Source organism: Colius striatus, chromosome 7, assembly GCF_028858725.1.
Source record: "Colius striatus isolate bColStr4 chromosome 7, bColStr4.1.hap1, whole genome shotgun sequence".
In the NCBI taxonomy this organism is placed as follows: domain Eukaryota; kingdom Metazoa; phylum Chordata; class Aves; order Coliiformes; family Coliidae; genus Colius; species Colius striatus.
In genome coordinates this window covers 30,380,436-30,444,029 of record NC_084765.1, presented here as the reverse complement: position 1 = coordinate 30,444,029, position 63,594 = coordinate 30,380,436, and the positions used below count along the sequence as shown (strand labels likewise).

The 63,594-nt window shown below is 51.8% G+C and overlaps 3 protein-coding genes across 8 annotated transcripts; 1 reads left to right on the top strand and 2 right to left on the bottom strand.

Moving 5' to 3' along the window:
• The first annotated feature begins 22,445 nt into the window (after positions 1-22,445).
• On the top strand, positions 22,446-38,201 carry LOC104555274 (immunoglobulin delta heavy chain-like). Its single transcript, XM_061999021.1, has 8 exons — positions 22,446-22,582; positions 24,272-24,591; positions 28,458-28,471; positions 33,275-33,334; positions 35,726-36,006; positions 36,720-36,782; positions 37,240-37,365; positions 37,516-38,201. Exons 1-7 carry the CDS (start codon positions 22,510-22,512, stop codon positions 37,356-37,358), a joined length of 930 nt encoding a protein of 309 aa, XP_061855005.1. The 5' UTR covers positions 22,446-22,509; the 3' UTR covers positions 37,359-37,365; positions 37,516-38,201.
• On the bottom strand, positions 37,356-53,997 carry LOC133625703 (mucin-2-like). 5 transcript variants are annotated; one of them, XM_061998988.1, is made up of 12 exons: positions 49,513-53,997; positions 48,969-49,027; positions 48,534-48,688; positions 48,021-48,124; positions 47,824-47,882; positions 47,416-47,543; positions 47,214-47,338; positions 46,775-46,833; positions 46,280-46,434; positions 45,781-45,890; positions 45,537-45,659; positions 45,116-45,327 (listed from the first exon to the last, which is right to left on the bottom strand). In XM_061998988.1, the coding sequence occupies exons 1-12, from the start codon at positions 51,760-51,762 to the stop codon at positions 45,283-45,285; spliced, it is 3,372 nt and encodes a 1,123-aa protein (XP_061854972.1). In that variant the 5' UTR covers positions 51,763-53,997; the 3' UTR covers positions 45,116-45,282. The 5 variants fall into 5 exon arrangements, 4 of the variants coding, with proteins under 4 accessions (XP_061854972.1, XP_061854975.1, XP_061854976.1 ...); XR_009819008.1 differs by lacking the exons at positions 45,116-45,327; positions 45,537-45,659; positions 45,781-45,890; positions 46,280-46,434; positions 46,775-46,833 and adding exons at positions 37,356-37,405; positions 40,956-41,069; XM_061998991.1 differs by lacking the exons at positions 45,116-45,327; positions 46,280-46,434; positions 46,775-46,833 and having other exon boundaries at positions 45,575-45,659.
• Positions 53,998-54,079: 82 nt separating this feature from the next.
• On the bottom strand, positions 54,080-63,078 carry C7H15orf39 (chromosome 7 C15orf39 homolog). 2 transcript variants are annotated; one of them, XM_061998993.1, is made up of 4 exons: positions 62,972-63,078; positions 54,860-58,112; positions 54,422-54,455; positions 54,080-54,170 (listed from the first exon to the last, which is right to left on the bottom strand). In XM_061998993.1, exons 2-4 carry the CDS (start codon positions 58,050-58,052, stop codon positions 54,167-54,169), a joined length of 3,231 nt encoding a protein of 1,076 aa, XP_061854977.1. In that variant the 5' UTR covers positions 58,053-58,112; positions 62,972-63,078; the 3' UTR covers positions 54,080-54,166. The 2 variants fall into 2 exon arrangements, with proteins under 2 accessions (XP_061854977.1, XP_061854978.1); XM_061998994.1 differs by having other exon boundaries at positions 54,090-54,170; positions 54,418-54,455.
• Between the last annotated feature and the right edge of the window lie 516 nt (positions 63,079-63,594).

The following is a 63,594-nucleotide window of genomic DNA, read 5'->3' as shown; positions in this document are numbered from 1 at the left end:
CGTGAGGAAAGGGCAGACCCAGCAGCGGTCTCCGGCCATAGCAGGGGGAAGCAGGGTTCCGCCGCACCGGGTGCTGAGCGTCCCTGTGCCCTGTCCCACAGGGAGCCGGCGGCGGAGTGCAGGTTCCCCAGACCGCCGCAGCAGAGCAGGGGCCAGCACACCTTCACCCACCGGCCGCACCACTGCCCGCGACAGCTGCCCCTCCAGCAGCTGCTCCAGCCCCACCAGGTGAGGACCGGGCAGGGAGGGATCGGCGAGGGCAGCCGAGCCCAGAGGGTGCTGCCGAGCGCCCGGGGGGACGCTGCACTGGGCCCCGTCTCTCAGCCCGGCGCGCTCTCCTTCCCGCAGGACCAGACGCAGCCGCTGGGCCGCGACGGCCGCGTGCACAGGAGCAGGGAGAGCCCGGCCAGGGCACACATGGGGAGGGACGAGGCCGCGCTGACCTCGAGGCAGCGGGACGGGCGCGACACTGGCCGCCTGCGCTCCCGGCCCCAGAGCACCTCGCTCGGCCCGGCAGGTAGGCTGTCTGGGTTCAGGGTGGGGGCCAGGACCCTTCTTCTGGGTGTCTGTGGCCAGCAGTGCCCCTCTAACCACTACCCCTCGTCCCCAGGCACCGGCGTCTTGTCCCACGGCCAGCAGTCTGGGGCACCGAGGCTGCTCCCGACCCTGTAGGACAGACCCAGGGTCTCGGCCACCGACTTGTACCCGGAGTCCCTGAGCAGCCACCCGCATCCACCTCAGCCCTGGAGCCAGTAAGCCAGGAGCTGCGGCGGGAAAAGGAGACGCACGGCAGGGATCACTGGGCGTGGGGAAGGAGACCGTCCCCCAGGGTCCCCGTGCAGCACCAGTGGGGTGACCCTGAAACCAAGCCCCGGGGAGGGCTGAAGCCCGGGGACACGCTGGAGACCGTCCCGGCGCTGGGGCGCTCCGACACCCCCACGGCCCCGTGTCCGGCACCGTGCTCCCGCCCTGGCCCGGCGCCTAGCAGTCTGGGCATGTGCCACACAATGCTTATGTCCGTGGGCAGCATTAGATCAGCAAGTAACTGGAAAGGAGCTCTGCAAAGGGACAACTGGAAGTGGTTATTATTACAGGCTCAATCCTGACTGCTCTACATAGAATGGGTCAAAGCTCATACTGATGATGGGCCTTTACAGACCTACTGGAATAGCAATCCTGATGCCACTATTACAGGGCTGTGTAATTGGTTTTCCACCCTCCCTACTCCAGATTTGATACAAAGTGAGAACGGGTCTCATTTTACCAGTGCAATGGTACAGAATCAGGCTAAAAAGGAGGGCAGTGGCACCACTGTGGGCATGCTCACATCTCTCAGTGTGTCTTTCCTGAGCATTCTCTTCCCCTTCCTGTTCACGCTGGTCTCTTATATGAGCATCACAGTGGCCATCCTGAGGATCCTGTCCAGCATGGACAGGCAGAAGGCCTTCTCCAGCTGCTACTCTTGCCTCACTGTGTTCACTATTTTCTACATCACCCTTCTCATTGTCTATCGGCTGTCCAGAATGGCTGTGCTGAGGCAACTCAACAAAACATTCCCCTTCTTCTACACCGCCTCGATGCTCCTGGTCAATCCCCTTATCTATAGCCTGGAGAAACAGCGCAGTCAGGGAGGCCCTGAGGAAAATGCTCAGGAAAGCCATTGCCAGCATGTTCTTCATTCATGCTCTTCCCTCCTCCACCCCACATGTGAGCTGTTGCTCGGAACAAAATGACCCTACCCTGCCCAGGAGACTACCCAACCTGTCCAGCCCGTCCATGCTGCTCATCGAGGCCCAGGCTGATGCAGCCAGGCTGCAGTGGGATGACAAGGAAACTGTGGAGGAGTGGTTAAGGGAGACTGGACATGGACTCCAGGGTATAATGTCAGGCCCGACGGGGCAAGGCAATCTGAGTTCTAGTTATATGAATTTAATGCACAATCAAGACCAGAGTCAGAGCCATGGTTAAAACAGTTGCTGTCACGCAGACAGCAGGCCGCTTTCTCTTCCTTCAAGGTCGGGCTGTTTTCAGCTAACGAGCTAACAGCCCAAGGTGGAAAACAACTACGGGGGAAAAAACAAGATGGGAAAATGTGAGGGAGCTTGCTTATCGCAGAAACCGCAGGTAGGATGAACATAAGAATGTAATCTATTAGCTGCTGTTGCTGAGCTAGCTTTGAAGCTGCTGTGTATATAAGTTAGAGCCTGCTCTCAATAAAGCAAAGATTTCTGCTATCACGCACATTGAGTAGGACTGATTTCTTCCCACCCAGCTGAGAATCGGACCCTGGGTTGATCGCCGCAGAAGGCGGCTTTGTGCCTGGGTTTCAGGCCTTCGTGCCTGGGTTTTTCAGGCTTCGTGCCTGGGTTTCAGGCCTCTGTGCCTGGGTTTCAGGCTTCGTGCCTGGGTTTCAGGCTTCATGCCTGGGTTTCAGGCCTTTGTGCCTGGGTTTCAGGCCTTTGTGCCTGGGTTTTCAGGCTTCGTGCCTGGGTTTCAGGCTTCGTTCCTGGGTTTTTCAGGCCTTCGTGCCTGGGTTTCAGGCTTCATGCCTGGGTTTTTCAGGCTTTATGCCTGGGTTTCAGGCCTTCGTGCCTGGGTTTCAGGCTTTGTGCCTGGGTTTCAGGCTTTGAGCCTGGGTTTTTCAGGCCAAGAGCCGAAAACTTCGCGGCATATGGCGGCCGAACAGGGCCATCACTGGGTGTTACCGGGTAAGGAGCCTGCCTGCAGGGAGCTCAGACTTGAAAATCCGGAGGCAGAGGCAGTCGTCGGAGGAAGCCTGCCGGACCCCAAGCAGAGGTTGCTGTACCCGGGGGAGTGACTACAGGTTGCGCTGAGACGAGGATCCGACAACATGGAAAAGAAGGTAGCACTCTCACTTTTACATCGCTTTTTAGAAAAGCAGGGGGTGGACTTTAAACTGACCGATTTGTCTGGTCTACTTGTACATAGTAATTGTAAAGGCTTTTTTAAAGACTCTGAGAAATATTTTGATGAGAAGGAGTGGAGAGCATATGGGACTTGTCTTTGGGACTTGGTTATAGACGAAGATAAGACTGCTCGGAAACTGATGAAACAGTGGAGAGAAGTAATTAACTGTTTGAAAAAGTATAAGTTGGAAAAGGATTTGGCCGCTGCTGTAACTCAGCGGCTTGATATGCCCGAGACTGTAGCCGAGCCAACAGCTGGACTGTTTGGTATCGGGACTAATTATATCTCACCTCCCTTTTCTGGTGTGTGGCGAGAAATTGGAAACCTTCTCTGGGAAGCCACTATTAGTGGTGATAAGGACAGTAGCAGTAAAATCAGTAAAAATTTAGGTCTCGTTTGGAGAGACGTGATAAATACTTTAAAAGAAATGCAAGCAGAACAGCGTGTGGCCATGGCTGCAGAACAGCGTGTGGCCATGGCTGCAGAACAGCGTGTGGCCATGGCTGCAGCCCAGGCGTTGACTGTTGCGCCGAGGCTGAAGGAGACAGACAAGGGAACGGACAGGTTCCTGCAGGAAGTATTAAAGAAACTGGAGCGACAAGAGACCATCGAGACACAGCCTGTCGCCACTGAAAGCCAGCCCGGTGCTGCCCATCGCTGAGCGGGCGAAGTCAGAGAGGTGAAGGGGCTTCGGAGCAGAGCCCCCGCGGGAGAGCTGCTTCCCATTCGAGCCCAGCCCGCCGAGTTACCCCTGGGACGACTTGCAGGGGAATGCCGAGCGGGCGGAGTCGGCCGGGGTGCAGCGCAGGACGATCAGGGGAGTGGGGGGGCGCGACCCCGTGTTACACTCGACACCATCGGGCATGTGAGGGGAGACAAAGAAAACACGGGAGAGAGTAACAGCGGCTGCGCCGCTGGCGCCGGTGACGGCACGGAGTGAGCCAGACCCCCCCCTCACCCCTTCCATCCGCAGCCGCCGCCGCGCAGCCGCTTCCCGCGCCCGGTCAGTGTCTCCGGAGCCCCCCCACACACACACCGCGCCGACACCGCCGGCCCCGGCTCTCACGGACCGCTGGGCCCGTCCTTTCCATCCTCAATCCGTTGCCTCAAAGAGTGTAAAAACTATTGGTCGTGATGTTATGCATTTTGCTGTAAATGTGATGATGAATACTGGTTTTCTTACAGTGGAAACTTTCTAAGGTGTTTTAGGTGTCAGGAACAGAACATTTTGGCATTGAGAAGCTAAAAGGTGGTTTGTGTTTTAGACTCATCGGTGAAGGGTTTTTTTTTTAATCAGGAGTAAAAAAAAAATGGATTTTGTCATACTGTTGATGCTTCAAATGATTGTGGTAAATGGTTTTAGGCAATTTCAACAAACCAAGCAAAACATGTGGATTACACTGGCCAAAGCAATCAATCAGTCTACAATATGTTTATCAATGGCCACTCCAGATAATTCTTTTTCTACCTGTTTGGTGGGAGTTCCATCAGATGTGGCACAATGGCCTGTACCAAATGCATTAAAAACAAATCCCTTAGTTAAGGGTAATGGCAAAGTTGACAGCTGGGATTTGATCATTTCATGGTTGCCAATAATGACAATAGAGCCACAGGAGTTAGAATTATTGAGATCTATAAAGATGGATTTTTGTGTTATGTTTAATTTTACCAGCAATACCAAAACATTTGGGACAGAATGTGGATCCCATCCTGGGCATGTATAAGAACACGACATCTTGGTGCAATTATACTTCACCAAAAAGATCCAGGTCTAGTCTTGTGCCTATGCAGTTACCAAAGGGAATTTTTCTGATCTGTGGGGACCAGGCATGGCCTGGAATAGCCTCAAGATTACAAAGGGGACCATGCAGTTTGGGACAACTGACGATCTTGATGCCTAATCACACAATGATTTGGAAACATCATTGGCAAAAACAATTTGTGCATGCATTTACTGGTGAATGTGATGACCATGTTACCTTTGGTCTCCCTCAACAATAATAGCAACTAGTATATTTTCTCCAGGTGTAAGAGTATCTGCTTTATTAACTCAGCTATGCAAATTAGGATACTGGCCTAGCAAACAAAGTAACCAAACCTCAATGACATTAGAAGACTTGATTAGTAATGTAAGTAGTATTAGACATGCACTTGTGTATCATTGTATGCATGATATCCTCATTGCTCAGGAGGAGGCAATTACTGTAGATCAAGAGAGAGATCTAGAAACCATATTACAAACACAGGGACTGACTATTGCTCCTGAAAAGGTACAAAGACGTCCAGCATGGCAGTATTTGGGCTGGAGTATTACAGAGGCTCATATTAGGCCGCAAAAGCTCCATATTCATACCAAGATAAAAACTGTAAATGATGCACAAAAATTAATGGGGGATTTGCAATGGTTGCGCCCTATTGTTGGAATCACTAATGACATGCCAGAACCACTGCGCCCCTCATTGAAGGGAACAGACCCATCGGCAAAAGTACAGCTGACAGCAGAACAACTGCAAACCATTGCTGAAATTTCTGACCTCATTACCACTCGGCAAGTCGACCATCGTGATCCAGATTGCCCCATTGATTTGACCATTTTGCAGGGCAAAGAACAGTTTCTTGGTGCATTAACACAGTGTAAAAAAGAAAAAGAGAAGCTAATCGTCCTGGAATGGCTATTCACCACGTTACAGCCTAAATGGACAATTGAACAAAAAACTGTGGGTTTAGCAATGCTTATTAGAAAGGGACGCACTCGAATCTTACAGGTGAGCGGCCAAGAGCCAGGAACAATATACGTGCCTATAGTGAAAAGAGATCTGGAATGGGTCATAGCAACATCAGAGCCTCTACAGCTTAGTTTATTGTCATCTGCCCAAAAAATAAACATGCAGTCCCTAAAATCTAAGGTGTTGGCATGGATGACACAACAGTGGATTGTTCGTCCTAAGCTAAGTGAGCAACCTTTGTCAAATGCCATTACAGCATACACAGACGCAGGAAAGAAATCTCAACGGGCTGTAATAGTCTGGGAGGAGGCAGGACAATGGAAACACCAGCTATTACATGCCATGGAAATGGACTCTTTACAGACTTTAGAACTTTTTGCAGTTGCTCGGGCCCTTGAAATGTGGTGGTGTAAACCGTTGACTATTATAACTGACTCTTTTTATGTTGCAGGAATTGCTCAGCGAATAGAAGATGCTCGCATTAAAGATGTGCGCAATCGACGCCTTTTTGACCTACTCAGAGCCATGCAGGCTGCTATCCGGCAGCGCACATCTCCATATTGTGTGATACACATCAGAAGTCATAAGTACGACATTGGTTTAGGAGCAGGAAATGCTAGAGCGGACAAGCTGGTAGCTTTGGAGGTGCTGGTAAATAAATTTAATCAGGCAAGAGAAGCCCATGCCACCTTCCATCAAAATGCCAGAGGCCTAAAGAGAAGTTTTGACCTGTCAATAGAGGATGCTCGGGCAATAGTGAGGGCTTGCCCGCAGTGTAGCCACTACGGCCCAGGGTTAGGTCTGGGAGTCAACCTCAGGGGTCTGGGACCATTAGAATTGTGGCAGATGGACGTCACTCACATTTCTGAATTTGGAAGGCTTAAATATGTTCATGTAACTGTGGATACATTCAGTCCAATATGGGTTCCTGCGAAATGGACTAGAGTGGCTGCTACTCCTAACAATCCTGATGGTGACAGTTCACACATCGCCACTGGATCAAGTGAATCCACATCAGAACATGTGGGTCACCTGGGCGAATCAGACAGGCCAAGTTGACTTTTGTCTGACTCTTCAGTCGTAAAGTGACATCGGACTGTGCCGCGGACTTGTTACATCGGCTCAAAGTCCCTCTTCCCTGGGACCCACAAGAGTTGGAGTTGCTGGGAAGTCAAGCAATCGGAAACATAACGAATGGGAGTTGGACTCGTACTTGTTTTAGCTTTGGGACTAAATATCAAGGACTAAGAGGGATGGAACAATATAAAAATATGGTTAAGCAGTGGACTGATGTTTCCCCCGAAGGTGTATGTAGTCGATTTGTAGATCCAAAAGGAGGATATTGTGGATTGGCCATAGGACAATTTGGTGGGACTTGGCTGGCCAATTTATCTGGGTTGATATATGGGGGGAGTAACACTGGTTGGGAACGCGGGACCCCTCAGGGGCCTATTCTGTGGAGCAATGGGTCTGCTAAAGCTCTACCCAATAATATCTTTTTAATATGTGGGGATTGAGCATGGCAGGGAATCCCAGCTAACCCAATTGGGGGGCCATGTTATTTAGGGAAACTAACTTTGTTTGCTCCTCGACAGCAGGACTGGTTAAAAATTACCAAGTTGCAGAAAACAAGAGACACCCACAACTTAAAAGGAGATTGTGATGGTAAAGTACAACTGTGGTCCATTACGGCGAATGTATTTGCTTCAGCATTTGTACCTGGGTTGGCTGCAGCCCAGGCCTTACGGCAGTTAGAAAAACTAGTGTGTTGGTCGGAGCAGCAAGCTAATGTTACTACTGATGTTATTGAAAAATTGTTAGCAGACCAAAAAAGCCTTAGACATGCCTTATTACAAGATCGTGCAGCTATTGATTTTTTGCTATTGGCACAAGGGCACGGATGCCAAGACTTTGAAGGCATGTGTTGTTTTAATCTTTCTGATCATAGTGAATCTATTCACGAAGCTTTGACATATTTAAAGGCTCACGCTAAGAATATTATGGTGGGTTATAACCCTTTTGATAATTGGCTTCAATCAGCTTTTGGGGGGTTGTCACCTTGGTTGACTATGTTAATCAAAGAAGGGTTAAGATGGATATTGATTATTTTGCTTTTGCTTGTAATGTTTATAATAGTATATAGTTGTATTATGAAGGCAGTGCATACATTGGCTGACTCAGTCTTGATCGTGCAAAAAAAAAAATGGGGGATTTGTGGAGGAGTGGCGCGTCTCTGTGAGTGCCCACAAATGCGGTGGGCAACAGGATTCTCCTACAATCCCATGGCCTATTTTGCCCAGCATAGATGTGCTTCCCGGGTGGGGATCCTGCTCTTAACCACACAGGAACAGGAAGACTGCCTGACCAGTCCGTGTTTTGGGCACAGCTCACACTGACGCAGACACCAAGGAGCCAGAAGTGAAAATCCTCCTGCTCTCTCCCAGATGTGGAAGCTGTGGTAACCTTGGCTGGGGTTGGGCCAACAGGTTCAGCCATGCTGAGGGAGAGACAGCATCATTCCCATGGAAAAGACCTCTCCATGCTACCATGCCTGTCTCCTCCCGGCTGTCTAAGCAACCACAGCCACCTACAGGGTCACAGCCTCAGACAAGAGGTTCAGAGATGGTGGTACAAGTGGCCATGGGGAGGCAAGAGAGGTCCTGATGTTTCCTGTACAGATTGAGCAGTACAAACAAGGGACTGTGGTTTCCTGTTCCCACCCAGGCCTGTGGTGACAAATGTATCTGGCTCCCCTGTGGAGCTCTGGAAAGGGACAACTGGAAGTGGTTATTATTACAGGCTCAATCCTGACTGCTCTACATAGAATGGGTCAAAGCTCATACTGATGATGGGCCTTTACAGACCTACTGGAATAGCAATCCTAATGCCACTATTACAGGGCTGTGTAATTGGTTTTCCACCCTCCCTACTCCAGATTTGATACAAAGTGAGAACGGGTCTCATTTTACCAGTGCAATGGTACAGAATCAGGCTAAAAAGGAGGGCATCAAATGGATCTTCCATGCTCCTTACTACCCCCATACCGAAGAGCAAGCCAACAGATTATTGAAGTGCTGTCTACAACCACGTGAACCTGGATGGGACAAAGGACTCTCTTCTGTGTCATACCAGATAAACAACTGCTATGGGCTAATGGCTAGTCTTGTAAGCAGGGCCTCTCTGAGAACCGTGTTCCTTAAACCGGACCCAAATAATTCAATTGGAACCTTTCAGGATGCCTTGAAGGTGGGACAACCAGTGATGGTTAAACTCCCTGAGACTGGAATTAGAGCAATGACCTTAACAGAAGGCCAAGGACCACTGGCTTGGGCAGCCACTGATCTAATGGCCATCAACACAGAATTGGTTCCAGATGGATATATCCTTCTCCTTCACTTAAGAAAATTAACCCCTTCAGTGTACCCCACTGAGATGTTTATTGCTGTGTTTGCAGCAGTCGCCAGGAACGTTGTTGCCACGGGCAGAATGCTGTCCCGTGTTGTCACAGGCAGTGTGTGAGGTCACAAAGGCACAGAGGTGAGGAAGCCCTGCCCAGCGATTGAGCTGGCACTCTGAGGCCAAGGCCCGCGAGAGCAGGAGGAAGGCTGCAGATTGGCATCCCTCCCTCCCTCCCTCCCTCGCCAATTGCCGAGGCTTCTCGGGGCTCCCGTTGACCCGACCAAGCTGCTAGGTTCCGGGCAGAGCGAGAGCAGCCACCATGGTCATGCTCGGCCTGTTTGAGCTGCTGGATGCAGCCATCAGCGTGCCCAAGTGCACAGTTGATTTAGCAACGTTGCACAGGCTGCTGCGGGCCATACTGCTGCAGCTGGGCCCATCCGCCCAGGAGCAGCTGGAGGGGCAGCTATGGCAGAGGGCAGATGAACGCCAGGGCCTCTCCGCTGAGGCTGCCCCCTGCCCTCCTGCTGCCCAGGCCGCGGCTGTCCCCCAGCACGTCCTCACGGAGGCAGACAGGGAGCAGGCGGCACAGTCCCACGTGCCAGAGTATAGCCGGGAGAAGAAGGTGAGCTGCTGCCGGTGCCCCTGGGGGACAGCTGGGCCCTCGGCCCCTCCCTACCCCTCTCCCCATCACCCCACGGCCCTGGGGGGCAGCCAGTAGGAAGGGCACCAACGGGAGAGTGGGACGGGTGTCCCAAGGGGGAAGCAGGGGAGCTGCCCTGGAACCACCCCCTCCTCTGCCAGCGCAGCGCGGGAAGGGCAGGAACAGGCACTGCAGCCAGGCTGCTGCTACAGAGGGAGCTGCGTGCGGCAGCAGTACCCAGGCGCTTCTGAACGTGGTCTCTGTCAACGTACGCACGTGGGTGCTGGGAAGGAGGGGAGATAAAGATCTACCTCTGCAATACAGCCCTGCCCAGTGTCCCTTCCTCTGGGCTCATGGTAAATTGTGCTGCTCCTCCTTCTCCCGTGTGCACACTGCTGCCTCTTCTCACCCCACTGCAGAAGCTCCAGGACTCTGTTGGCGGCTTGTACAGCTTCATGGCATCTCTGGACAGTGACGTGGTATGGCCACAAGCATCCCGGGAGGGGGCTGCATCCCTGGGGCATCCCTGCATCCCCCAGTGTACCTCTGCATCGGGCCATGGTTGCCAGTGATGCTGTGGGTCCCATCCCACTCCTGGCTATGTGTTGGGCTGACCCCTTGATCCCTTCCTTCCCCAGCAAAAGCTGAAGGACTGCCTGAGCCTCTACCCCAGCCCAGAGGAGGTACGCAACATGATTCAGCAGATGGAGGCTGGCCCGCTGAGCGACAAAGCAGGAGGAGACAGAGGCAGACAAGGGGTGCCGGTGGTGAGTACTGGGACGTCCTGGCCGTGCGAGCGGGGCCGAGCGGGAGCACAGTCCCCAGCCCTTCCCTGCCCCGTGCATCCTACCAAGAGGCAGGACTTGGTGTGGGCAGAGCCAGGGCAGCTTCTCGGCTGACAGACAGGCAGGCAGGCAGGCAGTCACACAGCTCCTCTGTCGGCTGTGCCCTGGGCAGCCTGCTGCAGCCCCTGCATGGGGCAGCCCAGCAGCTGACCCCCTTGGGGCGGCCGCACAGCCTGGCTCAGCGCTGGGCAGGACTGTGGTTCCCTCCTGGGCTGGCAGGGGGAGCAGGGCACAGAGGAGGGACATTTTGGCCATGCTTGCGGGAGCCGGGGGAGTCTCTGTGGGGAGGGCACGCTTTGGGCTGTCTTGGGGTATTGACTTTGGCTCCATGGGACGGGGTTTGGGAACAGAACGGGATTGGGGGGGGGGTCTGGCCTTGCTGCTGCACTTCTGCCCATGAACTTGCTTCCCTTTGCCTTCTCCTCCCAGGAGGGAGCTCAGAGCCAGTCTGGCCTCGCCAAGCCCCCAACTTTGGATACAGACACCATGCCTGGGACTGGCTCAGCACTGGGGCTGAGGGAAGCAGAGACACAGCCTGTGCCTGGCACTAGCCAAGGGACCAGCAAGGGCACTCCACGGACACAGCCTGACTCCCTGGGAATGCCATCAGGAATGCAGGGACCACCAATGACCCCCGAGAAGGAGGCAGGTGCTGCTGCAGGTCAGATGGCATCTGATAGCAGCACCCAAGGGGAACAGCCAGGAACGTCAGACACCCGGACCACCACCCTGCAGGCACAGCCACCATCTCCTAGTGTCCAGACCTCCAACCTGGGGGCACAGCCACCATCTCCCAGCTCCCAGACCTCCACCCTGGCGGGACAGTCATCATCCCCTGACATCGAGATCTCCACCACCCTGGAGGCACAGCCACCATCTCCTGGCTCCCAGACCTCCACCCTGGGGGCACAGCATCCATCCCCCGATACTCAGACCGCCCCCCTGGGGGCACAGCCACCATCTCCCGACACCCAGACCACCACCCTGGGGGCACAGACAGCACCTCCAAGAGGGGCAGTTTTGGACACAGAGACCTCTTACCCTGGGCAAGAGTCATCTGTGTTCTGGAGGTCCTCGGGCTCCAGCAGCCCCTTGGACCTCTACCCTGAGATTGTGGAGGCTCTGCAACGGGTGGAGAAGCTCAGCAACCTCTACGGTGCCCTGGAGAAGGAGATGGCCCAGCTGCAAGCCACCAAGTTGGACTCCCAAGCGAGAGGTGGGAGCTCTGGGGGTCTGGTGGAGAGGCGTTGGCCTGGGGACACCCTGGGTTGGGAGCTCATTGTGCTCAGAGCCTGATCCAGAGGCCAAGACCCCATCCCTGACAGCATGGCCCTTTGGGCCTCATCCTTCTAGACCAGGAGAGCAACGGCAGAATCCTGGCTGAGCTGCAGGCCAAAGTGTCCTCCCTGCAGGGCCTGGGCAGCGACCTGCAGGACGAGAAGGGAAAGGTGAGTGTTGCCTGAGGGGCTGTGGCGAAGCCAGGTGGTTGGGCAGGGAGGGGGCAGCCAAAGGGTCCCGGCGCTGGGACGATGCCGGAGGCTGTGCCCTGCCCTGACTGTGCCACTGCTTCCATTCCCAGATCAGGCAGCTGGAGGAGGCCCTTGGCAAGCTGGAGGTGGCTGGGACTGAATGGAAAGCAGACCTCAGCAACCAGATCACCCTGCAGCTGAAGTAAGAGGATGGGAGAGGGTTTTGTGCCCCGCAGAGTTGCAAGGGAGCCCGGGAGGGCTGGGAGCATCCCGGTTTGGGGTCAAGGGATGCCCCACCAACAGGGGGCTCAGCCTGCCCGTGTCCCCATTTCACCGACCAGGTCCAGGCTGCGGGAGGTAAAGCAGGAGCTGAGGGAGCTGAGGGAGGAGCAGAAGCGGTTTGCCACGGTTGGCCAACTGCAGGAGCAGGTGAGGGGCAGCACTTCCAGGGCCTGCCTGCTTAGCGGGGGCTCCTGGTGGGGGTCCTCGCCGTGGCCCCGAGCTGGCTGGGGCCCTCGAGCCTCCACAGCACCTGGGCTGGCTGCCCACATGCACCTCCTCTCAGAGCTGATGCTTTCCTCCCCTCCTGCAGCTGGCCCAGCTGCGAGCAATGACAGAGAGCGCAGGGCAGGAGCGGGCAGAGGCGCAGGTAGCGCAGCCCGGCGGCCGCAGCGACCTCAGCGCCCAGCTGGAGCAGCTATTCCAGCACCTTGAGAAGATGCAGGAGCAGGTGGACTCCTTAATCTTGCAGCAGCCCCTGGGCAAGATGGAGAGGCAGCTGCCAGGGAAGAGCCAGGTAGGGAGATCCTGGCACCGAGGGCTTGGGAGTGGTGCAGTGGTGCTTGCTGTGATGTCGGTCGGAGAGCCCCTTGCTAGCCCCCAAATTTGCTTACACAAGTCAGCAGTGCGGAAGGAACCCCAATTCACATGTCCTGCTGGCAGCAACAGCCGCAGCCACCGGCCCCGCGGCCCAGGCCTGTCCCTGCAGGGCACCCTGCACCCCTAGCACAGCACCAATTCTTGTCTTCCTTCCTGGAGCAGGATGGGGAGCTGCTGAAGCGCATGCAGGATGACATTGTGCAGCTGCAAGCAGCATGCAAGGAGACCAGGTCTTTCATGGGCAACCTCCAGCAGAAGGAGGAGATGCAGGTTGGTAGCTGAAACCCCTGTGGAGTCAGAGCATCCAACAGGCAGAGCCCAGGCTGGGGACCACAGGGGATTTGTGCCCCTGCCAGCCCGCTCACAGCTTCGTGGAGGTTCAAAGTCCCTTTCCCAGAGGTTTTTGGGTAGAGGAGGGGGAGCAGGGGATGCTCAACTGCCCAGGAGGCAGCCCCGACCCTGCCACGGTGCCATGGGATGCTTTCTGTGTTGAAAGGCTGTGTTCCAGGCCCTGGAGAGGCTGGAGGAGGAGAAGGCAGATAAGGAAGATCTGCTGGGCATCGATGTGGTACGTCCTCAAGGGGCCCCAGCACTAGCCAAGGGGGGCCTGAGCAGGGAGGCGAGCTCGGCTTGTCCCTTGGGTGCTCGGTGGCAGAGCCAGCTGGGGGCAGGGAGGGAGGATTTCCAGGTGGGTTACCGGTCCCTGGCTGGGTCCCCGACTCTCCCGGGTCCCTTTGACTGGTGGGCCTGACCCTAGGGGAGCAGCGGGGTAAGCGGGGCCACAGAGCCCCTTGTCCCTCTCCTCCTGCCACTTCTGGCTCTGCCCATCATACCCCTGTCCTTTGCCCACCACTCTCCTGCCTTTCCCCCTTGCCAGAAAGGGTACAAAGCCGCCCTGGCCGGCAACGTCAGCTGCACCCAGTTTGACGCAACCATGGAGCGGCTGGAGGAAACAATGCAAGATGTGCTCAGCCGCGTGACGCAGCAGGAGCAGGGCTGCCAGCAGCTCCAGCAGCAGCTCGCCGAGGGGATGGAGGCCAAGGTGAGACAGAGGTGGCTCCAGCCTGGCACCTCCAGGCCTTGGCAGCCTCAGGGTCCGCTGCTCTTGGCCGTGCCCTGAGGCCCTCGGTGTCCCAGCCTGGGGCAGCAGCCTGAGGGCGCGCATCTCTCTGCAGGTGGACCGCCTGCAGCTGGAGGCCTTCTGGAAGCAGCTGGAGCAGCAGTGGAAGAGCCTCCAGCAGCAGCTGCAGCGGGCAGCTGCGCTGGAGGGGGGTGACGATGCGGCGGGCACGAAGAAGTGAGTGCGGTGCGGGTGGCAGTGGCCGGGGGGCAGCACTGCCCCGTTCCCTCGGCTGTCCCAGCCTCAGCGAGAGGCACAGGAACCCCCTGTGCTGTGTTCCTGGGGACTGAGGGTGCCCGTGGGATTAGCTCCCATGGTGGTGCAAGTGCCCCCTGGGCCCAGACTGCCCTTTTCTTCTTGCAGGCAGCCCCACGCCCATTTGCATTGCCTGTCCTGCGACCGACCCCTCTACATGTGTGTGCCTGGCCCGTGAGTAGCCACAGCGTGTCGGGGGGCTGCGTGGGGGGGACGGGGGAGGTGGGTGCTGGCGATGCCCTGCTGGTGGGCAGCAGGGGGCTGCCATGGAGGCTGAACTCGTGGGGTTTGATGTGCTGCCCCGAGCCCGGGCTGGGTCGTTTGTCCTCCGACAGCCACTCACTCGCATCTCCTGCCCTCCCCAGACTCATCACGTCCCTCCCAACTCTGCCACCTCTGCCCTCTTCCCCTGCCAAGCAGCCCCGTGCCAGCCCAGAGTCAGAGGCAACAGAGCCACAGAGACAAAGGTAGGGGAGCCGAGACGCCTCAGCCAGCCCCCGTGTGCCGGTGCCCTTTGTGCAAGACGCAGGGACCTGCCACGGCCGTGAGGAAAGGGCAGACCCAGCAGCGGTCTCCGGCCATAGCAGGGGGAAGCAGGGTTCCGCGGCACCGGGTGCTGAGCGTCCCCGTGCCCTGTCCCACAGGGAGCCGGCGGCGGAGTGCAGGTTCCCCAGACCGCCGCAGCAGAGCAGGGGCCAGCACACCTTCACCCACCGGCCGCACCACTGCCCGCGACAGCTGCCCCTCCAGCAGCTGCTCCAGCCCCACCAGGTGAGGACCGGGCAGGGAGGGATCGGCGAGGGCAGCCGAGCCCAGAGGGTGCTGCCGAGCGCCCGGGGGGACGCTGCACTGGGCCCCGTCTCTCAGCCCGGCGCGCTCTCCTTCCCGCAGGACCAGACGCAGCCGCTGGGCCGCGACGGCCGCGTGCACAGGAGCAGGGAGAGCCCGGCCAGGGCACACATGGGGAGGGACGAGGCCGCGCTGACCCCGAGGCAGCGGGACGGGCGCGACACTGGCCGCCTGCGCTCCCGGCCCCAGAGCACCTCGCTCGGCCCGGCAGGTAGGCTGTCTGGGTTCAGGGTGGGGGCCAGGACCCTTCTTCTGGGTGTCTGTGGCCAGCAGTGCCCCTCTAACCACTACCCCTCGTCCCCAGGCACCGGCGTCTTGTCCCACGGCCAGCAGTCTGGGGCACCGAGGCTGCTCCCACCCCTGTAGGACAGACCCAGGGTCTCGGCCACCGACTTGTACTCGGAGTCCCTGAGCAGCCTCCCGCATCCACCTCAGCCCTGGAGCCAGTAAGCCAGGAGCTGCGGCGGGAAAAGGAGACGCATGGCAGGGATCACTGGGCGTGGGGAAGGAGACTGTCCTTCAGGGTCCCCGTGCAGCACCAGTGGGGTGACCCTGAAACCAAGCCCCGGGGAGGGCTGAAGCCCGGGGGCACGCTGGAGACCGTCCCGGCGCTGGGGCGCTCCGACACCCCCACGGCCCCGTGTCCGGCACCATGCTCCCGCCCTGGCCCGGCGCCTAGCAGTCTGGGCATGTGCCACACAATGCTTGTGTCCGTGGGCAGCATTAGATCAGCAAGTAACTGGAAAGGAGCTCTGCAAAGGGACAACTGGAAGTGGTTATTATTAAAGGCTCAATCCTGACTGCTCTACATAGAATGGGTCAAAGCTCATACTGATGATGGGCCTTTACAGACCTACTGGAATAGCAATCCTGATGCCACTATTACAGGGCTGTGTAATTGGTTTTCCACCCTCCCTACTCCAGATTTGATACAAAGTGAGAACGGGTCTCATTTTACCAGTGCAATGGTACAGAATCAGGCTAAAAAGGAGGGCAGTGGCACCACTGTGGGCATGCTCACATCTCTCAGTGTGTCTTTCCTGAGCATTCTCTTCCCCTTCCTGTTCACGCTGGTCTCTTATATGAGCATCACAGTGGCCATCCTGAGGATCCTGTCCAGCATGGACAGGCAGAAGGCCTTCTCCAGCTGCTACTCTTGCCTCACTGTGTTCACTATTTTCTACATCACCCTTCTCATTGTCTATCGGCTGTCCAGAATGGCTGTGCTGAGGCAACTCAACAAAACATTCCCCTTCTTCTACACCGCCTCGATGCTCCTGGTCAATCCCCTTATCTATAGCCTGGAGAAACAGGGCAGTCAGGGAGGCCCTGAGGAAAATGCTCAGGAAAGCCATTGCCAGCATGTTCTTCATTCATGCTCTTCCCTCCTCCACCCCACATGTGAGCTGTTGCTCGGAACAAAATGACCCTACCCTGCCCAGGAGACTACCCAACCTGTCCAGCCCGTCCATGCTGCTCATCGAGGCCCAGGCTGATGCAGCCAGGCTGCAGTGGGATGACAAGGAAACTGTGGAGGAGTGGTTAAGGGAGAATAGACATGGACTCCAGGGTATAATGTCAGGCCCGACGGGGCAAGGCAATCTGAGTTCTAGTTATATGAATTTAATGCACAATCAAGACCAGAGTCAGAACCATGGTTAAAACAGTTGCTGTCACGTAGTCAGTGCAGACAGCAGGCCGCTTTCTGCTCCTTCAAGGTTGGGCTGTTTTCAGCTAACGAGCTAACAGCCCAAGGTGGAAAACAACTACGGGGGAAAAACAAGATGGGAAAATGTGAGGGAGCTTGCTTATCGCAGAAACCGCAAGTAGGATGAACATAAGAATGTAATCTATTAGCTGCTGTTGCTGAGCTAGCTTTGAAGCTGCTGGATATAAGTTAGAGCCTGCTCTCAATAAAGCAAAGATTTCTGCTATCACTCACATTGAGTAGGACTGATTTCTTCCCACCCAGCTGAGAATCAGACCCTGGGTTGATCGCCGCATGAAGTAGGCTTTGTGCCTGGTTTTTCAGGCTTCCAGCCTGGGTTTTTTCAGACTTTGCGTCTGGTTCATTTTTCAGGCTCAAAGCCCGGTTTCAGGCTTTGAGCCTGGTTTGCAGACTTCGAGTCTGGTTCATTTTTCAGGCTTCGAGCCTGGTTTCAGGCTTCGAGCCTGGTTGGCAGACTTCGAGTCTGGTTTTTCAGGCCAAGAGCCGAAAACTTCGCAGCAGAAACCTGTAGCTCATTAAGAAAGGCGCTACGATTCAGGAGGGGTTTGACCTGGACAGCCACATCTGAAGGAGTTACCCAGAACCTCTATGACTCTTTTTGAGAGAGCAGACCCTCCTCTTTCTAAAAAGCTTCAGGAAAGGAGTCCAGTCCTCCTTTCTCAAAGCATCAGGAGAGTTTAGGCTCCCCTTCTCTGTGAACCATACTTTCTACTCTATCCCACAGTCCACCCTCAGGGAGCAGAAGAGTCCAAACTTGCTGTAGCGTTCTCACACCCAAAACCACAGGCACCACTGCAGACCAGAGGCAACCACCATGCAAAGGTTCCGTTTCCTCCTCCTTAGCTGGGGTCAGTGGTCTGCCACAGGGACACAGGCTGGCAGCCACAAACTTCCTGCACCTCCTTCTTCTTCCACCTTTCCCCTTCCTCATGTGACTCATCCTGAATCATGACCACAGTCCTGGAATTGCTGTCTGTGGGATAGGGAGGAATTGGAGTTGTGCTTTGTGCAAAGGAGTGGCTCAAAGGAATAGCACTTTGCCTTGGAGCAGGTGTTGATTCAATCAAGAGATAAGGAGTGCAGACCCATGTGGGTAATTGGACAGAGGACATCTTTTGTAGACCACCTGGTGAAGGTTAGGTAGAGGATAAAGTTTTTAGAGAGCAAGTGGAAGTGATAAAATTTAAGCCCCTGGTACCCATGGGCAACTTTGGACATTTGCTAGAGGGGTACAGCTGAAAGGAAAGAGGAAAGTAATCTCTGGCCTGACTGGGGGACACGTTCTACAGGATTGGTGTTCAACAAAAAGACAAGACAGGACTGACTTAAGAAGTCAAAGTGTGTGGCAGCTTTGACTACATTGTGAGTGATGAAGTTAAACAATCAGAGAACTGGGAAGGACAAATTGTAGCAGTACAACCTGGACTTACAAATACCAGATTTATGCTTGTCCAGAGACCTTCTTTTTGGATTGTCTGGAGATTCTGCTGCAGGGAAAAGAACATCCCAAACAGTTGCTTAATTATCAAGGACAGGCCCCCCAAAGCAGAAGAGCAGGCCATTGCAAGGGACAGAAACTCGAGCAAGAGCTGTGCTAGGCAACACGAGTGAACAGGGAACTCCTCATGGAGCACAAAACAGAAGGCGGCAGAAGATGGCAGCAAGGACAGGCTACCTGGACATAGAGACACATGGCCTGAACATGCTGGGATGGAGCAAGGAGGGCTGGAGTTTTCATCTGAGACATGAGTTCAGGCATTTAAAGTTACTCCCTGACTTCTCCCACAAAACAAACCAACCAACCCAATCAAGAAGATTGGCAAATAACTTAGACTGACAATCTTTTATTGTGGGAAGGAGAAGAACCATGCTCACCTATACTTAAGACTATTTTCTCTAGTAGGGACGGGAAAAACACCTCAGAGGCAGGAAAATGGCAGACAAACTCAAGAGCCATGTCTCTATGTGTGAGCTGGTCTCACTTCAGTTGGAACTCTTACTGTTCTTTCTCTGTCTATCAAGATGTGGCTTCATGTACTGGCACTTCCCTCACATCAGCCCTGTTTATGAGCTGGGCAAAGGGTTATGGGCTGTAGGGCAGAACCGAAACAAAGCCTTTGACTGAGAGAGCTGCCTCGAGGCAGGGAGTTGAGGGTTCTCTCAGTTCCTTCCTGCAAAGTTAAGCCTTCAGAGGTGGGAAATGGAGGTAAAAAGATTGAAATTGGCATAACCTGTAGATCACTCTTCACGTGGTCTCCTCTCCCCACTTTCAATCAATGTAATCAAGCCACCTGTCTGCCTTTAAATTATCCTCCTTTCAAAACACAGTCTATAAATGGTAACAGATGGAAAAGAAAGAGAGAGGAGATGATTACCGTTGTTTTCAGTTCACATGACATCAGTAAAGTTAAAAATTATAAATATAACCCTATAAATCAAAAATCCTTTATCATTAAATGGCCATTAACATTTTCATCATTCACTACTCTCCTGAAACCTCTCCAATTAGCTGTACAAGTCTTTAAGACTTGAAGAAAATGATGGGATTACAATGAGCCCCATGGTGTATTTGATCTGTGAATCTCAGATAATGAGATTGAACAAGCTGTCAAGAAGACAAAGTCAGAAGGAATTGATGAAGTTTCTTGAGTGTTATTTGGCCCCACTGAGAGCCACCACTGACGAACCATCTCTATGGACTCATCCAGTTGCTTCAGGGGAGGTTTAGGCTGGAGATTAGGAAGAACATTTTTACCGAGAGGGTTGTTAGACACTGGCACAGGCTGCCCAGGGAGGTGGTAGAATCTCCATCCCTGGAGATATTTAAAAGCTATTTAAAAGCTAAAAGGGCAAGGGGTAATGGCATGAAGCTGGAACACAAAAAGTTCCACTTAAACATAAGAAAAAACTATTTCACTGTGAGGGTGAGGGAGCCCTGGCACAGGCTGCCCAGGGGAGTTGTGGAGTCTCCTTCCTCGGAGGTCTTCAAGACCCCCCTGGACATGTTCCTATGCGACCTGATCTAGGTGAACCTGCTTCTGCAGGGGGGTTGGATTAGATGATCTCTAAAGGTCCCTTCCAACCCCTACCATTCTATGATTCTATGATTCTATGTAGCTGAGGTCCTGAGGGACATGGGTTAGTGCTGGGCTTGCCTGTGTGAGCTGAATGATTGGACTTGACCTTACAATTGATTGCAAAAAAAATTAGAGGCACTGGTGAGAGGCAGGCAGAGGCAAGGTGCAGGTGGCTCTGATGCTGAGTAAAGTAAATGTATGTATCACCAAACACTAAGCCCTAACCACTACCACCCACGAGGAAGAGAGATCCTGTCCCTTATACATGGCTCAGGGCTCTTCATGAAGTTATAGGTGATGCTGTACAGCCTGGCTTCATAACCTCTGGAAGAAACTGGCACAAGGAAGACCCCAATAAAACCTTGAACTGTTTGTGTCTCGTCTCTTGAGATGGAGATGCAAGATATGACCTATCCTTCAATTAATCCTCATTCTCACAGTCTCATTCTCCAACCAGTTCTCCCTGAATCTGACCCTGCACCTATACTCGTAGAGCCCTGCAAATCCAACTACCTAGCACTGTCTAGACACAAAGTCAGGGACATAGGGTCCTAAAGAGCTATGAGAAAAAGAAATAGCGCAACACTACTCAGTGCTCTTAGAAATCTCCTTTTGAACATGTGCCAGTCTCTTCCCTCCAAACTGGCAGGTCCATTGCCCTTCTCTGGTGCAATCCATACCATTCCCACTGACCTCCTGCTCCCGGAAAGCAAAGGAGGAGTATTCTCCCTCTTTGCCAACCAAGTCTCACCCTAACAAAGCAGGAAAAGTATGGAGAAGCTTCCCCTGTGCATTCATAGTGTGCTGCACAAAGACAGTAAACCTGGAAACTCTGTAAAGCATGAGGCATGTGAAAATATCAACTCCAGTTCGTTGTCAGTTACAAGTCCCCGTTCAGCCTGCCCTGGTGTTTCTTCCTCTGCCTTCCCAACTATAGCAGAATAAAAGACCAACCTGTTAACCAACTGTTCAAACAGGAGGAAAAAAGATATTTACAGCTTAATATAGTTTTCTTACTTCTTTGCCTTGGTTTTAGAGGAAAGTTGGAAATAACTCACTTTCTCTGATTGTCCGCAAAGACCGCGCATGACAACAGAACCAAAGAAAGCTCAGAGGAAAGGAAGAATAAATAGTTTGATGCTTGTTGAGGTAGCCCTGCCCAACAAGCTCTTTTAAAAATGCCACCTACTTTTCTACAAATATTTTAACCCTAACATTTTAACCCTAATCGGAGATCACAGCTTCCCTGGCTGAAGCATGGCCTTACACTGGAAGCTGCTATCTCAGCCAACAGCTATGGGACACTCTCCATTGTTTTTTGTAGGACTTGCTCTGACTACACAAGAATGCGGCAGGAGTATGTATAAAGGTTGCTTCTTTCTCTCTCTGCATCCATGGACATGCTCAGTTAGACCCTTCCTATCGATTCTTCAGCCCTTATAAACTGCTGACATCCTGCTGTATCTGTGGGGAGAGTAGGGATCCCCTGCAACTGGATCTGCCCTGCTTTGGCTTCATTTCTACACCAGGACACACAAGAGGGATTTAAGATTAAGGAAGAGCCTCGATATTTTTTTATGTCCCCTAAAGAGCTCAAAGTGCTCTGTGCTACCTCAGGAATGAGCTTGCCTCCAGCCCCTCTAATAGCTTTCCTTGCTGCCCCTAAATCCCTTTGGGTGTTTAAACTACCGGGAGCAGCCCTCCCAGTTCCTCTAGGTCATCCTCTCTGTGCTGGGTGAAATGGAGCAATGGAGATAGCTGTTTCCAAACGAAACTTGAGTCAGCGTCTTGCTGAGCCGTGAGGGTAATGAGCAGGACACTGGGGCAGCTTTCTGATGGATTTACAGATCGGAGGCCTCTCATTTATTAGCACTGGTACTGGCGCGTCTCTGTGAGTGCCCACAAATGCGGTGGGCAACAGGATTCTCCTACAATCCCATGGCCTATTTTGCCCAGCATAGATGTGCTTCCCGGGTGGGGATCCTGCTCTTAACCACACAGGAACAGGAAGACTGCCTGACCAGTCCGTGTTTTGGGCACAGCTCACACTGACGCAGACACCAAGGAGCCAGAATTGAAAATCCTCCTGCTCTCTCCCAGATGTGGTAGCTGTGGTGACCTTGGCTGGGGTTGGGCCAACAGGTTCAGCCATGCTGAGGGAGGGACAGCATCATTCCCATGGAAAAGACCTCTCCATGCTACCATGCCTGTCCCCTCCCGGCTGTCTAAGCAACCACAGCCACCTACAGGGTCACAGCCTCAGACAAGAGGTTCAGAGATGGTGGTACAAGGGGCCATGGGGAGGCAAGAGAGGTCCTGATGTTTCCTGTACAGATTGAGCAGTACAAACAAGGGACTGTGGTTTCCTGTTCCCACCCAGGCCTGTGGTGACAAATGTATCTGGCTCCCCTGTGTACGAAGTACCTGCAACTGCAAAGCGGTATCTCAGAAAAGGGTGCAGATCTGCCTGAAGTTGCGAGGAAGTCTGAGCCTTCAGCACTGGAGGGACAAGGCATTTCTCTCTGACTGAAAGAGAAGTAGGTCTGAGCCCATCTCAGCCCCACAATTTTACCTTCCTGCTTCAAGGTGCACCATGCAAATTCCTCTGGGGATGCCTGCAATGCTCCTCTGGATGCTGATCATGACCTTTGCTGCTGCACTTAAAGGTGAGAGCCCCCTCTTTTCCCAGGAAGGAGAAACAGATATGGGGTGTTGGGTTGTTGGGTTGGTTTTTTTTTGATTTCTCTCTGTCTTGTATGTGTATTTCTCTCTGAGACTTCTGTTGATCCCAAAATCCTTTGCCATCTCCTGCCTTCCCATAGGATATGTGGAGGCTGGAGGACCAATAGAAGGATGGTATCTGTTATAGTCCTCCAGTACCCCACCACCAGGCACAGAAGAGATGTTCACCAGCTGCAGGCCTTGAAGGGATGGAAGACCAAGTTGGCTCTTCCTGACTTAGGTAGATCTGAGCTCTGTCCTTCCATGATATCTTGAACCCTCTCTCCAGATCCCCAGAGCATCGCTCAGCCCTGCACTGTCCTTCTGTGGATGGGAAAGGCGAGGAGCCATGCTGCCTCCAGGCTTAGCTCTGGCTGGAGAAGAAGGAGCAGGGACAGGATGATGCTGATGCTGTCATGTCTCCTCTTGGCAGCAACTGCAGGAGGCAAAGCAGGTCCCATGAAGGGTCCCAGGAACATAGGGACATTTCTGTGCCCAGGTATTTAATTGCCCTGCTGTAATGCCCATCTCATGCATTCCTGCTCTGACACACTTCATGTATTCACATGTTGGGGTATCCAGCTCCTGGAGAGAGAAGGATTATGTAGGGGAACAGGGACAGTTGTGGAGCTTCAACATCCCCCTGTAAAAGGGAGAGTATCAGGCTGCAGACCCCAACATTCTCCTCCCCTCCTACCAAACATCATGTCCTGGCTGAACAGACAGTATGTCATCAGTGGGAAGCAGCTCTGGGTAGGGGATATAGCAGGTGAAGGTGATGGCAGATCTTTAGGCACTCTGCACCTAGCCTCTTGTTGCCAGGACTGTGGCCATGTGTCTTGGCAAATGTTAGCCCTCTGGTGTGGCTGGTGGTGGATGGAAAGTGGCAATCTGTACCCAGAAGCCAAATGTATCTCTCCTCCAGGCCTCTGACCTTTGGATTGCACTTGTACCAGCAGATGCCATGTGTGGGGGTACCAAGTCTATCTCCTACATCAACCGCAGCTCTTCCACATCACAATATGAGGCTACTGTGAACAGGGAAGCTGACACCTCTAAGAGAAGCTCCCTTTTCAGGTGGGGTGGAATGCTGGTGCAGTACAGATGAGGGAAGTTTTCTGAGATTTTTCTGAGCATAGAGTAAGAGGAAGGTGTCCCTAGACAAAGCCAATAACTGAGCAGTCTTGGGATTTTCTAGGGGCAGGCAATTTCCTGAAGAGGTTTAAGGGCCCTGTGATTCTTGTCCCTCTGGAGCGCATGTGCAACTGGCAAACAAGTGCCCCATGTGCCCATGTCCAGTCTGTCTTCTGCATGCTGTGTAACAGATGTGTGGGTCCAGGCATAGCTAGTGAAGGGAGAAGGAAGGACTGGGGACCCCATGCTCTGCCTCTGCCAAGTTTCTGAATTCATATTTAAAGACACAGAATATTTACCAGCAGTTACTCAGATTCTTGTGGGTCTCCTGCCCCAGCAGTACAAAGGGTCTGGGGTGTCTGGGCAAGCCTCTAGGGATAACTCCTGGAAGTGAAGGCCAAAATTCTGGGTTTGTGCACCCTGCAAGCCCAGGATAGACTCTGCACCCGTGAGCTTTTTCATAGACATTCAAATCTCACACCTGCCCTGTGTCTCTGCAGATACACTTTCCCCGATAAAGATGGTGGCATCTGGTCCCACTGAGGGGAAGGTCTCTGGATCACTCCCACTCACCTGTACTGTGACAGGAGCAGCTCTGGATAGCCATCTATATGACTGGAATTGTGTCCGTCAGGCCCCAGGAGGGGAGCTGCAATTTCTAGGCTGGATCTATCCTTTTGGGAATAACACAGGCTATGCCCCATCCTTCCAAGGCCGAGTCACCATCTCTGCAGACAAAGAAAAAAACAAGGTCTCCCTGCAGCTGCGTGCCCTTACAGCTTTAGACACAGCCACCTATTTCTGTGCCAGGCAGAACACGGTGGCACCAACGGAGGGAGCGGCAGCACAGGAAGTAGGAGGATGGCTGAGGTGACAGGGCACTTCCTCAGAGTCACAGCTGCCCCTGCTTGCTCTGGCAAACGTCAGTGAGGTTTGAGATTGATAGATGTTGCAACTCCCAGTCTATCCATGGACAGCTGAATTTGCAGCAAAATTTGACATTCCTAATGGAAGTTCAAAATACAATGTCACGTGTGACTAAGTCCCATGGGCAGGCCAATCCCCAAACCCCTCACAGCAGTCTTAGCACTTCCATTCACAGACTTCCCCACAAGCGACCATCATGGCCTTTTCCTTACAGCTCCTGTGGTGCTCCTTTAATCCCAGAGGAATGGGGGCAGAGGGACCACCTCAGGGCACCTTTCTGGGCAGGGATGTGGTAGAGCTGATCTGCCCCTCCCCGCCAACTCCCCCCAGATACAGTGTGGAATATGTCTTTGGCCAGTTTGGGTCACCTGTCTTGGCTGCATCCTCTCCCATCTTCCCATGCCTTCTTGCTGTCAGGGCAGGAGAAGCTAACAAAATCCTTGACTTAGTAACAACTAAAAACATTCAGTGTGTTAGCAACATTATTGACATACTAAATCCAAACCATAGCACTGTCCCAGCTGCTAGGAAGAAAATTAACTCTGTCCCAGCTGAAACCAAGACACAAGTACACTCAACTGTATATATTATGTACATGGCTGGTCTAGAAACCAAGAAACACAGGCAACACAGCACTCCTGCAAGAATGAACAACACAGACAGTCTGGTATTTTTTCCCTTTCTGGCTGATGAGGATGAAAGTTCACTAGCAGAAAACATGTACATGCATGTATATATTCACATGTGTGAATATATACATGCTCACTCTGAGCTGGCCCTAAGCACCGAGGTCTATCCAGTAGTTATCTGCACCTCTGAGGCCCACAGGCTCACTCCAGGTACTGGTTCTCTGACCACTCATCTACCCATCCACAGACACATACTCCATGCTCCCCCTCCCAGTAAATGAGCATCAACATCTGTCGAGGAGTGGTTAAGGGAGAATGGACATGGACCCCAGGGTATAATGTTAGGCCCGATGGGGCAAGGCAATCTGAGTTCTAGTTATATGAATTTAATGCACAATCAAGACCAGAGTCAGAGCCATGGTTAAAGCAGTTGCTGTCACGCAGACAGCAGGCCGCTTTCTCTTCCTTCAAGGTCGGGCTGTTTTCAGCTAACGAGCTAACAGCTCAAGGTCGGGCTGTTTTCAGCTAACGAGCTAACAGCCCAAGGTGGAAAACAACTACGGGGGAAAAAACAAGATGGGAAAATGTGAGGGAGCTTGCTTATCGCAGAAACTGCAGGTAGGATGAACATAAGAATGTAATCTATTAGCTGCTGTTGCTGAGCTAGCTTTGAAGCTGCTGTGTATATAAGTTAGAGCCTGCTCTCAATAAAGAAGAAGATTTCTGCTATCACTCACATTGAGTAGGACTGATTTCTTCCCACCCAGCTGAGAATCGGACCCTGGGTTGATCGCTGCAGAAGAAGGCTTTGTGCCTGGGTTTCAGGCCTTCGTGCCTGGGTTTTTCAGGCTTCGTGCCTGGGTTTCAGGCTTCGTGCCTGGGTTTCAGGCTTCGTGCCTGGGTTTCAGGCCTTCGTGCCTGGGTTTCAGGCCTTTGTGCCTGGGTTTTCAGGCTTCGTGCCTGGGTTTCAGGCCTTCGTGCCTGGGTTTCAGGCCTTTGTGCCTGGGTTTCAGGCTTCGTGCCTGGGTTTCAGGCCTTTGTGCCTGGGTTTTCAGGCTTCGTGCCTGGGTTTCAGGCCTTTGTGCCTGGGTTTTCAGGCTTCGTGCCTGGGTTTCAGGCTTCGTGCCTGGGTTTTCAGGCTTCGTGCCTGGGTTTCAGGCTTCGTGCCTGGGTTTCAGGCCTTCGTGCCTGGGTTTTTCAGGCTTTGTGCCTGGGTTTCAGGCTTTGTGCCTGGGTTATCAGGCTTCGAGCCTGGGTTTTTCAGGCCAAGAGCCGAAAACTTCGCGGCAAACATCCAGTCTATGCCCTGGATCTCCCAGTTGCCTCATATGCAAAAGGGTCTCTCTGTTACCTGAGAGCCTCCGGCCTCTATTACCTGTCTGGACTTCTGACCTTACCAGTAACTGACCTGAGGTCCAGATCTCTGGCCTGTGCTCTAGTACTTGGTTTGAACTTCCTGCCTTCTGCTCCCAGTAGCCAAGTCTCACATTCTCTCATCCCTCCAGTACCTGGCCCTGGCTGCTTCAGCTCTTGGCTCTCACAGAATCTCAAAGGCTGGAAGGGACCTCAAAAGCTCATCTAGTCCAATCCCCCTGCCAGAGCAGGACCTCCTAGAGTAGGTCACACAGGAACTCATACAGCTGGGTTTTGAATTTCTCCAGAGAAGGAGACTCCACAGCCCATCTGGGCAGCCCCTTCCAGTGCTCCCTCACCCTCACAGTGAAGAAATTCTTCCTTGTGTTTCTTTGGAAGCTTTTGTGTCGAGCTTATACCCATTGCCCCTTGTCCTACCATTGGATATCATTGAGAAGAGCCTGGCTCCATCCTTCTGACATCCATCCTTTACATATTTGTAAACATTAATGAGATCACTCCTCAGTCTCCTCCAAGCTAAAGAGCACCAGCTCCCTCAGCCTTTCATCACAAGGGAGATGCTCCACTCCATCATCTGTGTGGCCCTGTGCTGAGCTCTCTCCAGCAGCTCCCTGTCCTTCTTGAACTGACGGGCCCAAAACACAGTATTCCAGATGTGGTCCCATGAGAGTTGAGTAGAGGGGGAGAAGAACCTCTCTCAACCTACTGCCCACAGCCCTTCTCATACACCCCAGGATGTCATTGGCCTTCTTGGCCACGAGGACACATTGCTGGCTCATGATCATCCTGCTGTCCACCAAGACCCCCAGCTCCCTTTCCTCTACACTGCTCTCTAAGAGTTCGTTGCCCAACCTGTACAGGTACATGGGATTATTCTTTCCAGGATACAAGACTCTACACTTGCCCTTGTTGAATTTCATTAGATTTCCCTCTGCCCAACTCTCCAGCCTGTCCAGGTCTCATTGAATAGCACCACAGCCTTCTGGCCGTGTATCATCAGCAAACTTGCTGTCAGTGCCCTCTGTTCCCTCAGCAAGGTCATCAATGAGTATATTGAACAGTACTGTTCCCAGTGCCGATCCCTGAGGGACTTCACTAGACATAGGCCTCCAACTAGACCCTGCCCCATTGATCACCACTCTCTGCCTTCTTCCCTTCAGCCAGTTAACAGTCCACCTCACTACCTGATCATCCAGCCCACACTTTCTCAGTTTTGCTGCAAGAATGCTGTGGGAGACAGTGTCAAATGCTTTACTGAAATCCAGATAAACCACATCCACTGCACTACCACCATCTGTCCACCTGGTTACACCTTCATAAAAGGCTATCAGGTTGGTCAAACAGACTTCCCTTTGATAAAGCCATGTTGACTGCTCCCAGTGATCCTCTTGTCCTTTAAACACCTGGAGAGAGCACCCAGGATAAGTCTCTCAAGCCTCTTATCCCACACATTGGCTAGTCTGGCTTGATCTTCAGTACTTACTGTGCATGTTGAACATACACAACTCACACAACATGCCTTTATTGCAGTTTCTGCAGTTTCTGGTACTCTAGGCACAGCAGTTCGTCTGACCTATGGCTTCCACTCCAATTGCTGGCACCCCCGTCTCATGCAGCCATTTATGATCCACCGTCTCTGTTCTGGTTGCTGGCACTTAGATCTCCATACACACACATGCACACAGAATAGAGAGCCCCTTACCTAAGAATATACTTAGAAATGGATTTTAATTGGGAGAAGTCATCAGGGATATAGGAAGGAGAAATTGTGTTTAACTAATATGGTAGCCTTCTGCAGTGAGATGACTGACATGATGGAGGAGGGGAAAGCAGTGAATGTTGTTTAGCTGATTCCATATGGGCTAGATGAATGGATGATAAGTAGGACTGAAAAGTTGCTAAACTGCTGGTCTCAACAGGTTGTTGTCAGCAACGCAAAGTCCATTACTGCCTTAAGGATCAAAATTGCATCTGATGCAGTTTCATTTCTTCATGAATGACCTTCATGGTAGGACTGAGTGCACCCTCAGTGAGCCTGTAGATGACACAAAACTGGAGGGAGTTGTTGTGATACCATTCAGAAGAATATCAACAGGATGGAGAACTTTAGCAGGCAGGAGCTTTATGAAGTTCAGTGAAGGGAAATGCAAAATCCTGCACATGCAGAGGAATAAGCTCAGGCACCAATATATTCTGGGTACCAACCTATTGGAAAGCAACTTGGCAGGTCTGAAGGTCCTGATGGACAACTAGGCCAACATAAGCCAGCCAAGTGCCCTTGTAGCAAAGATGCCCAAAAGCTTCCTGGATTGCATTAGGAATATTTCCAGCAGGCTGAGGGAGGTGGGGTTTTTTTCCCATCAGCTCAACGCTGATGAGATCACAACTTTGTCCAGTTCTAAGCTCCACAATACAAGAGGTACAGGGACATATGGAAAGGGTCCAGTGAAGGAAGAGTCCACAAAGAACTGGAACCTCTGTCATAGGAGAAGAGGCTGAACTGGATTGTTAAGCTTAGGGAAAACGTGGCTTAGGGGTCTTATGTGTTTCAATACCTGATAGAGTAGAGTAAAGAGGATTAAGTCAGACTCTTCTGAGTGGTACCGAGGCATATGACAAGAGAAAATGGGCACAAACTGAAATACAGGAAATTTCACTTAAATGTAAAAAAGGATTTTTCACCATGAGAGTGACTGAGCACTGGATCAGGTTGCCCAGACAGGTTATGAAAACTCAACTAATCATGGGCCTTAGGGACCTGCTTTAGTTGACCCTGCTTCAAGCAGACTTAATAATCTTCTAATATACCTTCCACCCTCATCCATTCTGTGATTCTGTGTTTCTGAGAGGAGCAGCAGCACATACACTCTGCTTCAATTTTAGCAAATCGACAACAAAAACAGAAGGAATGATACCAAGCAAAATTAACCTCTGAAGAATTTGTGTGTCACAGGCTCATTTTGCTAGAGCATGAAAATATTAGTGTCATAAATAATTTTAGGCCCAGAATAGTCCTGATATGTAAGGAAAATGTAAACTGACAGTTAATTTGCTTGGGAAGGATGGTTCTTGACATTTTTAAGAAAATATCCTACCTGAAATCTCTAGAAGTTTATTTAAAATATATCTGGAATCAAGTAATTTAAGTTAAAAGGCCTCTTACAACCCAAATTGATCCATATTCCGTGTCACAAAGGACTGGCAATGCTTCAGTGAGAGAGTTGCAGTATTACCTAATCTACCACAAAAGCAACACTGACAATGCTGCTTTAATTTATGACAATTGCTGTGTACTTTGATTCAGCAACAAAAGAGCAGAGGAAGACAAAATGCATCATTCAAGAAACATCAAAGAAAGGGCGTCACCTGACATTGAAATTAAAACACCAGTGTTTTTGTATGACTGTTAATCACTGTGTGGAGTAGGTAACACAGTGGTTGAAGGGGATTGAACCACCCGACACAAACTGACTTCCTGAAAACCCACAGGTGCAATATATTCCACTTCCTTACAACATTGTCTTCCTGCAGACAACTGCATCCTGAAGAACGCAGTTTTGGTGCTGATTGTGATTCAAGGTATGGGACAATCACTACATGCCATGCCAGTTTCTCTTGCACTCAAGTATGTGTGCTGGGTTCAAGACCGTTTGACTTTGAACTTGTAATTATTAACACCAGCTTAGCAGGTAGGTTTTCACATGCCACAGTTTAGAAGTCTTCATCTAGAGTAATCATTGTGTCCCCTTTGTATGCATTACAGAGAGACAAAGTTGCTCTAAGAAGAAATGTGTCACTTCCTAAGGTATTTTAGATCAAATTGCTCGGTCAATTGCAATTGGGGCATGACTCTGTCTCCACAATACTCAGATGACTACCTTAAGTGAAGTGCCTGAAAGCTAGCTGAGAAGACTCTAACTCCATGGCTGGAAGACAGCTCCACTTTTCCCTGACCAATCAAACAGATCATGACACTACACTCTACTGCTGAGCATCATCACTGAAATAGGCCCCTCTATCTTCATCTCAACTCACAGCAAACAATGCCCCTTTAGCCATCAACCTATTATTACAATTCCCTCTCCCTTCACCCCATTGCACATCTGTTACTTCAGCTCCATGATTTAAGAGATCATGCATTAAATCCCTCTTGAATATTACGATGAATACATTGTTCCCTCTGGCCCAGATAATGATCTTTTTGCCCATAACAGCTGCAATGTCTTCCCATTCATTTTCTCCTCAAAGGCCACTTAAAGAAACCCTGAAAATACCAACTTACCTCTCTGTCATAGGAAATCAAAACGCATTCGCTCTTACACACATCTTCATGTGATGTAGATTGCTGTGGGAGGTGGGAGCTGCAGTCTCCATTGCTGCGAAACTCATGCCTTAGATCTTTCCTGAAATCAGCCCAGGCAACAAGTAGCCTCAGAAAAGAGCAAGGCCCATCCACTCTTGGGACATTTCCAGCCATGGCATCTTTCTGACATGGTCAGCAGCTAAAGGAGTTTTTTGTGAATGTTTGTTAATCCTCACTGCAACTTTCAATATTAGTTTGGTAGATGATCAGGTTTACAGTTTTGCATCCTTTCCCTTTGCTGTCCCTTTCCCTTGGGTAGATCAATCCTATACTAGCATGTATGACTTCTTGCATGTGTAATTGTTTTCTTTTGTTCAGGAAGTTAATAAATTTCCCATCCTTCCTGCCTTCTTCCAGCTTGGCAGCAGTTAGAGAGCACTATTAATTTGTATTTCCTCAGTACACCACCTGAGCCGGTGTGTATCCAGGCCTTCTTTTGTCTTTAAAAGGCTGTTAATGTAAGATTATCTTAGAGTTATGAGTCTCCTTCTCTGGAGACATTAAAAACACCTGGATGAGTTTCTGTGTGACCTACTCTAGGAGGTCCTGCTCTGGCAGGACTAGATGATCTTTCAAGGTCCCTTCCAACCCTTGAGATTCTGTGATTCCATGATTGTGTGATTTTCAAGGATTGTTTTGTTTAAACAGTGTAAGGTGGGGAGGGGGGGGCTCCTCATAAACTTATGCTAGTGCAAATACCAAATTATTAACATTTCAGTTAAAGATATTTTGGTTGTATCCTGTGGCTGTGTTTACATCCTTGTATTGCAAGGTTATCTTTTATAGCATCTTCAATATCAGTCAGATGGTATCTAGACACTACAGCTCTACTTCTTCAGAAAAAAATGAAGTGGCCACGGCTTTGCTGTCCAGTCAAACCATGAGGAAAGTACTCAAATTTTACATTCACCTGAATATTATGCCTCACACAAGTCTTTAGGTACAGGTGGCATTAAAGATGCAGAAGTTGTTCATCATGCAGGATATGATCAATTGGTTTTGCACCATACAGAGTAAAATCCCTACTTAATAACTCTTCCCATGGAATGTTGTATCTCTGAAGAATAAAGAATAATCCTTTCTTTTTCACTTTTAAAGATACCAAAAGCATAATAAAGACTTCCTGTCCTGATATAGGCTAGCATAGGGTTAACTTTGATGAGGCAGTAGGAAGGGGCACAGCATGAGCAGCAGACCCGGGCATGCTGACATCACGCCCAGTACATAGAGGCAGGGAGCCGGTCGGGGGCGGGGCTGCAGGAGCGGTCGCATCGGGTCCCGGGTGGTGAGCAGCTGCGGCACGCAGCATTCCTTTTGTATATCCCCTCATTCACTGGTAAAACTTTTTCCTGAACTTGTTTCTTCTTATTGTTTTCCCCCTTTTTCTCCAGTTCCCCTCCCCTTTCCGCCGGGAGGGGGAGGAGTGAGCGAGCACCCTCGTGGCTATTTGTTCCCGGCTGGACAAAACCATGACACTTCCTGAGGCACCCCATGACCCTCAGCACTGATTCATCCAGAAAGATAACAACTCTAAAACTGTACATTGGGTGTATTCCTCTTCTTCCTGGGCAACAAAAAATAGCTTAAAGTGAAAAAAGAAGGAAAAAGAAAAACCAAACAAAAAAGATAGAAAACATCTGCATCTCTGAAGAGTTTCACTAATTGTTGTAGAATAACACTTAGCTTTTGGCTTTTTCTTTAGAGTAAAAGCTGAGCCTTTGATTTATCCACGTAGTATATAGGGTATGTGTACTGTAAAGGGGAAGGAAGAGGCACTTTTTATAGCTAAGTGTATCACTGTGTTGAGAACTTGGTGTCACTCACAGTGATAGAAACACTGTAAGGTCTCATACAAAAACCTGAGACCAAAAAAGGAACAATAAATTTTGAGGAAGAATGGGAAAAAAGGAATGTGTTGAAGTGGAGAACTGCAGAATTTCTGCGAGTGTTTATTCTGTAAGGATATTATTTACTGAGCTAATAGAAAAGTGGTTTAAAAGCTTTTCCCTGGATCAAGTGGTTTGAAATCACTCTATTATGAAATATTTGTTTTCTCCCCTCACAATTCTGGAAGCAACAGTGACTGTGGAGCACTTTCGTGGCAATCCACGTATGAATCCTTTGGACAAACTGCTGGGATTTTATGCCCTGATTTTACACACTTTTAGAGTATATGAGGAAAGTGAGTTTCTTTGACTGTGTGCAAACAGTGTGGCAACAGACAAGCTCGTGTTTGGAACTGGGATCACTTTTTCAGTTGAGCCAAGTAAGTTCCATAATTTATTACTAATGCGTTTCTTCACTTTGTGGTGGGGTAGACAAAGGGATTGTGTGATGTGACAGCATAGTGAGAAATTTCTACTGCCTCGAGTCTCTTGACCATGCATTCTCCAACCAGTTGTTTGAGTTTTGATCCCATGTTCAGCTTACAAATCTTTTCAGGAATCAACATAGTTCCCTAGCTATGTGCATCAGCATGTGATGCACACAGCATTACTCCACAGATCCTCACCTCCTCCGATAGCTGCACTGCTAAATATAAGACTGTTTTTCATAGCCAGTGGGGATGGTGTCTTAGCACAGCTTCAGTATGAGATGAAAGTAGTTGTTTGCTTTCCTTTGTGTAACAATGTGTGTGGAAGGAAAAAAGAATTTCAGGAGAAAGTAGTTCCCATTGAAAAACAGGGCATATTAGTTTTTGCAGCAACTGGTTAAAAGGTGAACAAGCCTTTTCTATTTAGAAATGGCATTCTCTGAATGTGATCATTTAAGGATGAATCACCTTCCCTGGCTTTTGTGGAACAGCATGAAATTTGGGGTGATGGGTGAGTTTGTTGGGTTGATTTTTATTGTCCTAAGATATTCAGTTGCATACCACTAACTGAACAAAGACATACCTCAGGCAGATATGGGACTCTCTTAGGTGCTAGCTCACATGTGCAAGCCCTATACAGCTTGCCTCTAAATCTTTAGGGCATCCTACGTGCCTGTTTTGGGGTAGATCTATGCAGCTGTGGTTCCTGTGGGAGTACGAGTCCAAGGATACTATTTTGAAAACATAATTTGCAAAAGTAGGACAGTAAGGCACTACCAGCTTCCATCAGACCAACTTCAGTCTACGCTTACATAAATTTACTGGTTATCAGTACACAAGGTATTCTACAATGGACAATCAAACCAACAGAAGCTGATGCCTTTTCAGGCTAAAACAGCAGCCCTAATGTGAGGTTCAATTTCTACAAAGAAAGTATCTTGCATTCTTTTTAAAACAAACCATATTTCAGATCTGCTATACCAGTATCATGAAAGACAGAAAAAAAGTCTCTCCCCATACAGTAGGCTTTAGAAACCATTGGTTCTTTCAAAAACACAAACAGATTTTCCAGGTTTCTAGACTCTTTTCAGTGTTCTTTTTGGTTTTCTTTGTTTTGTTTTGCCCATGGAAGATATTCAATAGGATTTAAATTAGCTAAGAACAACAAAAGAGCTGAGCTGCCTGAGAAACTCCAAGCACAAAAGATGTAGAAAACATCTTTATAATCACTGCACAGATTTTGAGACATCTCCTCCTGGGAATTCAGTAAGACAGTAGCCAAAGAATTACTTGGTTCATTGAAGGAAACCTAGACTCACAAGAGGATGGAATATATAGGCAATTTTGTGATTTTGTAACATTAAGATGAAAAATAAGTATGATTGTTTGCCTAAGTATATTAACTGCTCTTTGTGTCCAAAATAAGTATGAACACCTGCCCCACATCCCAGTAGAAAGACGCCCTAAGAGATCCACTTATGTCAGAAAAAAATAGACAGAGAGAAGTCAGAATAATTGGTGTAATTGGAATGGCACTAAACTCCTCTGTTAGACACCATGGTGGTGTTCTTTAGGACTTTAGGATGGCTCAGCATTACACAGTGAGATGGTCTGAAACCGTGACTTGGAAACCTCTCCAGTGTTCACATAATGCTATTCACTTGCTAAGTGAGATTTGTATGCCTGGGTCAAGTCCCACATTGAAATATTAGAGAACCTTCCAAAGAACAGAATTTGGATAGAAAACCTCCTTGGAACTGAATGTTTTAAAATGAAAGATTTAACCTCACCTTTCATTTTAGCAACATTATTTTGTATGTAGAAGTAATCCCACTCTTCAAAAAGAGAGTTGCAGAGTGGAGTAACAAACTGCCATCCGTGTTATGGTGAAGCCTTTTAGCCTTATCGGGTAAAGGATTTTTGGGTAATAAAAAAGAGATTGTTTAATATGTACAATGTTACAAGCATACAAGACTGCCCTTGAAGTAAATGTTATTCGTAATATCTAAACTGTTATGAATTCAAAATTAATAAGAGCATTTGTGTTATATTCTTAAAAGTTCCCTTCCTCATTTCAAGGTCTCTCACTTAAAGGAAATCACTTATATATTAAGTATATGAGTTCTGGTAGAAAAAAAACGTAGCAGCCCAAGGGATTAGAAGTTCTGATGAAAATCACTTATACTCACTTTCTGTCTTTGGGTAGTGGGAGGAAGAAATAAACACAGAAAGATGTTCAGCTATCTCAGGGCTTGGTTGGACTATATGTGAACTGTAGGTGATTTATGTCTTAGGAAAGCATATAGAAAATGAAGTCATCCCAAAATTATGCTTCTTTTTCAGATAGTCAAGAAGAATCTGCCCCAGAAGTCATTGTGCTTAAATCAAAGGAACCCAAACAATATGATAACAAACTGAACATGGCTTGTTTGGCACAGAATTTCAATCCAAAGAACATCAGCCTGTATGTGCCCAAGAGTGACACTGTATATGATCTGAAGGCCCCTCTTGTCACATCTGAAGGGATGTATAGTACCATGAAGGTAGCTGAAGTGGAACCAGATGCAGAGATGACCTGCAAAGCTGTGTACAAGGGGAACAAGGCTACAGCAAACATAATTCTGCCAGGTACAATGCTGTTGTCTGAACGGGACGTGATTCTGGTTGATGCATCTTCCTAGATGTTTTCTGCTCTTTGAAGCAAGAACAAGATGTTCCTAGTAGGAACAAGTAAGTACAGTCAGGAAGATATTTAGGTGCTTATTTAGGTGAAGGGAAAATACTTAAGCACCTATCATACATGACTTTAACTCAACTATTTAAGCATCTGGATTTTTCTTCCTCAAAAAGAAAAAAACAAAATCTCTAACAGCTCCCAGAAAAAAACCCCAAAAACTCAAATCCCACAACCTCTAATATTTTTAAGTCTACCTTTGTCTAAGGCAAAATGGTTCAAGGGGCATGAGTATACAGGCCTACTAAAGAAAGCTTGAAATAACTTTTATGAAAACACAAAATTAAAAAGCACATGAGAAATTTTTTTTCCCTCAAACCTTTTGGTTATTCTTTGATCACTTTTTAAATTATTCTTTTGCTATGGTAAATTTCTTCTCAAAAGGGAGAGAAAATGAAGCTCAACAATCTTTGAGGGAGGTCCTACAATCACATGTAGAAAGCTAATTTTTCCTTTCAAGTTAATCTCAGAATTGTTGACTTGCCAACTGATTCTCCAGTGCTGCTTAACTACTGCTGGGGAAAAAAAAGAGCTATAGGTGTGTTTTGTGCAATTTTTCTTTTATATAGCTTAGATCAATTTATGGTCTCTCTCAATCATTCAACAGAAGAGAAAATTGAGGAATTTGAAACAGTTCATTCTTGCAGTGTTACAGATGCTGCCGCAAAAGGTGAGTTGCCTAAAAGAACAACCGAGTATGGCTACTTTATTGGGGATCCAATAAAAATTCATGAAAATAGATTGTCTTTGATACAGAAACGTCTGAATTGTAAATACTTACTAAACAATAAGCTGCACTTTTTGTGGGCTTAATACCAAAATATGAAAAATTACTTTCTCTGGTGCCGAAATGTCAGAATTGGAAATACTTACTGAGAAATAACCTGCTATTTCAGGTTGTCTACATAAATGACAAATTTCCATGGGATAAAACAGCAATGGGAAATAAATTCCTCACTGGGCAGACATTTCCTGTCCTCCACTTGATACATTTCCTTTGTCCTCTTTCCCTCATCCACCTTTGGCATGAGGATTTTCCTTCTTTTTTCGGTTGGGGTTTTTTTTTGTGCGGTGGAGTAGTAGCTAATATCAAGACCACACTATCTTCCCTTTTCTTCTTTTTAAAGTGGATGCCAAAATGGAGAAAATTAATATGCTCTTCCTGGCTGTTTTGGGTTTGAGGATCCTGCTGGCAAAAAGCATTGCCTTCAATGCAGTCATGAGTATCAAGCTGTTTCTCTTCTGAGGTTGAGGTAGGACACCTATCATTGAGTCCTTGGGAACAGCAAGTTCCTGGGGGGAAAAAAAAAAAAGTTAAATCTGTACCAGATTAACAGAAACTTGTCACCACTGCAGCAATAATAAGTTTTTTTAAAAAAAAAAAACATTGTTTGCTTTTCCAGGTCTTGAGTAAATGAGCTAACAACAGGCTGAAGAAGAGCAGCAAAGAACACACAGCTGGATAATTTAAACACCATGAGTTCGTTTTTGCTACCAATAAATATTTAAAGAATCAACAACACATGCCCCCCTCCCAGTTCCTGTAAATCTATGAGTTCCTTTCCTTCATCACAGTCAGTTAACACCATCTGGAAGCCTTCTTAAACAGCTAATACTGATGAAATTTTGTCTATCTTCTTTTGTCTATCTTAGTTGCGTTAATTGTTAGAACAATTTTTGTTATTTCTTATTTCCATAAGAGATTTCCTTCATCCCTCTGCTAAGCAGGACTAGTTAGCTCTCCCACTGCTATATCCATTGCACTTAAATACCCAAATTGCTTAGATAGAGTCATTGACTTTAAACTCAACTTTATACTTACTACGCTTTAAAAAAACACCATCCCCAGTCATAGTAGAGTATTGTCCACAGAAGTAATGCTTTTCTACTTTGAGACCCCAGGCACAGAGGGAGCATTGTATAGTCTTAATTTTTAGAAGATTTTATTACAGGCAATTTTCTGGTGCAGATAACTAGACCTCCAGTGAATCTGAAGGAACTCCCTTCAGCCCAGCACACAGTATTTTCAGTTCTGCCTCTTCTGCAGAACATTTTTATTAAACATACAGTACCTGCATTTTAGGTTTCCTTTATATACACCAGAATAAAGTTTTATTATGCTTGGTTTGCACTGTGCCCTTTCTTCTGAAAGTTGTATGGAAATTGTTGAAATTCCATTGGCCTATCCAGTGACCACTGAGAACTAGAAAGCCACCTATTACAGCCCAGATTACCTTTTGATTGTTTATCTGTCTCGGGCTTTCCACAGGGAAAGGGAGAGACTCCTTGGCACATTTGAGAGACTCCTTGACACATTTAAGATACTACAAGAGGACTATGAATTCTGGCTCTATGGGTTTAAAGAAATGTTAATAATTCATGACTTTTTCAAATTTCCGATGCTCAAAGCTGTGGATCATAGCAAAGAGAGGGATGGGTCTAAGAGAAAACAGTTAAGACAAGGGGCAATATGAGCATTCATGTACAGACCTCCGAAGGTGAGAAAATGGCCTGCTAATTCTTCACTTATCAGTACTGGGATGGGGCCAACAGGAAACACTGTGGGATGTTTCAACAGACTTTTGTCTCATGAGCTGCAAGGTACTGCCTGCTTGAATCAGGATGCTGTGGTTAAAGCATGTGACTAAATCACACAATGCAAGACAGATTTCCCCTTTGCTTTTACGAACATGTTAAGTGCTTCTGGGAACAGGGGGAGGGGGGCAGGTGCAGAGCCCACAGTGGTTTTCAGATGCTGGATCCAAACTGGCCTCCAGAAGGATGTATGGCAAAAGCTATTTAGCCAACCTTGACAAGTTTAGCCATTCATACACTCCCCCTTGTCCAAGAAGATGTGACATTTCTGTGGAGAGACCACAGTGTCTAGGTCCAGCAGCCCTGTGGTCAGGTCCCAGGAGCACACATTTACTGTGGAAAACCATGGTGAGCATGTTTTTGTTTCCTAGGCATCCCAAGGGTCAGATGGACATGTAGACCCAGATGGACTATATAAATGTCCCTTGAAACAACCTCCTTCCTGTCACAGTTAAGCAGGCCACACGTCACTTACGCAGCCTCCGTGACTCATCCACACAACCAGACCAGGCTAGATTGTTCTCACAGCACCCAGATTCTACTGTATTGCTTCCTTTCCATTCTGCCTGCTGATCCAGAGTTAATTTCCCTGTAGGTAGCATCCAGCACTCTGGTCTCCTTTCATCCACAAGCATGATGCTGTCCCCAACATCCCCCTGCAAGTGGGGTAGCCCCAGACAAAACTGGTCCACGTGCCAGCGAGCCTGCAAAAGCAGAGAGCTGCCCTGCAGCGTCCCTGGGGTTGTCACTAGAGCCCCAGAAACTCTGCAGCTGGGTCTTTCTGTGGTGCAAATGTTATGTACCTCATCCCATAGGCATGTTCTCCTCATGACCCTATCACAAGAGTAAACACTGATGCTTTTTGCTTCTGTGAGGGATGTAGGCTGAAAGATACAGCTAAAAGCACCTGCCAGAGAAGCTGCCTTTCCATGGTTGGCAGGACTGCCAAAAGGACACTTCCTTACAAGCTTCTCCATGTGGGCATTGATTTGCTTTAACTGAAAACTTTGCCTTCTGAATGCAGAAGGAAGAACATGAGGTTTCAACACACCACATGTATCTGCTCCTCCTCCTGTTTGGTCCATCAAGAAAATAGCTTATAGATGCAATAATATGCCCAATGAGAAAACATCACCAGTGAGGAGTAAAATTTATGCACAGTAATGGTAGCCTTTGTCCCAGTCCAAAAAGGTACTTAGGCTGGAAATTCACTTTTACCTTGTCACTGGCCTCCTTGCAAGACCTTCAGAACCTTGTACACACCGTAGGTACCAAAGATCAGGGCTCATTGACAGCTGCCCACTTGTTTGCTTTCCTTCAATCTCCATAGACAAGACCTTTCTCAAAAGAACAGAACAACAGAGCAGCTTCTGGGATGGGCCTAGGACTATGGGACTGAGATGTGCCTGAGATGTAACCCTTGAGACCTCGGAGAAAAGAGTGAGGTGAGGGCACTTCACAGAGGAAATATGTAACCAGAAGGTCTTCCTGCACACTTAAGTGACAGCTGCCACAGTCTCTGCAGGACCACCTGCTCCTGACCTGTGAAACAAGGGTCTCCAGACGAACTCGCTCTCCTCTCTTGTCTGCTCAGCCATGCCCATGTTATTTTAGGGCAGTTGCTAAAGGCAGAGATATCAAGAAGACTGTTCTGCTTCCTGTTTGACACATCACCAGAAGTCTCTGTAGTACTACTATACTAACAGCTACACATAATTCTGCTTTCAGTCCTGAGGCTCAGTCCACCCCCTTCATTAGTCAAAAAAAGTGTATGAAAGAGCATGATCATAATCAGAGTCCTGAAGCCCCAGTGGGGCCACAAGGAAAATGAGCAAGTAGCTGTTATATGTCTGTGAAGGAAAAAAAAAGGTGTACTGCTACAGAGGTCAGTAGTAGAAACTGGTCCTTAGCACTATTTTCAAGCCAACACTGAAGTGTGACCGCATTTTAGTGATGGATTATGGTCATTTCAGACTTTTATTCATCTCAGCATTGATAATAGAATTGAGAGAACAAGGCTTGTTGAAGGATCCAGGAATCCTTTCAAATGAAAGGGATGAAGTAAACTCCAAGTACAATAAATCTGAGGACAAAATGTTTTCATTTGAGCAGGAGAATAAATATTGTCTGTAATTTCAAATTCTCTTCTTGAATATCTTCGATTTAGACTGAACTCCAGATACACAAGACTGGGTTTTGTTAATGAGCATTACCATGAAAAAAAAAAAGAAGGAACACGAAATCATACCTGTGGGACTGGAGAAATGCAGAAATCATGCAGGAACAAGTGAATTCTTCCATTGCTTTAAATGATCTTTTCAAATCTGACAGGGATAGACAGACATCAAAGGAGTTGCAGGAACTGGGAAAGCAATGACAGAAAGATTTGCTGGACTAGGCATTAAAGGGATTCTACATTTTGACTATGTTTTCTACATACATTGTCAGCTCAGGGGAGTGTGATTGATATGACCTCCAAATGCTGTCCTGCCACCTCTTGTAGAGATCTTGAGGGGACAAGAAAAACTCCTGTTTGTCATCAATGGCTATGAAGACAATGGAAATCACCCTGAGCAGTTTCTTTATGAAAATCCTTCCCACTGAATGCTTCCTGGTGATCATAAGACAATCAACTGCCCTGCAGATGCTGAAACAGTGTTTGGGGTGTGAGGACTCTGATGAAATATTGGGACTTTCAGCAGCTAATAGGGAGGAACATTTCCACAAGTTTTTTGAAAATAAGGAAGGCCTTTTAGTTTGTTAAAGGGAAATGAAATGGTCTTCACCGTGTGCTTTGTCCCCACCATGTGCTGGATGTCTGTACTGTTACGAAACCACAGCTTGAAAGTGGTGAAGATCTTGCATAAACTGCCAAGACAGCTACAGGAACATATAGTCTTTCTGTTTCCAGATTATTGAAACCTTTGAGCAGCAAAGTTGAAAGAAATGACTGTGCACATTTTCCTGAAGATACTTTGTTGCCTGGCTGCTGATGGGATCTGGAAAAAGAGTCCTCTTTAGAAGGAGGCGATAAAGGAATTCTTGTTAAATCAGAGAGAGACTCTCCTACTTTTTTTAAATGGGAACACTTTTGGGCATTGTTTCAGGAAATGCCTACAATTTCCTTCATCCAAGTGCCCAAGAGTTTTTTGCATCTCTGCTCCTTGTAGTAGAAGATGGTGGCTAAGCAAGAGATCAGCAAGAAGATCCTAACAAGGCTGTAAAAAAATGTTAGAAAACTATGGAAACTCAAGATGTGATTTTATGTTAACTATGAGGTTCCTATTTTGTCTCTTAAATATGGAACAAATAAATGTTTTGGGAAAAGAAATACTAATATGGCTTCAAACTATCAAAAAAACCCACCAACTTTACTTGTTAGTGCAGAGAAAAGAGGAGGGATTTATGATTTGAAGGCTTGCCACTGTTTGTGCCGCGGGGAAGGTGCGGTTCAGGTGCCGTGTGCCCGAATGCCAGGGACACACGCGCACTGTGTTTAGGGGCGAGGTGTTTTGCGGGGGAGGCGATCAGCGCCGCAGGATCCTCACCAGAGGTGGGGGCCCGGCCGTGTTTGCCCCCAAAGCGCGGGACGCTGGCGTGCACCAAGGCCACACTCAGCGTCTGAGAGCCTCCGGGGGAAATGGGGGGTCAGCAATAGCAGGACAGTCCGGACAGCCCATCGTGACATTCAAGGGATGACAGGGATTGATTTATGACCCTTTCCACAGCCCCAGCGCCACCATGAGAACCAGGAGCAGTGGGAGGGATGCAGCAAGGCTGGAGCAGACATGAGGCAGAGCTGCAGCTGAAACGAAAACCTGTAGGCCTGAGGCTGCAATGTGCACTGTGGGGCTGGTGCTAAAATAACAATTTAAGGTTATTGTAAGCTGAAATGAAGCCCGTAGGGTCAGAGTTGGAGGCAAAATAAGCACTGCAGAGCTGGGGCTGGAGCCGACACAAAGAGCGCTGGAGGAAAGCTGGAAGAAACGTTTTAGGGCCAGAGCTGAACTAAGTGATGCATGGTAGGTGCTGAAATACCGACTGTGAGGCTGGTGGTGAAAGAAAACCCAGGGGCTGGGGCTGATGTGAGGCAGAGCTGGAGCCAGGACTGAACGACAGGCTACAGAGCCAGAGATGGAGATAAATCCAGGCTGTGTGGTGGGAGCTGGCACTACCGCGAGCTGGAGCTGAAAGAATGGGTTTAGAGCTGAAATGAAGTCTGTGGGCCTGGGGCTGGACTAAATACTTAAGGGCTGCAGCTGAAACTAAGGACACGGGAGTGAAACCAGAATAAATGCTTTAAGGTGAGAGCTGAAATAAACGGTGCAAGTCTGGGGCTGAAATATCGACCACAGGACTTGAAAGGATGCAGGTCTGGGGCTGAAACAAAGACCTTGTGGCAGGAACCACAATAAAGAACCTGGAGCAGGAGCTGTAATGCTGCAGGGCAGCCACTGGCACAAAACACAGGGCCTGGGGCTGAAACACCGACTGCGGGGCTGGACGTCGAGCTGGGGCCGAAAGAAAAGACGCTGGGGCCGGAGCGGCCAGCACCGACGAGCAGAGGCCAGGGGCCGGCAGCCTCGGGGCTGCGGCTCGCCAGCAGGGCCTGGCTCGCGCCTGCAGCCTGTCCCGGGGCGCAGCTCCCCGCGGGGCCCGCAGCCGTTCCCCGCCCGCCTGCAGCCGGGCCCGGCCTGGAACGCTCTGCCCGCTGCCCTGCCGGGCTCTCCGGCCCCAGGCGCTCCGCGGCGCCCCTCGCCCGGGCTCGAATCAGCCGATCTCGGCTCCTCGCTGCGCCGGCGGTGCCCCGGCTCCGTGCCCCCGAGTGAGGGAGGGCCGGGGCTGCCGGCCCCCGGACCCGAGCTCCCGAGCTCTGCCCGGAGTCCCGCCGAGCAGCCCCCGCCCTGTTCTTGGCCGCAGTCCTTCAGCTGGGGCCGAGTCCTGCACGGCCATCCGCGGCCTGGCCCAGCAGCCCGAGGCCCGTCCCCCGCAGCCCGCGTGGTGCTTCCCGCGGCTCCCCGGCGGGTGGAGCAGCAGCCCATGAGCGCTTCCGCGGGACGAGACCTGGGTGGGACAAAGGAGGCGGCGGAGGAAGGAGCGAAGTTCACCCCGGCTGTCCCGGGGCGGGGCCCCGGTGCCGGTGGGTTTTCGGGGAGCGAACTGACTCGACGCGGCACCAGCGCTCGGCAGAAGCCCGGCGGGCCCAGGCGAGGGGGTCGATACTTGGCGGCAGCATCAGGCCAGGCCCCAGCGCGTTCCACCGCCCCGCTCTCTCAGGCCCTGGCCCGCTCCTAGGCAGCACCTCCACGGCATTTCAGGACAGAGCAGAGCTGGGGTGTCCCTACCCTGTTTTTTATCTTTGGGGCTTGCTTTTTCCCGGCTGACCCTGCTGCTCACTCAGGCCTTTTGTTTGGATTCCTCGTGTTTGATGCTCTGCTTTTGCCTGCTGGAGGGCAAGTGGGTCCTACCAGGGCCCTTGGGCATTTCTACAAAAATAAGCATTTAAAGAGTGAGTGCAGAGCAAGGTTGTGGCCCTCAGTTTGCAAAGCCAAGGCTGGATGGCAGGGGCAGCTGGGGCTGCTTCACGACCTGAGACACTAAAGCTGTCATTGTTCTTATCAAGAAGGAGAGAGACCAGTTTTTTTCCTCCTGTGGGGAACTTGCTGCTTGTGGGTCATTTCCAGGGAGGATAAGGGGGAAGTTAGGGAGCAGGATGGGGATTCCTTATCTTGCAGAGCAGAGGGAGGGGATGGGTTTAGCCCATTCTGTGCCAAAAGTATCCAGGCCACCATAGGACCAGCAGCCCCAGAAGAGCTCTGCCATGCCTGCTCAGGAAAACCAGAGGAGTGGATGTTTGATTATACAGTTAAAAGGAACTGGAAATGGATTTATTTGGAGTGAAGGAGACAACTTTCTGCCTCCAGGCCCTGGGAAAAAGCATGCAGCAAAAAGTGGGGAAAAAAAGAAACAACAACAAAAACACCACAACCCAAGCTTTCAGGTGGAAAAAAACCCAACCCTTTACATTGTAGTTAAAGAGGCAGCAATAACAGCCCCAAGCATCAGATGCTGTGTCTGTGGGATGAAGGGAAAGAGCCTGTGCAGGAGGAAAGGCTGCTTCACCCAGAGAGAGGAACACAGTCCCTCAGCCTTTTAAGGCACTAGGCCATAGTTAGTCAAAAGGTAGAGAAGACAAAGCTCAGCTTAGTGATGACAAGCATGTTTGTCATGCTTGTTAGACACGCATGACACAAAGCCAGGGCTGTGCAGGCTTAAGGAAGCCTGGGTGTAAAGCATACACCAGACCTGGCCTGACAGCAGCCTGTCCCAGCTCCTAGCCCTGTGAGCTGGGCTTTGAGGCAGAGGGCTCACCCACAGCCCTACAGCAATGCACAACATGGTTGGACGTTCTGTAAGCAGTTTATTAAAGTTCAACATACCAACCATTTTTATACACCTGAGCCCACAACTTTCTTCAGCCGCATTCGGCAGGAGCAAGGAAAGCTACTCAGCAGTTCTTCCCCCATACCTCCTCTTCAGGATCCCCCTCCCACCATCAGCAGCATCTTCTCTCATCAGACAGAGTCAGTTTGCCAGCGTAGAAAAGCATCCTCAGTGCACTGCAGGTGAGAAGTTGCTGTGCTCACCCCGTACAAGGGCAAGGGGTAAAATCTAATTCCCTTCAGCCCCCCCCAGGGGTTTCTCCAGCTCCTGGTATTGCCCAGGACTAATCACCAGGTACAACAGGGACCTGGGACACACAGAAACACCTCAAGGCTTCAGCTCTGAGGCACAGAAACCAATTCAAGTGACTGTAAAAGCCACTTACCTGTTCAGAGGATGCCCAGCACCCTTGGTTATATGTTTGCAGGGTCAGGGTCCCCATTTCAGGGTCACTTCTGTCCCAGAGGGCTGGCACATCCCACCACCCAAGCCTCTTGGTTCTCAGACACTAGGAAGGAGAGGATGGAAGCTGCAGTCTGGCCCCACACTAGTCCCTCTGCTCAGTATTCACCTAGCACAGGGACCAGGGCTGTTTGCCCCACCAGCAGATAGGGAAGCATCCTTCTTACCACCAGCAAGGTGACAGAAGCAGTGATGATGCATAGGCCACACACAACCACGATGGCCACGCCATACTCAGGAAGGCCTGGTCTGAGTGGCGGGGGCTCCAGGGTGTGCTCTGGAGCAAAGCACAACAGTTAGCACAGCCTGCAACTCACAGGGGCTCCACTGCATGCTTCAAGACACAAGAGGCAATACATAGGATGCAATTAACATTTACTTGCCACCCTCCATGCCCTTCTCAGACAGCCTTTCACTCCTGTCCTGTGCCAGCCTGCAGCAGATGAGTCTGACTCCAGGCTTTGCAGAGGGATAAGGCACAGTTGTTACTAGAATTGTGCTTTCAGATTAACCATTGCAAGCTGGTCACCACAGCAGCCACGACATCTCACCCTCCCTTTGCTCAAGGGAGTTAGATTTAGTTGGTTGTGGATCTACTCTGCTCACACTGCAGTCATGGAGCTTCTGCTGGGAAGTTTCTGTACCATAGCCCAAAGGGAAGCTTACCTCCCACAGCAAGAGAGTATGGGTCCACCTGGAAGCCTGAACCAGCCAAAGCCTTGTTTGGCCCAACTGAGAGCACAAGTGCCTCCAAAACTTCCAGGCTGGTCGGAGCAGGGCGCTGAAAGACCACATCCCCATGGCAGATCAAGGAGCCAGGCCTGTGGACAGGGTTGGGAAGAGCTCCAGCAGTCACCTCTCCATGCCTCTGTAGCCAAGTGCTGGGCTGTGGCCATGGGCACAGGCAGATTCCCAGCTGCTCAAAGGGGCCCCATGAGGATCTGCCCTCGGGATGTCATTGGGTTTGCATTTGCTTTTTGGGATGGAAGGGACATCTGAGGTCCAGCAAGTCACTCCTGCAGCAGTAATTGCTTGGCCTGCTGCAAGCCCTTCTGTGGCTGGGAATACACCTGACAGCCATGAGCTGTCTGATGATGTCTATGAGGAGACCTCCTGTCTCTGTGCATCCCTGCCCCAGCAGACCCTCTGCTCCCAACTCACTGGAATCTCTTTATCACTGCTTGCAGGAAGCTCCTATGGTCCCGCAGGGCTCGTGCCACCTGCAAAGAAGGGTTTTGTTCAGCTCTCTACTGGCCTTTGGGGTGTTCCACCTAGCCAGACCACCACCTCCATAGCCATGATGGAGCTGGGACAGGCACTGCAGCAGTGACACAGGGCAGCTGTGGTCCTGTAGCACCTTCCTCCAGGTCCCTGACTGCATTGTGGTGGCCTGAACCACTGAAGCATCATCAGCAGAGAGAAAAAAACATCCTGGCACTACAGCCTCAGGGCCTGCCTCTAGCAGGCATCAGTTACAACACTGGGATTAAGTGTCTAGTTTGGACAAGCAGAGAACAGTCCCTCTTCCTTCACTGCTCCTCAGCCTGCTTTTCTCAGCACCCTGGGAGGACCTCAGCCCTCTCCCACCAGCCATGCTTACCACATCTCCAAGATCCCTGCTTAGCTCCTGGTGCTCTGTTGCATGTGGATCCAGAAGCTCCTCATTGAAGTGTCTGTTGATGATGAGGAAGGAGACTGGGTAAGCCTGCAGGTGAAGCCTGGCTCCTGCAGAGGCAAGACAGGAGTGTAAGGTGAGCAGAGCTGTGGCAGCAAGCCCTCCCACACACAGGGACCATCCTTACCCTCCACCGTGAGTGAGGTCAGGTCCATGCAGCAGGCTGACAAGGCTTGCAGAACGTCTGCAACGTTGGCATGGATGGGGGTGTCAAGGTAGATGTCTCCAGTGATCTCCAGGTTCCCACTCAGGTTTCTAAGGTGAAAGAAGAGCTTTAAGCAAGGCAGAAGGGCTTGGACTAGGCTCCCCAAGCACAGCCTTTCTGGTCTTGTCTCAGCAGCTCATGACTCAGCCCAGGGGAAGGTGCTCAGTTACAGTATTTGCCACCAGCTGCACATCACCTTCCCAAATCTCCTAGTGCAGCATAACTCATCCTCGCCATCTTTGCTGCACGGCTAATTAGCTGCCAAGTGCAAGAGAGGGAGTGAAGGTAATTTAATGAAGAGCTTTGGAGAGGGGTAGTTGTGTCCCATACCTGAGCTGGCCAATAGTGAAGTTCCTCACATGGTAGAGGCCACTGAGAGACGAAGTCACCTAGTTAAAGACGAGGCAACAGCTCACACCCAGCCCCTGCTTTAGGGCACATTATCCCACTATGCTGCAGCACAGCTGGGAGCCTGAGCTCATTTTCCCAGCATCATGCCTTGAAAGGGCCACCAAGGCTTGCCATACCTCACTGACCAGCCTCTCCAGGGGGTCTGTCCTGCTGCTACCAAGCTGGAAAATGGTGAGAGAGAGGGACAGCTTCTCTGGTTCCAGGTTCTCCAGGCTGAAGCCTAAAGGAATTCAGAAGACAGTTATGCCCATAGCTGTTCCTCTACCTTCCCTGGGAGACATCAGGCAGCCAGGAGCCTATCCTGTGCCCCACACTGCAAACAGGAGTCAGCAGGGCAGATGACTGAAGATGAATACCTTTTGTGGTGAGAAGGGTCTGGGATGTACTACCTCCCAGGACAGGAGAAGCAAGTCAAGGACAGGAAGCCAGATAGTTTAGCAAAAGCTCTGGCCGCACAGGTCCAACTGCTGCAGCAAACGTAACACTAAAGGGCTGTGCATGGGTCAGGAAGAAGGAAGGTTAAGCAAAGGTAAAGACTGAAGTCCAAACTGGGCAGGTTTTGGCTTTGATAGAAGTATAGGGATGACACTTGGCAGCAGCTTTGCTACAGGAAGCTCTCCAGGGCTTACCACTAGACTGGACAGACTGTGGCTCCAACTGCCAGCTGAAGATGCTCTTCTTCCTGCTCGCCTCAGTGACAACTGTCCGGATGAGGTGGGAGTTAGTGGGAGCAGGAACATCTCCCCGGAACAGAGCCTCTCCTCGAACAACCACTGAGCCATTCCTGGAAGGGAGATGAGAAGATGGGCAGCCCACCTCCCCTTTGGGAGCAGCTTTAGAGCCCACTCATCCTCACATGAATGCCACACCCAGAGAGAGGTCTCAGGGGGCTTTATCTGGAGCTTCAGACAATTTTAACCAGAGATCCCTTGGGACAATGACCCTAGGGAGGGAGCATAACCCCTCACAAAACCTGCCTGGAGCATTTTGCTGAGCAAACCCTTCCCTCCAAGCCAAACCCACCCCTCTCCATCTGTTGCCCCAGGACGGAGATGGATACTCACATAAACTCAAGGACGTTTGCCTGCAGGAAGGTCTCATAGGTGGACAGCATTTGGTTCAGCTGAAAGAGAGAAGCACCTGTTAATTGAGAAGCTTATACAAGCTTACTCATGTGAAAGGGGCACGTACCAGGAAGTATGCAACAAATACAGAGGGAGGTCAGCTCAATTTGCCCAGGGTAGGGCATGCCAGTACTGCAGGGTATGACAGGCCTCTGGCGATGGTCATGGCTGAGCTGACTCACCCCAAAGCTCCCACCACATTGGAAACAGCATGCAGGAGGGAACACCGCAGCACCAACACAGTCTGCAGTGGCCCTGGTAGCTGCCAGAGGTGAGGGGAACCTAGTGCCACCTTAAGCCATGTGTCCCAGTCCACCTTCAGTGGAGCTGTACGAAGGATTTACTTGTCTCCATCATAAGACCAAGCCAGAGCTGGTGCAGCCCACAGGCTCCTAACCCAGTAGGACTTGCTGCAGGAACTTCTCAGTTGCACCCCATGCACCCAGAATTACCAACATCTCCAGCAACCAGCTCCTGCACTCACCATCAGCCTCACTTCTTCCTCCAGCTGCCTGTAGCTCTCTGAGGCCCTGCTGCTCAGAGCCTCAGTGTAAGCCATACCCAAGAGCCGGAACCACAGGGGCAGCACATGCACAGGTAGAGGCTGCGCAGAAGAGAGGAGCCGAGGCGGGTGGGATGTGGGGGGCTTCATCCCCAGGGTGCCACGTTTGCCAGTCATCAGCTCAGCTGGGGTGAAGGCCTCTCCTGCAGCTGCAGGGAATTGCTCTCTGACTGTCAAAAGGTGACTGGATGCAGACTGACCATCAAGGGTCACTCCTGCTGGTGCGGCTAGGGTTTGAGAGCCAGGCAAGGAGCTGGCTGCATGCACAGCTCCCAGGGAAGGCGGGAGGTAGGTTGGAGATGGAGAGCTTGTCCCACTTTGATGCACAGCCTCAGAGCAACACTCTGGAGTGCTGTTCTTGGAGCTGGGAGGAGGCACAGAGCCTGTGCTGGTGTCGGGGAGGGCTGGAGGTCCTGCTGGAGCAGCAATGGCTCCTACTGATGCTGTCCTGGGCTCACTGTGCCCATCCTCTTCAGCTACAGTCATCTGTCCAGGCAGCACACTCATCTCTGTCACCTTCATGGTTTGGTATTGCTCTGCAGTAGGTCCATCCTCAGATGCTGTTGTGAAGAGGGGATGCAGAGGTGGCCTCTGGTTAGGTGAGCCCAGGGAGGAGCTTTGTGGCCCACCTGCAGCTCTTGGAAAGGGGGAAGCCGCAATAGCCCCTCCATCCTTGGAGGGGTGTTTGGACACTCCAGGCTCTGGCAAGCTCACTCCAGTCACAGCAGGGCCCGCAGCACTGGTGGCCCTGCTCTGAGTAAGGGAAGGGGCAGCTTCAGTAGATGGGGGCAGAGTCTGCTGTGCATTCCCCAAGGTGACAGCAAGTCCCTCAGACTCTGTTGTAGGAAGGAATGGAGCCAGCACTTGTGGGTGGTTGACATCATGAGCCAAGACAGCAGCCAGAAGTTTAGAGCCATTTCCTGGGACCTTGGTCAAGGCAGTGTCTGCCAGGAGAGCAGCTCGGTGGCCATGCAGGAAGATGCCAGGTGGTTGCATGCTCCAGGGCAGCCTAGAGGGCATAGCAGAGGGTATCCACACAGTGCCAGGATCCATCTCAGTTGAACTCAATGTCCTTTCTGTTGGCAGAGCCGAGGGCACTCCTGGAAGAGGCACCAGAGGAGCAGCAGCCAGACCAAGATCTGCTCTGCGGTGCATGGTTTGATGATCAGGAGATGGCCCAAGGCCCAGATTCTCATCATCTCTGGGCTGGTCTGCTGTGCCACGGCTCTGGGAGGGAGTACCCATTAGTGTCCATGCTGACTTTGCACTTACTGATGCATTGGATGGTCCTTGAGTCCCCCCAGGTAGAACCTGGGTGGGCACCACCTCCAACAGTACAGCCCCTGCAGAGGGGCCTGAGGCAGCTGTGCGCAGGGAGGGAGGCCACAGCCGTGTCAAGGAGGCAGCAGGCTCCCCCCAGGCATGGGAGATGCCCTGAGAGCTCGCCGCTGGGCTCGGGGGCACTGCCATGTCCACTGGCTGCCCAAGGCCATGGGTTGAGGTCACTGCAGGCACCTGCATTGCATCCTGTGAGCCTGGTTTTATGCCATGGAGCCTTCCCAAAGCAAGAGGATGTGGGAAGCCACAAGTGGGGTCATCAACAGCCTGGGGAAGCAGAAATGAGGTCACAGGCACCCCTGTACCAAGCCGCTGTGCAGGAGACAGTGTTACAGCCACTGCTGTGCCCAACCTGAGCCCCTCCTCATGCCTGGATCCAGACTGCCACTGTGGGGAGGTCTGAGCTGTCAAGGGAGAGGCAGAAGGTGCATTTGCTGTCCTCAGGCTCCATGCCTCAGCATCTGCACCACTGGCCTCGTCTCCTTGGAGCCCCAGGAAGCAGCCTGTGGTGTCCACCGAGCCCATTGGCACTGTCTCGTGCTGCTGCAGTACTGGTTTGTTGAGCAGGTCCCCACGTGTTGCTACTAGATTGTGGCCTGTGCCTCCCTGGGATGTTGGAGAGCCCAGCCAAGCACGGGGAGGAGGCAGAGAGCCCAGGGAGGCCTGGGGCAGAGCAGCCAGAGAACCCAGACTGTACAGGAGAGCAGCAGCAGATAGACAGATGGCCAGCAACAGGAAGGCTTTGCACCACAGCCAACTAACAACAGTGGCAACATGGGCCCTAGGACTCCAGGCCATAGCCACAGCCCCTTCTGTCTCACTACAGACCATCATTTCTGGCTGTAGGGAAAAAATGTCCACAGGGTCTGGTGGTCCTGCTCCTCAACTCTGCTCAGAAGAGGCCATGGAGAGGGTCTAACTGTGGAGAGGTACAGCAAGAGCTTAATGCTGTGTCTGCTCAAGCTCCCTCCTAGCCAACCCCAGTGACAGTAACTGCTACATCCCACATGCCAGCAACAGGAGCCTCCCCCTTACCAAAACATCTTCCTGGTCTCAAAGAGTACTGAGCAGCTTCTGCAGACCAGGAAAATTTACACAGAGCCTCAGCATTACTCAGGGAAGCTCCTAATGCACAGCAAGGCTGTAACCAGCCTTAGCCTCAACCATTACCACATTTCCTGTCCAAAACCTCCACCGTCTCCCAGAGAGCCTCAGCAAGACCATCCAAGACAGTAACACCTCTTACCTGGCAACAAAGAGAACGGAGCACTCAGTCTAGCCCTGCACTTTTATCTTACCTCCTAAGGGAGGGGTTGTTGGGGGGTGGCTCCTTTCCATCTGCTCCCAATTAACACCCAAACTCATTTGCACTCCCCCAGGTGAAGGTCTTTCCTGGCTGGAGAGATCCTAGCTCCCCTCTGGGACTCATTAAAGCTCTTGGCAGAGGAGTGTGCATACCTGTTCCTCCAGGACACCTTGGGATGTCTCCCAAGCACCAGGCCCAAACATCCCAGATGATCCTCAAAATGCTCTGTTTGCAGGGATGTGGGTCATGGCAGTGCTGAGGACTCAGGATGTGCCACTCATAGGTGCTGGAATGTGTGTCCTTACCGATGGATAACCCATAGGGGTCCCTGTACCCACAGCGGGTGGAATGCTGGATCCAGCCCCCGCAATGACAGGACAGAGGGGCTGGGCACATGGCTTGTGGCATGTTGGAAGGAGGAGGCAAATGCATGGGATAAGGGGCCCAAACTTCTGTTTTTTTCTGCCTGGGTGGCCTGATGATGCTGGGTGTTGGTTTGGAACCCTCCTCTCCCCAAAAAGGTCCCATCATGCCCATGCTGGCAAAGCAGAGACCAAAGCACAGCACGTTTGGAAACGAACCAAACCGTTTTAATCAGGTGAGGCACCTCTGAAAACTCATATTCTTACAAAATATTAAATAAAGGAACTCTCTTCCCTTGAACCATATATATATATATAAAAATTACAGTATTATTAACAAACACTGCTTTCCAAATGGCTTTACAACACTATGCACAGACATGGCATGGCAAGGGAGAGAGCAAGAACAGCAGTGTTTCCTCTCTTCCTTTGTGGCCAGTACACCCCAGTGGAAAACCAGAAAGGCACCCCCAGAAAACATGGGGTAGTTGCTGCTGCCACCTCCCTGGGACAGCAAGCACACCTTTTGGCTAAAAAGAGTCTATGGGATGATTTGGATAGCTTGTTACTTTTTTTTTTCCTGTTTTCTTAGTTCCCGTAGTGAAATAAAAAATTATGATCCTCCTCATTTTGTTCCTCCACCCCCTGAATCAGGTGGACAAACACCTGAGTATAGAGTTTGTAAGGCCTCTGCTGCATCTCACCAGGTGAGTTGGTTCCTCCTGGGCTGCCCATCAACTTTTCAGTGCCCACAGGAGGTAAAGGATCTCTCCTTCCACGGTCTCACCGCATCGCTCCCCTCTCCTGCCCCTCTGGTCACACACCTCTGTTAAGGCCATCCCTAAATGTGCCATCTCCCCAGGGCTCTGTAGTATAAAGCGCTTTGGTTTTCTTTAGTGGTCTTTGTATCTTTCTTGCAGCCTTTTCCAGCCATGGGTGGGACCAAGACTCAGCCTGAACAGCGTCACTCCCACAGGGGAGCAGGAAGCCAGGAGTTTAAATTGAAAAAACACTTTAAAGAAAACAAACCTCACGTAACCCAAAGGCAGCAGCTCCTTATAAAGGTAAATTTGTAATATTTTCTAAATGTCTTCATTTAGAACTGCCAAACAATCCATCCTATAACTGAAGAGGCTGCAGATCCCTGACCTTACATGTTGCATTACGTCTCTGTAGCACTTTAAAGGTTAAAAACTGGGGGGAAGGTACAATTCTTGGGAATGGCACGTTTCTTGGGATGTTTTTTGGGAAGTATACTGCAGGAGAGGTGAGTTAGAGGAGAGAGGAGACCTGGTAAACCCCCCCTGCAGTAGCCAGCCTTCCTCCATGGCTGGGGACGGTGCGAGGCCATTTCCATGCTCCCCGTGTGGGGACAAATGCAGCCCTCCAGCTCCACTGGGACTCCAGCTATTCCTCCCAAGTCCTGGGGACAAGGGGGACCTTCTCTTGCCCATTCTCATGGGTGGACAGCTTGCCTGTTGCCCTGGACACATTACTCAGTGTCTCCTTTTTCTTCATGCTCTCCATGGCTATTGCTTTGCCGTCAGCTTTCAGCGCCTCCACGCTGGGGCTACCTGGGAGACAAAGAAGTGGTTAAGGGCAGCAGGGTCTCCCATCTCCCCCATGCTGAATAATCTGCTCCCAGACACAGTTCCCCTTCCGACCCAGCCCAGCACAGACAGCGGAGCTCCTCATGTGCTCCTCCCCAGCCAGTCGAGCTCCCTGACAGCACGGCAAACGTACCAAACACATACACGCCTCCACCGCACTGCACGCAAATCCTATCGATACACAGCAGCGCACACACACAGCAAGAATTACCTACTTGGAGGGATGCTGGCCAGCCTGCGAGCCTGAACCTGCAAGAAAAAAAGGTGTTGAAAGTGTCCTCGTGCAGCAGCAAAAATGTGTCCAGACAGAGAGGAGTGGTGGGAGTCACCAGTGGGACGGGACAAGCACCCAGCCCCACTGCCCCTGGAGGGAGAGAGGTGCTCTGCTGCTAACACCTCCTCCATATCACCAGGATGACTTTTCTTACCCAAGCATGCCACAACATGTTCACCCGGCCCTGCCCCTCCCCCTTCAAGTTTTTTCCCTCCACAACCTAGAGAGTAAAGCTAAATACTCTGCTCCAGAGAATCCTTGGAAGGACAAGGACACAAAAAATGGATGTCTCACCAAACAGCAGCATCTGGGAGGCAGAGGCTTCCCAGGAAGAGTCTCAGGGACTCACTGGTGTCACAAGCAATGCTGGGCTACCTACCAAGCTGCTGCCTGATGGAGTTGTGCCAGTGGAGGTTCAGCAGATCCGGGTAGATATCAGGGAGCTGCTTGAGCGCCAGGAGCTTCAGCATGCGTGAGGTGCAGCTCTTCAGCTCCAAGTCCCTCAAGTGCCTCTCCTCAGAGAGCGTAGTGGGTCGCAGCTCCACCTTGTGCTCCTGCAGCACTTGGTCAACCGAGGCCCCAGGCAGCTTGGGGAAGAGCTTCTCCTTCACCACATGGATGGGGATAAAGACGGCCCCGGCCCGGACTACGTGGGGGAAAGGACACTTGCGAGCAAACATGAAGGTCTCCAGCTGAGAAAGAAGGTTGGCGAGGAGAGCAGCCACATCCTGGAAAGCCAGCCAGATCTCCTTGCCTTTAGTGGACTTCTGAGCTTCAGGGAACCTGGAGCCATTCTTGGGTTTGGAGGGGGATTTGGGCATCTCTGTGAGCTCCTCCATTGGCTCCACCTTCTTCAGCCACTCCCGCAGGAGCTCCGGGGAGGACTTGGACACTGAGCATGAAATAACGTCACAGAGCCAGGCATGCATGGTGGTGAAATACTGCCCAGCAGAGGGGGGCTGCAGGACAGGGGCCTCGCACTGCCTGGGCAACAGCATGCCCTCCTCTGCCAGCGCACGGGGCCCTTGGGGCAGTGGGAGCAGCAACAGGGCCGGGCGAGCCCCCCGCAGAGCAGAGGTGCTGGGCTGGGGGCTGGGCTGCAGGGCTGGGGGGCTGGGTTGCAGGGCTGGGGGGCTGCTGGCCGGCGGGGAGGCAGGAGGGGTCCACGATGCTGGCAAGGTGCTGCTGGAGGGGGCCGGTGGCGGTGGGCTGGGCCAGGGGTTGCGGGGGCTGCTGGGCGGCCGCGGGGGGGGCACGCTCCTGGGCGGGACGGAGCGCAGCATCTTGAATTTTTTGAACATAAAGGTAGCTGAGCTCTGGAACTTGCTCTGGTCCCCAGACCCCACCTCAAGCAGCACAGGCAGCCCCTGGGGCTTGGCCCCCTCTCTCATCTCCACCTTCCCCTCTGCACCCTCTTTCTCCTTCTCTACATCCTCTCTGCCTGGCGTTCCCTCCACCTGACCAATGGGTTCCTGAGCCTTCCCAACTTTCTCCAGTTTATTCTTCAAGCTGAGATCCAGCACCATGTTGTCAGGGGCCAGGTCCCCGCTCTCCACCCCACCAGGGCTGTCCTCCTGAGAGCCTCGGTCTGCAGGCACAAGCTTTGGCTTTTCAGGGACCCCCGTGTAAGAGCTTTTCCTTGGGCTCTGCACCACACTGCTGTCAGCCTTCAGCTCCTGGCCAGCTGCCATCTCCACAGGCAGAGGGCTGCATGTGTCAGAGATGTCTCTGAAGGCAGTGGGCTCCACGCTGTCCCCCGTGTTTTGGGCACACGGGGTGTCTCCTCGCAGATGCTCCCTGCAGAATGGGACCTGGGCCAAGCCCTTGTTCCCCGCCAGGTAGTCTTGGTAAGGTGCCAGGCTGAAGACATTGTTGATCACTGGCATAGGTGGGGAGGAAGGAGAAACCTCAGTGTCCCTCAGGTCTTTCAGCCCCTCTGAGGAGGTGGATGGAGGAGGGACAAGCTCCTTGTCTGCATCCATGACCTTGCAGGCATCTCCCTTCCCTACAATGATGGGAGCCGGTGGTTCCCCGCAGGTGGTCTCCTGGAGGGTTGGGCTGGCCCTTCTCCTCCCAGGGTAAGGGGACGCTTGCTCTCCCTGGCTGGGTTTCACCCAGCCCCCTTCTCTTTTGAGAAATATCTCTTTGAGCCCACCAGAGCCCTCGGGCACCTTCTCTGAGGTGCAGATGGGTTGGAAGGCGCTGCTGTGCCTCACCACCGACTGCTGTTGGGGACTGTCAGCCTGGTGCTGCTCGCAGCCCGGCTCCGTGCTGGTGAAAGAGGTGCCAAACACAGCTGCATCACCGGGGCTGAAGGTAAAGCCAGGGCTGGGCAAGTAGCCTGTTCGCCACCGTGGCTCAGCATCCAACGGCAGCGCCACCGGCTTGGTGGGCAGCGCCGCTGCCATGCCAGCTGCCCTTGGCATGTAGGTGTCTGAGGGGCTGGGAAGGTAGCTCCTTGGGGCCTGGGGGTTAAGGTAAGAGCCAGGATAGGGCTCCCCGCTTCCCGCGAAGCCGAAGCCTTTGTAGGCGGTGGGCAGAGAGCCGGGCTGTGCCTCCCCAGGGGGAGCCAGGGGGTGGTAGAGGACAGCGGCTTTGTGGAGGGGCAGCGGGTGGCGGGTGTGCGGGTACGGCACTGGTGGCCTCTCCTGGTATGCCGGGCTGGTAGGGGGTGGCTGCAGCTTGGGCCAGGGCTCTGGGCTGAGGCTGGGGACCTCGGACACCTTCCTCTGGCTGTGGGTGGTGGGGCAGGTGGCTTCCAGGAAGCAGGGGCCAGGAGGACCCCTGTAGTTCTCAAAGGCAGCGTAATAGGGGGAGAAGGCAACGGGAGAGCCCACCTTCTCTTTGGTGGGCAACGCCAGGCTGGAGTGCAGCAGCGGAAGGCCAGGGTCGGAGTAGGAACCCCTCTTGCGCAGCCCAGTGCTGCCGTGGGGCTCGCCGTTGGGGACAGGGTAGCTGGGGAGGGCAGCGGCAGGCAGAGCCCAGTCTGCATCCCCCGGTCTCTGCTGCAGGCTCTCTGCCCGGGGCACCAGCGGCAGAGCCATCCTGGGGTCCATGAAGCACACAGGGGCTCTGTACACCGGCCTGGGGACAGCCAGTGGGGCCCCCTTGTTCACTGTCGCTGGCTTCTTCACCAGGAAGGGGCGTCCCAGGGCCGGCGGCGGGCTGGCCCACTGCTCCCTGCCCATCAGCAGCTCCCGCATCAGGCTGTTCTTGCTCTTCTCGGCACCTGGGGGCTGCGTCCTGGGGCCCAGGCTCTCGGGTCGGTACAGCAGGCAGTTCATGAGCGGCCCCTCTGCCGGCACGGGCTGGCTGCCCACACTGGTCCCATAGTGCAGGTAGGTAGCCGCCGGGCTCCAGCGAGCTAGGGGCTGCTCAGGGCCATCAGGGCTTTGCAGCGGGCAGGCGAAGTAGGAGCCCTTGTAGCTGAAATGGTTTTCGGAGGTGGAGTTGGGCACAGGGCTGGATTTGCAGAGGCTGGCGGGGAAGCTTGTGGCAGGCTCCATCTCCAGACGAGGTAGCTTGTTGAAAATCACAGGGTCCAGAGATTCCAAGTGCCGTTTCGAAGCCATTTATATGTTGCTGCCGGTGTCCCGACCACAGCATGCGACAGGAGAGGTGAGCTGGCCTTCCTGAATGGGAGGAGGGAGAGAGAAAATAAATGGTGAGCAAAGCAAACCCCCATGACAAGCACTCAGCCCAGCACAGCGCGACAGGACGTCGCGGCTTAACCCCGGCCAGCAATGAAGGGGTTCCTTCCTGATCCCCCCCCGGCCCCGGTGGCACGGTGAAGAATAAAAAAAGAAAAAGTAAAAAGCGTGAGCTGAGAACACTTTAATGGATTTTGTTGTTGTCATCTCCCTGCTGGCAGATCATGCAAAACTGAAAAGCCCTGGACTTAGGAAAAATGCTACGCAGGAACAGCTAAATCATCAGGCCAATGGTATCCTGAGGTGTGTCAAGAAGAGTGTGGCCAGCAAGTCAAGGGAGATTCTCCTCCCTCTCTGCCCTGGTGAGGCCTCATCTGGAGTGCTGTGTCCAGTTCTGGGCTCCTCAGCTCATAAGACCGGGAACTGCTGGAGAGAATCCAGGGGAGGGCTGCAAAGATAATCAGGAGACTGCAACATATCTCTTAAAAGGAAAAGCTGCTGGGACTGTTTAGCCTGGAGAACAGAAGGCTAAGAAAGAACCTCCAATACTTAACCCCCAAAGGGTGGGTGTCAAGAGGATGGGGCCAGTCTTTTTTCTGTGGTGGCCAGTGACACAACAAGGGGTTGTGGGCACAAGCTGGAACTTGGGAAGTTCCACTGGAACATAAGGAGAAACTTCTTTGCTCTTCAGGTGAAGGAGCCCTGGCACAGGGAAGGTGTGGAGTCCCTTCTGGAGGTTTCCAAACCCACCTGGACATGTTCCCGTGTGACCTGATCTACAAGAACCTGCTTTAGCAGGGGTTTGGATTGGATGATCTCTAGAGGTCCCTTCCAACTCCCACTATTCTGGGATTCTGTGATCAGTGTGTTACCAATATTATTCTTACAGTAAAGCAGAAACACAGCCCTGCACCAGCTACTAGGGAGAAAATTAACTCTATCCCAGCCAAAAGCAGGCCAGAGTCCAAAGCTGGTGGGGGGGATCCTGACAGGCTGGCTGAGCATTTCTCCATCCTTCTCCCTGTAAAAGCCCTGAAAAGCTCTTGCCACTTTGCTTTCAAATCCTCAATAAACATCTTGCCAACAGCAGCGGGAAGCAAAGCTAGGTCTGATGAGGTGAAGGGTCAGCAGACTATGATGAGACACAGAGTGCTCAAAATTCTTCCTCTGGTTTCACCACTGAAGCTATTTTCAGGCTTTCCTCCCAACGCAGCAGCCTGCAGATCTTTGCCTTATGGTCTCTCCTGATTTGGGGCTGCTGCTGCAGTGCTGGCCAGCAATGCCAGGCAGTGCACACCACCAGGTGGAGCTGGCAGACCATCCTGCTGTCACCCTGAGCATCGCCAGTATCACCCCAGTATCTCCTGGCATCACCCAGCATCTCTCCAGTACTGCCCAGCATCACCTGAGCATCCCACTAAGACCCCTGAGCATCGCTTGAGCCTCATGTTCACCACTGGACTTTCACTCAGTATCCCCCCTGCATCACCCCAGCGTCATATACATTACCCAAGCAAGCCCCAGGAACTGACCGCACATTGCTGGATCATGGCTCAGCATCCTCCCAGCATGGCCAAGCATCACTCAGCATTCTCCCAGCATGACCTGCTATCTCCCAAGCCTATGGATCATAGAATCATAGAATGGTAGGGGTTGGAAGGGACCTTTAGAGATCATCTAGTCCAACCCCCCTGCAGAAGCAGGGTCACCTAGATCAGGTCGCATAGGAACATGTCCAGGTGGGTCTTGAAGACCTCCCAGGAAGGAGACTCCACAACCCCTCTGGGCAGCCTGTGCCAGGGCTCCCTCACCCTCATGGTGAAATAGTTTTTTCTTATGTTTAAGTGGAACTTTTTGTGTTCCAGCTTCATCCCATTACCCCTTGTCCTGTTGCTAGCTACTATAGAAAAAAGGGATGTCCCAACGTCCTGACACCCACCACTATTGCAGTAGGATCTCCATCTGTTCTTCACCATCCCTGTGGTTTTGGGTTTTTTTTTTCTTTTTGTGGCAAGATAGCAGAGGAGCAAAGGAGGAAAGGGAGGAAGAGAGCATGGAGATGAGATAAAAGACTTGTCCACAGAAGGGGAAATGGAGCAGATAACTGGGGAGACTTGGGAGAGTAGCCCAGGGCCCCGAGCACAGTGGCTGTGCTGGGCAGAGTGGCTGGAGCCCAGTGCCTAGCCGTACACAGCCCATGCTGCCAAAGCACGTGCCGCTACCTGCCAGGCAGAGCCTGGCCAGGACACTGGCAGGCAGAAACCGGGGTCACGGGTCCGCCGGCCACCCAGCCACAAGCTATCCCTTACACTCTGCCTGGGAGGGTTGGAGGCAGGAGAAGGTCTGTCCAGGAGGGCTGGGAGTCCCAAGGTGGCAGGTTTTCCTTTCCAGACAACACAGAGGGATCTCTCGGGAGGGCAGTGTTTCAATCCGTCCCCCCAGGAGACGCTGCGTGGGAGGGAGATGCAGCCGTGGGATCCGTTCCACATGGTGACAACACTACGGGTGGACAAGCTGTGACGTCCAATATTTCACCACTGCTTTTTCCTCTTTTCCCAGAAACACTGATATACAAAACCTGCAGCGTGGGGGACATTGTGCAACCAGCCCGGTGATCACCATGGGATAAGCCTGGCCAGGGCCTGGCCGTTACCGTGGGAGAGGCCCAGCCATCACCACGGGACTGGGTTATGCCTCCAGCACATCAGCAGTACTGACACAATCGTCCCCTTTCCAAATCACCCGCAACTGAGGCAGCACAGATGCTGCTTTGAGGGGGATGGTGAAAGAAAAGGCCTCATAACCCCACTCCAAGACCTCTCCCCGCAGGAACACCCCATCCCCACTACAGCAGATGAAGCCAGGCACGTTGATTCTCTGATGTCTGATAGAGGTTGAGCTCATTAATCTCTTTAGGGTGAAGGCACTAATGGGTTCCTGATAAAGCCCCGGCGGGTGCAGTCAATACATCTGCACCATTTCAGACCCAAGAAAACAGCTCTGCTTTTGCTGTCACCATCAGCCCTTCCCCTCTGGGACTATCCCCTTGCAAGCAGTGTGACAATGCCCTCCTGCCTTTCCCCCAGTTACATGAGAGCTACAGGGGCCGGGGGTCCATGTGGAGAAGAGAGGCACATGGGAATCTGGACGGGGAGAGGCTGGACTGAACATCAACACGTGTGACCACCGCTTGCGATCCCAAAAGCCCATAGCTGGGGAAAGCAGCGGCACATAAACACAAACCCATCGCGTCCTCTCTCTTTTTTCCTTTTCTCCTCCCTCTTCTTCACAGGGCTTATTCCCTGAAGGGACCGTTGTGCCATCATGGAGAAAAGTAAAAGCAAACGAGGAGCACGTGCCGTGCCGCTGCGTGCAGGCGGAACCCGTCCGTGACGCAGGCAGGGCGCCACCGGCTCTAGCTGCTGCGTTTCGGCTGGTGCCCCTTGGCCTGGCGGGGATGCTGGCAAGGGCTGGCACGTCTCTTCTTTTGCTCTGACGGCTCTGAGCAAGCAGCCCGGCCCCGCACGCGTTTCCTCCCCGGGACACGATGCTCTCCTCCGGCGCCACGTGATGCGAACGAACAGCCATCAGCACCCCACCAGCCTGCAGGAATGCAGACGCGACCGCCCAGATGTCCTCGCTGGCGCCGGGCATTCCCTGCCGGGGGTGCGGGGAGGAGGGGCTCACAACAGAAGGGGTTTCCCCCGTGTCGCCCTGAAGCCAGTGGCCTTCTCCGACGGTAAGGGAGCAGCTTCCCGTCCGGCTGCAATACCAGTTTCACAACCGTGGGGACTTTGGGTCCCTGCTGAGGAGGTCACTTCTCCCATCTCTCCGGCGGGTTTGGATGTGATCGCTGGCAAGGCTCCTCCCTCGCTGAGGTCATTTGGGGGAGCCAAAAGTGGCCTCAGCGGTCCCACCTCCCTCATTTCATACCTTGTTCCTCTTCAAAAAAGTTTGCAGCTCCCGAGCTTTTCCCAGGAAGGCAAAAGCCCGGGCAGAACGATCCCTCCGAACAAGCCAGCTGCTTGCTAATATCCCCCTGAACGCACGCCTGTATTGCACATCAGGTTGTTATTCCTGGAAAAGCCCCACCAATACTCACTTTCATATTAAAAAAACCCCTCACCTTAATTCATCATGTAGCAGCCATTAGAAGGGCAGAGAGCCGGCAGAGTACCGGCGAGACACAGGTTCAAATGCATCGATCCAACTCCGCCCTGTGAGTGCCAGGTCCCACGGCGGGGCAGGGGCAGCCCAGCCCCCCGGAGCCCGGGCGCCGCAGCATGCCGTGATCCCTCTGCCATGAGGCACGGACCCGGCCAGGGCTGGGGGCTGCCGGCTGCCTTTCTGTCCCTTCCACACAGCCCTACAGCCACAGCGTTTGCGTAGGCAATGCTTTCGTGACCACCAAAACAGCTCTCGGCGGGTGTATTACGCTCGCGCAGGGGAGGCCGAAGGCGCATTCTGCCCCGTGTACACGCTGTGCATCAGCCACGCGAACTAAAGTGTCCATAAATGGGTAAAACCCCTGAAAGCGCAGCCCGAAGCCCATTATTCCCGGCATCGCCCAACGAGAACCAGATGATCTGCTGGCAGATCAAGGCAGGGAACAGGAAAGGGGGAGACCCCCTCCCGCCGTGCGTACCCCTGGCCCGGAGGCGAGCCGGGGCAGGGGGACGGGGGTCCTCGGCGCCCCCCACCACCCTCCCGGCTCGGGGCGAGGGGGGACGGACGGGAGGCCCGGCTGCCGCCCTGCAACCCTCCTACCCGGCCCCGGTCCCGGTGTCCTCCCACCCGAAAGCCCAGCGCGCAGCGGGGGCCGGATCCGACCCCGCACTCACCGGCGGCGGCGGGGCGGTGCTTTCCCCGGAGCATCGCTACGGGGCCGGGAGCGGGGCTCGGCGGCGCGTCCAGAGCTGCTGCCGCTGTCCCGCTCGGCCGGCAGCCCGCATTGTGCGGAGGAAGGGGGAGGAGGAGGAGGAGGCGGAGGAGGAGGGTTGGATGTGCATGGGGGCCGGCCGGAGGAGGGGACGGAACGGGACGGGACGGGATGGGACAGCCTAGCCCAGCCCGCCACATGTGCGCTGAGCTGGTCGGGACTCTGCCCCGCTCTGCTCTGCCCGGGACAGCGTAATATTCCCCGGTACGAGAAACCTCGCAGTAAGGAGTCGCCGTTGATGAAGGGTCCCCGTAGCAGCAAGCCCCCCGTTACGGAAAAGTAGCTGTATGGGTAGTGTATGCTGGGGGGAAGCCCCATTAAGACAGATTACATCAGAGAGGACCCCCTTGTTAAGGGCAGCCCCTACTGCGGGCAGTCCCTGCATTGCAGGGACGCCCTGTTAAAGAGGAGCCCCGGTTACAAGCAGACACTCCCCCCCCTCCCCGCCCCTTCCAGAGGAGCACAGGGGCGTCCTCCCAGGGCAGGAGTCCACTTAGATGCACACAAGCGCTTTCCCATCTCATC

Coding starts and splice junctions, on each gene's coding strand:
- LOC104555274 (XM_061999021.1), top strand. CDS start 22,510: ATGCAAATTCCTCTGGGGATGCCTGCAATGCTCCTCTGGATGCTGATC. Junction 33,335..35,725: donor TTTTCAGTTGAGCCAAGTAA/GTTCCATAATTT, acceptor TTTTTCAGATAG/TCAAGAAGAATCTGCCCCAG. Junction 36,007..36,719: donor AGCAAACATAATTCTGCCAG/GTACAATGCTGT, acceptor ATCATTCAACAG/AAGAGAAAATTGAGGAATTT.
- LOC133625703 (XM_061998988.1), bottom strand. CDS start 51,762: ATGATGGTCTGTAGTGAGACAGAAGGGGCTGTGGCTATGGCCTGGAGT. Junction 49,028..49,512: donor AGGAAGAAGTGAGGCTGATG/GTGAGTGCAGGA, acceptor TCTCTCTTTCAG/CTGAACCAAATGCTGTCCAC. Junction 45,891..46,279: donor ATACTCTCTTGCTGTGGGAG/GTAAGCTTCCCT, acceptor GCTTTGCTCCAG/AGCACACCCTGGAGCCCCCG.
- C7H15orf39 (XM_061998993.1), bottom strand. CDS start 58,052: ATGGCTTCGAAACGGCACTTGGAATCTCTGGACCCTGTGATTTTCAAC. Junction 54,456..54,859: donor CTCCATCAGGCAGCAGCTTG/GTAGGTAGCCCA, acceptor TTTTTCTTGCAG/GTTCAGGCTCGCAGGCTGGC.